This window comes from Molossus molossus, unplaced genomic scaffold (assembly GCF_014108415.1).
Source record: "Molossus molossus isolate mMolMol1 unplaced genomic scaffold, mMolMol1.p scaffold_m16_p_6, whole genome shotgun sequence".
In the NCBI taxonomy this organism is placed as follows: Eukaryota; Metazoa; Chordata; class Mammalia; order Chiroptera; family Molossidae; genus Molossus; species Molossus molossus.
The window spans coordinates 51,568,924-51,641,012 of record NW_023425399.1 but is presented as its reverse complement, the minus strand read 5'-3'; the positions used below and the strand labels follow the sequence as shown (position 1 = coordinate 51,641,012).

Sequence of the window (72,089 nt, the reverse complement as noted above, 5' to 3'; positions counted from 1 at the left end):
TATCTCAGTGGGAAGCCCACTCAGGTAATACAGGTCTTTGGTGCTGTCCATGGGCTCACAGTCCTTTCCCATGTGCTTCTGCAGTTCCTACCAGGCTCAATTTGGTGTCCATTTTCTGTCCCTGGTTGTATGGGTTCTCTCCAGCTGCTTTTCAGTTGGTTTCCCCACAATGATTTGTCTTAATTTTAGTTGTAAATCCAGTTTGGTCCTGGGAGACAGTCTGTATAGCTTCCATTCACTCTGCCACGATTTTGGGAAGACCCCTTCAAAAAGACATTTTAAAACAACTTTACTAGAAATTACTCAAGCATGGTGTTCTCTAAGTTTTTACCTTGGGAGACTCTAAAATTATGACTGACACTGCCGTGATTCAACATACTTCTGGAAGTTCCCCTTTGGAATTGCTTCATTATTTCATAGCCATCATTGATTTTTCTCCAAAATGATATTATCCCAGTTTGACTATCACATTTGCCTTCTAATGATTCTGAAATGGTTCTAAACAATAAATTCATTCTGAAACAATGATTTGTTTTGCGTAAGGGTATTTAAAAGCATATGCTGGGAGTACTTAAAGTAAAAACTGAAATTATTTTTAAAAACTCCCAAAATTATTTTGTTAACTTTTAAAACTATCTCAATAGGGCAGCCTTTCAATTATGACACAAAATCCAGAAGTCATCAGATAAGCTAACTTTGTAGAAAAATGTCATTAGATAAATTTAAATACATAAAAATAGTAAAATTGTGCATTGAAAAAACATCATAGTCAAAAATAAAATGGGGAAAATACATGCAACACATTTTATCACATGGCTAATTTGCTTAACATATAAAAATCTAAAATCAATAAAAATTATCACAATCTGATAGAAAAATTGGCAAGAGACACAAGTAGATGTTTCACAGAAAAGGAAATACATTTGGACATACATACAAGATGCATTAGATAACTGCATACTGAAACTATCACTTGTCATTTTTTACCTGCCAGCATGGTAGAACAAACAGTTTGGCTATAGTGTGTTGGTGAAGGTTTAGGGAAGCAGGCACCAAAGCTGTCAGTGGAGTCATAGGGAAATATGGTGATATGGACACAATTTAAAACATCCCTGTTCTGCATAGGAAAAGAAATTGTTAAAAAATGAAAAGGCAACATACTACATGGGAGAAAATATTTGTGAACCATATATCTGATAAGGGGTTAATATTAAAAATATATTTAGAACTCATAGCCCTGGCTGGGTGGCTCACTTAGTTGGAGCATCATCCCATACACTAAAAGGCTGCAGGTTTTATTCCTGGTCAGGGCACATACCTAGGTTGCAGGTCCAATCCCCACTCAGGGTGCATAAGGGAGGCAACTAACCGATTTTTCTCTGTCACATTGATGTTTCTCTCACTCTCTCTTTCTCTCTCTTTGAAATTAATAAAAAAACATCTTCAGGCAAGAATTTTTTTTAAAAAATAGAACTCAATAGCAAACAAACAAAAAAATCCAAACCCAATCCAATAAAACAATGGGCAGAGGATCTGAATAGATATTTTTTCCAAGAAGATATACAAATGGCCAACAGATATTAACTCAGATCTGTTAGAATAACTATTATAAAAAAGACAGTAAATAACAAGTGCTGGCAAGGATGTGGCTAAAAGGGAACCCTATAACACTCCTCATGAGAATGTAAACTGGTGCAGCCACTATAGAATACAGTATTAAGTTATCTCAAAATTTAAAAATAGAACTCCCACATGACCCAGCAATCCTACTTCTTAGTATTTATTCAAAGAAAATGAAAACACAAATTTGAAAATATATATGCACCACTATGTTCATTGCAATATTATGTATAATAGACTATACGTGTATATAACTTAAGTTGGATAAAGAAATTGTGGTATATATACACAATGGAATACTATTCAGCCATACAAAAAAATAAAATTTTGCCATTTGTGACAACATAGGTGGGCCTTGAGGCCATCATGCTAAGTGAAATAAGTCAGACAGAGAAAGACAAATATTGTGTTATTTCACTTGTACGTAGAATCTAGAGGGGAAAAAACTATGATAATAGACACAGAGAACAGACTGTTGATTGCCAGAGGCAGGGGGTAAAAAGGGTAAAGGGAGTCAAAAGATATAGACTTGCAGTTATAAAATACATAAGTCATAGGGATATAATGTACAGCATGGCTAGTATAGTTAGTAATACTGTATTGCATATTTGAAAATTGCTAAGAGAGTAGATCTTAAAAGTCCTCATCACAAGAAAAAAATTTTATGTATAAGGACCAATGTTAAATAAACTTATTGTGATGATAGTTTTGCAATATATACAAATATTGAACCATAATGCTGTATATGTGAAATTAACATTATATGTCAACTATACCTCAAAAGTCATTGAGACTTGATGAGACTTGAGGGAAACTTGTTTCTGTTCTGTGTGATTGGAGTAAGAACAGCAGGTAAACCCTTGAGAGTGTTACAAGCAAGTCCTTCTCTAAACTTTTCTAGCAGTCTCAAAATGTTTTTTGATAAAATATAGCTTTTAAAAGGACTCTACTCCCCAAAGGGCCCCTGTCTTTACAGGTTTTTTATTACCTCCACTTACCTAGAAAAAGAATGGTTCTTTGGATAGGCAAGCCTGCCATTTTGACTTTATCTCATTCTCTGCTCTTCATTAGGGCCGGATAAAATAGACCTCAGCTGCACACATTTTCTCAGAATCTGATGCCAGGAGTCAAGACAAGTCTCCCAGTGGGATGCCTCAGTGACTTTACCTAAAATACAGAGCTTATTGGCACTTTTTCTATGTTCTCAAGGTACTTAATGATACAACTCTATGAAGATAAATAGGAAGCAAGCTGAACTATTCTGAATATCAGAGAGTGTACATGTCATGTTGGGGAATAAGAATTGTGGGGTTAGGGGGTTGGAAGATAGATGTTTTTTAACCTTGTGTTAAGCACTCTCAACCTTGTGTTAATGCACTCTCAGAATCCTAGCCTGGGGACAAACCTGGTCCACCCATGTGTATTGGATGCTTCATTTGCATGTGAGTAAGGGTTTGTTATCTTTTGGCTTCAAGGTCTCTTTCCATAAAAAGCAAGAGACAAAGCTAGGGTGTATGCAGTAATGCCATCTCAAGGAAATAATTTACTTAAATCCACTTGTGACCTGGGGATACCAATCTGTAAATAAATGGGACTGCATCCAGAGATCTGGAGATTTTGCCACCTTGAAAATCTTCCCCTCACTCCAAGCAGAGAGTGCTTGTAGTTTCACTGCATTGCACTGATCCCGGCAGGCAGACGGCAAGAATAAGTTTATTTTCATTATTTTCTATTGATTCATTTCGCTCTATCATCAGTCAATTTAAGATAGTTTAATGTAGATTTTAAATTCCTTATTAAAACATGCTTCTAAGAAGCACCCTAAGACAAAACAAACAAATGTCCTACCCTTTGATTCGGCATTGTCAGATGGCTCATGAACATGGATGTAGTACTGGAAACAACAAGATGCTATAAGGTCCTGTCATCCAGACGTGGGATGACACCATTCACTGAAGGATGGAGGCAACTCATTGAGCACTAACAGGGGGGTTGCTCAAAGCGGGAACAAAAAGATTTGGGACACATGAACAGAAGGTAGTGTGTGGGGTGTACAAGGAAGATCAGAGCACACAGATTCACATGTCCCTTGCAATGTGGGACACATGGGAGGAAACAAATTCTCATAGTATCACCAATTTGTATCTTTTACAATCTGTTAAGATGTGCAATGTAGTTATTAAAAAAAACAAACAAACAAGAACTACTTTATAAACACAAAAGAGATTCAGAGTGACATTACTTGCATGTTTTGCTGGGCTCAAATATATTCCATGACTTATTTGGCAATCCTTTGGGAAAGTTCTGGTTATTTACACTTTTTCAGATGAGAGATCACTAACCTATAAATGGACCAAATCAATTTTTACTTTTACCTTCATGCATCTTTAATTCCTTGCCTCTGTGACTGTTTTTTAAAAATTATTATTAATTAATTTTTGTTACAGATGTTTCTCCTGTTTCCCCAAAAACACCTTCCTCCCTATCCCGCCCCCCTGCCACAAAGCATTGTTGTCTATGAACATTGGTTATGCATACATGCATACAACTTCTTTGGTTTATCTCTTTTCTCCCCTCTACTCTTCTCCTCTGAGGTCTGTCAGTAGCAACCATGCTCTTTTTTATCTCTCTGGGTCTGTTTTCTTCATAAGCTTTTTTTTGTTCATTATATTCCACAAATAAGTGAGATCATGTGGTATTTGTCTTTCTCTGACTGGCTTATTTTGCTGAGCATAATACTCTCCAGGTCCCTCCATGTTCTCGCAAAGAATACAAAATCTTTCTTTCTTACAGCTGCATAATGTTCCATTGTGTATATGTACCGCTGCTTTTTTTTTTTTTTTTTTTTTTGATCTTCACCCAAGGACATTTTTTCTTATCCTCATGCAAGGACATTATTTATTTTATTTTTGCATTTATCTTCAGATAGAGCATGAGGGAGAGAGGGAGGAAGAGAGAGAGAAACATCAAAGTGAGAGAGACACATTGAGTGGTTGCCACCCACATGACCCCAACAAGTGCTGGGGACAAACTGCAACCGAGGTACGTGCCCCTAGTGGAAAACGAACCTAGGCCTCTCTGCACCGTGGCCCAATGCTTTAACCGCTGAGCCAAACTGGCCAGGGCACATGAGAACATTTTTGCATTTATCTTCAGATAGAGTGGAAGGAGAAAGGAAAGAAGAAAGAGAGAGACGGAAAAGGAAAAATGGCGGCGGAATGAAAGGAAGCTACACAGACCGTCTCCCAGAACCAAACTGGAATTACAACTATAACACAGACAAATCAATGGGAAAAACCAACACAAAAGCAGCTTGCAAGGACCATACAACGAGGGACACTGACTCCATCCCAGTAGGCTTGCGAAGGCGCGAGACGGGGGCTGGGAGCCTACGGTCGGCAGCTCGGCAGCAGCCTTAGGTGGGAGCGGCGCCCTCGGTTACACTCCCAGGCGGCTCCACAGTGCAGAGGCAGGACAGAGGCTAAAACAGCCACAGCCACTCACCTGGGGCTCCGGCAGAGGGAGGGCAGACTGGACTGGAACTGTGTCGGGACACTCGGTATTTGGAGGGCGCTCAAGCTTTGGCTGAGTGCAGCCACGCAGGACTGTGGCCATATTGCTCCTTCCCAGGGCTCTGGGGAGAGGCAGCAGCCCCTCCCTCAGAGATCCAACCCCCACTGTGGGCCATTGAAGTGCTAACTGAGGCTCACTAACAACCAGCATCTGCCCCACCCTTGGGAAATCCCCTTATGCTAAGAACCTGAGGGAGCTTTTCAATCAACTGACAACCCAAAACTCATCAAGTAACCTCGACTGCTAGACTCCAGGCAAAAAGCTAGAGGATAACAGTACCTTTCCTGGGCTGGCAACTTTAACCAGGAAAGTAAGACTTGACAGTGGTGTTTAACGTGGGTCCTCCCTTGCTCATCTAAACACAGGAGAGGGAGCCACAAACAGCAGAACACCAACACCCACAGGGAAAATTTGACAGGCTCCAAAGCCCACAGGGATAGCCAAAAAGGTGAAACACAGAAACAGAAGCCAAATGAAAGAGCAAGAGACCTCCACCGAAGATGAGATCAATGTGGAGCAATTAGGCATGTTAACAGAGCTAGAATTCAGAGCCATGATCTTGAGGAAGCTGAACAGCATGAGTAAGGACATAGAGACACTGAAAATAAGCCAATTGGAAATTAAAAACCATCAAGAAGAGATAAAAAATGACATATCAGAAATGAAAAACACATTGGAAGGTTTAAAAAGCAGAGTGGAGGAAGCTGAGGACCGGATAAGTGAATTAGAAGACAGGGTAGAAAAAATCAACCAATCAGAAAAACAAAAGAAAAAAACGATTAAAAAACAGGAAGACAGCTTAAGAGAAGTATGGGACAACTGGAAACGTAATAATATTTGCATCATAGGAGTCCCCGAAGAAGAAGAAAAGGAGCAAGGGATAGAGAATATATTCAAAAAAATAGTGACAGAAAACTTCCCTAATTTGGTGAAGGAAGAAAGCATTCAAGTTCAAGAAGCACAGAGAGTCCCAAGTAAGAAGAACCCAAACAGGCCCACACCAAGACACATAGTAATTAAAATGCCTCAAATTAAAGACAAAGAGAGAATCCTAAAAGCAGCAAGAGATAAGCAACGGGTGACCTGCAAAGGGAACCCCATAAGACTCTCAGCTGACTTTTCACAAGAAACACTACAGGCCAGAAGAGAATGGCATGAAGTAATCAAAGTCATGAAAAACAAGAATCTGAATCCAAGACTACTCTACCCAGCAAGGCTCTCATTCAAAATAGAAGGTCAAATAAAGAGCTTCCCAGACAAAAAAGGCTAAGGGAATACATTAGCACCAAACCAGTACTGCAAGATATATTAAAAGGACTGCTGTAATTAGCAGTAGAAATGGGAAGAAAAATAGAACCACACTAAACAAAAATGGCAATACATAAGTACATATCAATAATCACCTTAAACGTAAATGGATTGAATGCTCCCATAAAAAGACACAGAGTAGCTGATTGGATAAGAAAGCATGACTCATCTTTATGTTGTTTACAAGAGACCCACCTCTCAACAAAAGACTCTCATAGGTTGAAAGTGAAGGGATGGAAAAAAAAATTTCCAAGCAAATGGAAAGCAAAAAAAAGCTGGGGTAGCAATTCTCATATCTGATCAAATAGATTTCAAAATGAAGACCATAACTAGAGACAAAGAAGGCCACTACATATTATTGAAAGAATCTATCCAACAGGAAGATATAACCTTGATAAACATATATGCATACAATATAGGATCACCAAAATATATTAAAAATCTTCTGGAGGACGTCCAAGGAGAAATCGACAACAATACAATCATAGCAGGAGACTTCAACACCCCGTTGACACCACTGGATAGATCCTCTAGGCAAAAAATTAGCAAGGAAACAGAGACTCTAAATAAAACACTAGACCAAATGGACTTAATAGATATCTACAGAGAATTACACCCCAAAACTACAGAATACACATTCTTCTCACGTGCACATGGGACATTCTGAAAGATAGACCACATGATAGGACACAAACTAAATCTCTACAAGTTCAAGAAGATTGAAATCATATCAAGGATCTTCTCAGATCACAATGGCATGAAACTAGAAATCGATTGCAACAAGAACATGCAAAGACATTTCAACACATGGAGGCTAAATAGCATGTTATTAAACAATGAATGGGTCACTGAGGAGATCAAGGAAGAAGTTAAAAACTTCCTGGAAGTCAATGAAAATGAACACACAACAACCCAAAATCTATGGGATGCAGCGAAAGCAGTTCTGAGATGGAAGTTCATAGCACTACAGGCCTACCTCAAGAAAGAAGAAAAAATTCTAATTGACTGTTTAACCTCACACTTAAAGAATTAGAAAGCAAACAAAAAGAAAACCCCAGAGCAAGTAGAAGGAAGGAAATAGTAAAGATCAGAGCAGAAATAAATGACATAGAGACCAAAAAACAATTCAAAAGATCAATGAAACAAAGAGCTGGTTTTTCGAAAAGATAAACAAGATTGATGGACCCTTAGCTAGACTCACCAAGAAACAAAGAGAGAGAACCCAAACACACAAAATCAGAAATGAAAGAGGAGAAGTAACAACCAACACAATGGAAATACAAAAGATTGTTAACAACTACTATGAACAACTATATGGCAACAAATTCGACAATCTAAGCGAAATGGACAAATTTCTAGAAACACACAGTCTCCCAAAACTATTGCCGGAAGAGATAGAAAACTTGAACAGACCAATAACAACTAAGGAAATTGAAGAGGTAATCAAGACTCTCCCAGCAAACAACAGCCCAGGCCCAGATGGCTTCACGGCGGAGTTTTACCGAACATTCAAAAAAGAACTAACACCCATTCTCCTCAAACTATTTCAAAATTTCAAGAAGAAGGAAGACTTCCAAACACGTTCTATGAGGCCAGCATAATTCTAATGCCAAAACCAGAAAAAGACACTACGGAGAAAGAAAACTACAGGCCAATATCCCTGATGAACATAGACGCCAAAATCCTGAACAAAATATTAGCAAATTGGATCCAGAAATACATCAAAAAAATTATTTACCATGACCAAGTGGGATTCATTCCAGGGATGCAAGGCTGGTACAATATTCGCAAATCAATAAACGTGATACACCACATAAACAAAATGAAGAATAAAAACCACATAATCATATCAATAGATGCTGAAAAAGCATTCGACAAAATCCAGCATCCATTTGTGATAAAACGCTCAGCAATGTAGGAATAGAGGGATCATATCTCGACATAATAAAGGCCATATATGAAAGACCTACAGCCAACATAATACTCATTGGACAGAAACTAAAAAGATTTCCATTAAGAACAGGAACAAGACAGGGATGTCCACTTTCGCCACTCTTATTTAACATAGTACTGGAAGTCTTAGCCACAGCAATCAGACAGGAAGAAAAAATAAAAGGGATCCAAATTGGAAAGGAGGAAGTGGAACTGTCATTATTTGCAGATGACATGATATTATACATAGAAAACCCTAAAGACTCCATCAAAAATCTACTAGACTTAATAAACGAATTTGGCAAAGTAGCAGGATACAAAATTAACGTCAAGAAATCGACGGCATTCTTGTACACCAATGATGAACTCACAGAAAAAGAAACTGAAAAAACAATCCCATTTACCATCGTGCCAAAAAAATTAAGATACCTAGGAATAAACTTAACCAAAGAAGTAAAGGAACTATTTGCAGAAAACTACAGGTCATTGAAAAAAGAAATAGAGGAAGATATAAAAACGTGGAAGCACATACCCTGTTCATGGAGTGGAAGAATTAACATCATTAAAATGTCCATACTACCCAAAGCAATCTATAGATTCAATGCAATCCCCATCAAAATACCAACGACATATTTCATAGAACTAGAACAAATACTTCAAAAGTTCATATGGAACCAAAAAAGACCGCGAATAGGCACCGCAATCTTGAAAAAGAAGAACAAAGTAGGTGGGATCACCATACCAGATATCAGGTTATACTACGAATCGACTGTAACCAAAGCAGCCTGGTACTGGCATAAGAACAGGCATATAGACCAGTGGAACAGAACTGAAAACCCAGAAATGGACCCAAGGTAATACGCTCAATTAATATTTGACAAAGGTGGCAAGAGCATACAGCCTCTTTAATAAATGGTGTTGGATAAATTGGACAGCTACATGCAAAAAAATGAAACTAGACCATCAACTTACACCATACACAAAAATAAACTCAAAATAGATAAAAGACTTAACTGTGACCCGTGAATCCATAAAAATTCTAGAAGAAAATGTAGGCAACAAAATTTCGGACATCATATGGAGCAGAATTTTCACTGATACATCACCTAAGGCAACAGAAACAAAGGAAAAAATGAACACATGGGACTACATCAAACTAAAAAGCTTCTGCACAGCAAAAGAAACAATCAACAAATGGAAAGGCAACCCACTGTGTGGGAGAACATCATTGCCAATGATGTATCAGATAAGGGGTTAATTTCCAATATATATGGAGTGCTCATACAACTCTACAAAAGGAAGACAAAGAACCCAATTAAAAATTGGGCAGAGGAGCTGAATAGACACCTCTCCAAACAGGACATACAAATGACCAAAAGACATATGAAGAAATGCTCAACATCACTAATCATCAGAGAGATGTAAATTAAAACAACAATGAGGTATCACCTCACACCTGTCAGAATGGCCGCCATCAACAAATCATCAAACAACAAGTGTTGGCGAGGGAGAGGAGAAAAGGGGACTCTAATAACACTGCTGGTGGGAATGCAGACTGGTGCAGCCGCTGTGGAACACAATATGGTGTTACCTCAAAAAATTAAAAATTGAACTTCCATTTGACCCAGTGATCCCAGTGCTAGGAATATACCCTAAGAAGCCTGAAACACCAATGAGGAAGAATATATGTACCCCCATGTTCATAGCAGCACTATTTACAATAGCTAAGATCTGGAAACATCCCAAGTGTCCATCAGTAGACGAATGGATAAAAAAGCAGTGGTACATATACACAATGGAATACTATGCAGCGGTAAGAAAGAAAGATCTCTTATCCTTTGAGACGACCTGGAGGGACCTGGAAAGTATTATCCTAAGTGAAAGAAGCCAAGCAGAAAAAGACATATACCACATGATCTCACTTATATACGGAATATAATGAACATAACAGTCTGAGAAATACAGTAAACCCAAAAAGATGGAAGTAGGGCACAGACTGACATCCCTCAGAAGAGGGGGTCGGGGAGTGGGAAGAGATAAACCATAGAACTTATATGCATGTATGCATGACCATTGGACATGGACAACTAAGCCGGGGATGGGGCGGAGGTGGGGTCGGGTGGGGGGTGCCAATGGGGTAAAAAAGGTGAAATATCTGTAACAAAAAAATAAAAAAAAATTTATAAAAAAAAAAAAAAGAGAAAATCAATGTAAGAGACATATCAACTGGTTGCCACACACATGACCCCAACCGGGGCCAGGGACAAACTGCAACTGAGATACATGCCCTTAGCAAAAACTGAACCCGGAACTCTCTGGTCCATGGGCTGAAGCTCTAAGTGCTTAGCCAATCCGGCCAAGACTGTATCACAGCTTTTTTATTCACTCACCTACTGATGGACACTCAGGTTGTTTCCAGATCTCAGCAATTGTAAATGTTGCTGCCATGAACATACTTTCTGATTGGTGTTTTAGGCTTCTTACGATACATTACTAGAAGTGAGATCACTGGGTCAAATGGCAGATCAATTTTTAATTTTTTGAGAAAACACCATATTGTTTTCCATAGTGGCTTCACCAGTCTGTATTCCCACCAGCAATGTATTAAAGTGCCCTTTTCTCCACACCCTCTCCAGCACTTGTTGTTTGATGATTTGTGGATGGCAGCCATCCTGGCAGGTGTGAGTTGTTTTAATTTGCATCTCTCTAATGATTAGTTACGTTAAGCATTTCTTCATATGTTTCTTGGCCATTTGTATGTCCTGTTTGGAGAGGTGTCTAGGTCCTCTGCCCATTTTTTAATTGCGTTCTTTGTCTTCCTTTTGTTGAGTGTGTGAGCACTCTATATGTTTGGAAATTAACCCATAATTTGATGCATCATTGGCAATTATGCTCTTCCATATACTGGGTTCCCTTTCCATTTTGATGGTTGTTTCTTTTGCTGTGCAGAAGCTTCTTAGTTTGATATAGTTTTATGTATTCATTTTTTCCTCTGTTTCTGTTGCCTTAGTTGACGTATTAGTGAAAATTCTGTTGCATATGATGCCTAAAATTTTGTTGTCTACATTTTCTTGTAGGATTTTTATGGATTCATGAGTCACATTTAAGTCTTTTATCCATTTTGAGTTTATTCTTGTGTACGATGTAAGTTGATGGTCTAGTTTCATTTTTTTGCATGTAGCTGCCCAATTTTCCCAACACCATTTATGGAAGAAGCTGTCTTTACTTCACTCTATGCTCTTGCCAACTTTGTCAAATATTAATGAAGCATAATGTCTTGGGTCAATTTCTTGGTTCTCTGTTCTGTTCCATTGATTTATATGCCTGTTCTTGTGCCAGTACCAGGTTGTTTTGATTACAGTGGCTTTGTAGTTTAACCTGATATTCAGTATTGTGATCCCACCTACTTTTTTTTTTTTTTTTCAAGATTGCTGTGGGTCTTTTTTGGTTCCATATAAATTTTTGAAGTACTTATTCTACTTCTGTGAAATATGTCATTGATATTTTGTTGGGGATGGCATCAAATTTATAGATTGCTTTGGGTAGTACGAGCATTTTAATGATGTTAATTTTTCCAATTCATGAACAAGGTATGTGCTTCCACTTTTTTATATCTTCTTCTATTTCTTTTTTCAATGTTCTGTAGTTTTCTGCAAAGAAGTTCTTTACTTCTTTGGTTAAGTTTATTCCTATGTATCTTGATTTTTTTTTTGAGATTTTTTTTTAGTTTCTCTTTCTGTGAGTTCATTATTGCTGTATATGAATGCTGTCAAATTTTTATGTTAATTTTGTATCCTGCTACATTGACAAATTTGTTTATTAAGTCTAGTAGATTTCTGATGGAGTCTTAAGGTTTTCTATGTACAATATTATGTCATCTGCGAATAATAATAGTTTCACTTTCTCCTTTCCAATTTGGATTCCTTTTATTTTTTCTTCATGTTTCATTGCTGTGGCTAAGACTTTCCAGTACTATGTTAAATGAGAGTGGTGAAAGTGGGCATCCCTATCTTGTTCCTGTTCTTAAGGGAAATGATTTTAGTTTTTGCCCATGTTGGCTGTAGATTTTTCATATATGGCCTTTTTTTTTTTTTTTTATTCTCACCCAATGTCATATTTTCATTTACTTGAGATAGAGCAGGAGGAAAAGAGGGAGGGAGAGAGAGAGAGAAACATCAATGTGTGAGAGAGACACATTGAGTGGTTGCCATCCACATGACCACATGACCCCAACCAGGGCTGGGAACAAACTGCAACTGAGGTACATGCCTTTAGCAGGAACTGAACCCAAGACTCTCTGGTATGCAGTCCGATGCTCTAACTACTGAACCTAACCGGCCAGGGTTCATATGACCTTTTTTATATCAAGATATGATTCCTCTACTTCCACATTGCTGAGCATTTTTTTCAGAAATGGGTGCTGGATTTTGTCGAATGCTTTTTCAGCATCTATTGATACAATCATATGGTTTTTATCTTTCATTTTGTTTACGTGGTGTATCACATTTATTAATTAGCAAATATTGTGTCAGCCTTGCATCCCTGGGATAAATCCCATTTGGTCATGGTGAGTACTTTTTTTTTAATGTATTGCTGGATTTGTTTTCCTAATATTTTATTAAGGATTTTGGCATCTACGTTCATTCAGGATATTGGCCTGTAGTTTACTTTCTTTGTAGTGTCTTTATCTGGTTTTGGAATTAGAATATGCTAGCCTTATAAAATGAGTTTGGCCCTGGCCAGTTTGGCTCAGCGGTTAGAGCATCGGCCTGCGGTCCTGAGAGACCCGGGTTCGGTTCCCGCTAAGGGCGCGTACCTCGGTTGCAGTTTGTCCCCGGCCCTGGTTGGTCGTGTGGTTGGCAGCCACTTGATGTGTTCCTTTCACATCGATGTTTCTCTCTCTCTCTCTCTCTCTCTCTCTCTCTCTCTCTCTCTCTCTCTCTTCCTCTCTCTCCCTCCCACTCTAACTGAACAAAAAAATGGAAAAATGTCCTCGGGTGAGGATTAAATAAATAAATAAATAAATAAAATAAAAATTAAAAAAATAAAATGAGTTTGGAAGTGTTTCTTGTTCTTGAAATTTTTGGAATAGTTTGAGGAGAATGGGTGCTAGTTATTCTTTGAACATTTGTAAAACTCCCCCGTGAAGCTTTTCATGCCTGCCCTTTGGTTTGCTAGATGAGTCTTGGTTACATCTTTAATTTCCTTAGTTATTACTGGTCTGTTGTAGTTTTCTATCTCTTCTCGTTTCAGTTTTGGGAGACTATGTATTTGTAAATTGTCCGTTTTGCTTAGATTGTCCAATTTGTTGCTGTATGATTATTCCTAGTATTTGTTAACGATCCTTTGTATTTCTGTGGTGTCTGTTGTTACTTCTCTTTCATTTCTGATTTTGTGTATTTTGGTTCTGTCTCTTTGTTTTTTGGTGAGTCTAGCTATGGGTCTATCAACATTTGGTGCTCCTATGTTGGGTGCATATATGTTTACCAAGGTTATATCTTCCTGTTGGATAGATCCTTTCAATATTATGTAGTGCCCTTCTTTGTCTCTAGTTATGGCCTTCATTTTGAAGTCTATCTTATTGAATATGAGTATTGCTACCCCAGCTTTTTTCCCCTTTCCAGTTGCTTGGAAGATTTTTTTCCTTCCTTCATTTTCATCTTATGTGAGTCTTTTGTTTCGAGGTGGGTTTCTTGTAAACAACGTATGTATGAGTCAACTTTATTATTCAATTAGCTACTCTGTCTTTTGATTGGACAGTTTAATCCATTTACACTTAATGTTATTACTGATATGTACTTATTTATTGCCATTTTTGTTTATTGTGGTTATAGTTTTGTTCTTATTTATTCTTTTGATTACAACAGTCCTTTTAATATTTCTTGCAGTGTCAGTTTGGTGCTAATTTATTCTCTCAGCCTTTTTTTTTTTTGGTCTGGGAAGCTCTTTATTTTACCTTCTATTTTGAATGCTAGCCTTGCTGGATTGAGCAGTCTTGGATTCAGATCCTTGTTTTTTATTAGCTTGATTACTTCATGCCATTCTCTTCTGGCCTGTAGTGTTTCTATTGAGAAGTCAGCTGAGAGCCTTATGGGGGTTCCTTTGTAGATAACCTGCTGCTTACCTCTTGCTGCCTTTAGGATTTTTTGTCTTTAATTTTTGGCATTTTAATTATTATATGTCTTGGTGTGAGACTGTTTGGGTTCTTTTTAGTTAGGGCTGTCTGTACTTCTTGTACTTGTCTGCCTTTTCCCTTCATCAAGTTAGGAAAGTTTTCTGTCACTATTTCTTCAAATATATTCTCTAATCATTGCTCATTTTCTTCTTCTAGAACTCCTATGATTCAGATGTTGTTATGTTTCATATTGTCCCAGATTTCTCTTAGGCAGTGTTGTTTTTAATTGTTTTTTTCTTTTTGATTCTCTGATTGAGTGATTTTTTTGTACCCTTTCTTCTAATTCAACTTATCTGATCCTCGGCCTCCTCTACTCTGCTGGTTATTCCTTTAATGTGTTCTTTATTTGTGCTATGTCATTCTTCATTTCCAGTTAGTTGATTTTCATTGCTTCTATATCTTTACTTATGCTGTTGAGCTTCCTCATGATTATTACTCTGAACTTGCCCTCTGATATTTTGCTCATTTCCCTTTCATTTACTTCATGTTCTGTCCAATTATCTTCTTCTTTCATTTGGGATTTCTTTGTTTTATCATTTTGTCTGCTACAGTTGGTTTTGGAGCCTGCTGAATTTTCCCTGTGGGTGTTGGTGTTACACTGGTTGTGGTTCTATCTACTGGGTTTGGATGAGTGTGGTAGGACACATGTTAAACACCACATGTTAAACACCACTTTCCTGGGTAGATTTGCAAACCTAGAAAAGGTTCAGTTATTCTCAAGCTTTTTGCCTGGAGGCTATTAGTCTCAGTTACTTGATTAGCCTTGGGCTGTAGCCCTCAGCTGAATGAAAAAAATCCCTCAGGTGTTCAGGGTAAGAGTATTTCCAGAGGTGGGGTAGGTGCTTGCTGGCCCTTAATAAGCCTCAATTTGTGTTTCTTTGGCCTGGCTGGGTGGTGTTAAATTCCTGATGGAGGGGCTGTTGCTTCTCCATGGGGCTCTGGGAAGGGGCTCTTTGAGCAAGATGGCTACTGTTCCATGAGGGAATAACTCCCCAAAATTCTCACAGCTGCCTCAGCTCTCCCAGCTCTCTCAGCTCTCAAGTCTCTTCACAAGTTCCAAACTAGTCTGCCCTCCCTCTGTCGGAGCCCAAGGAGAGTGGCTGTAGCTAATTTAGTGCTCCGGCCTAGCCCTCTGTGCTGTGGAGTTTCCTTGGGATTTTTACCCCAAGGGGGCTGCTCACAGCTAAAACAGCTGCTGTCCATGGGCTCTCAGCTTGCCCTCCCATGCCTCTGCAGTTCCTGCCAGGCTCAAGTTCATGTCTTTTCTCACCATGGTTATATGGTTCTCTCCAGGTGCTTCTCTCACTCTTTCTGATGATTTGTCTTTATCTTAGTTGTAATTTCAGCTTGGTCCTGGGAGATGGTCTGTGTAGTTTCCATTCACTCTGCTGCCATTTTAGAACCCTTGCCTCTGTGGCTCTTTAATTCAAATTGCTAGATATTGTGGAAGGGGCTAGGGAGACACTACCAAGGTTGGTGTGGTAAAATACAGGGGAGAAGTTATTTCTTTGTCCTTGTCAAGCAAAAATATCCAAAGCTTTAGTCCTAATGTGTCTTTTCACTTGATGGAAGCATCTCCCCTGCTTTGTCTTTTCCTCCTGTTATACACACAAAGTTCCAGACCTTTGCCCCAGAGGTTATATTTTGGTGAAACCACTGGGTAGAGGAGACTTTGCTTGATTTGTCTGTAGTTTGAATCCTGGTGGTCTCCCTTCAGCCTTCTGGAGTTGTAGTAGTAATGATTACCATACTCAGGTCAGATGAGGACCCTCAGAAAAGAGTGAAAACCTCCCTGAGTGTCCTAAAGGCACAGTGCTTCTCAAACAGCAAAGGCTTACATTTGGATCCCTCACCTGTTTGTGCCCACTGGGAATTTAAGGTTCTGGGAGGTGAGAAGCAAAATCATCATTACTTTTTTTTTTTTTTTGCAGAGGGCTTTCCTCTCGCCACAGGCCTCCACCTCATGGGATTATTCCACAGTTATACCTGCTCTGGTTTTGCTGCAGCCTTAGGGCCAGACCTGTGCTCCCTTCCATCAGGTCCTGAGAAGTGTGGGGGCTGTCAGCACCTAGTGATCAGGGTGAGTACTCCACCCAGTCTTTGCCTGACATTCAATTCCTTTCCTGCTGACCCACATTAAAGCCAGGTCCTCACTGAACATACTTGAGACTACCATACTGTTGGAGGTGGTGTGTGTAAGACTTACCTGGCACATGCTACAGGTGACAGTCCCAGAGATGGGGAGCTCTGCTCTGTCAGACCCCTGGGAAGGTGAACGCCTCCCTGGCCAGAGCCTAGAACATCCTAGGCCTCCCCATGGCTAGTCACTAACAGGGAATGCCAGGAGGTCCCAATGGGGGCCTCTGTGTGTCTTTCTGCTGTGTTCTCCCCACAAGATATACTGACAGCACTTAATTGTGCCACCACCCATCATCTCACTTAGGCAGCTTTTTTGTTTAAACTTTAGTAAACAGGGACTTAAGTTTTTTCCTTTCAGTGTTGGGTGAATGAATGTTGCTGATAATCACTGAGAGGAATCACAGAGGAGCAGTAAACTTTGGTAATTGGTAAACCTTTATTTTGAGTGGAACACACATGGTTCAGCTTATCCTGTGTACTATACATTCCCTTGAGAATGACTGTGAACTTGGGACCACACTTGTGCACAGTACACAGTCCATGTCTCCCCTTGACAGAGTTTGCAAAGCAGACACCAGAGAGGGCTGAGTCAGCGTCCTGTGGAGCTCGAGGGGGAACAACCACAAGAGGGCAGTTTCAAGGGCAGTTCTAGAAAATGCTGTGCTGGCTGACCCATGGGAGCTTGTGCCTCCTGACTCTGCTTGGCTGCACATGGTTCAGAGCAGTGATATGTTCACTAAGGCTCAGAACACAGTGGACACACAAGCCCTCAGCACTGCATGACAACCATAATATTTTATAGCAGTTTACACTCACATTCAGTCTTTCTCGAAGAGCTGGGGCACAGGAGGGCCATGAAATTATTTCTCCCAGCCCCTCCTTCTATTTATAGTGTCAACTCCATTGGTTAAACCTGGGCCATTCAAAGACTGAGGAAACAGGCCTCTGTATGACTTCACAGAGTTCTTCCTGACCCACAGTCCCAGAGGGCATGACAGTTCCCACTCAGCTAACCCTGAGAGCAGCCAGGGAAGCCTATATAACCTCCCCACTGATTCTGGGGAAGAAGGTAGAGGTGTGCCTTGGGGAAATGGGGATAGACAAGGGCAGGGACATATAACAAGAATCCAGTTACAGGAATGTCACAACTGTCCAACCCTACAGATGGAAATGGTGGGGACAGTGGGACTACATTGTTCCAACCTTGGTGTGTGCCCTTTCCCTATCTGGTTCACCTTGAGCTGAGGCAAGGAGAGGGAAATATTGGGCCTGGGCTGAATTCCAGTCCTCTGCCTGACCAGGGACAGGTCTGCAAGCCTCAGGGAGGACAGGTCTAGGCCCGAACTGTGGCCTCCTCCTAACATGTCAAGTGTTTCCAAAGGGTATGTTCTTGCAGAGATGGAGCCACACTTCTTTGAGGGCAGTGGGTAGCTCAGCCACTATGAGGCCATCCTCTTCTGTCCATTTAGAGAGTTGATGTAATGAAGAATGTCCCCCAGAGCCCAGCTGGTCTCAACATTGTTGATTTTCTGAGTCAGCTGGAAAAGACAAAGGGAGGGGAAGAAGGCAGCATTCTGGCCCCTCAGGTCATGAAGGGCACAGGGGTACCCAAGAGGCGAGTCCTTATCTTCAACACTTTGTTTCCCGGGAAGCTGAATTCTTGGAGCAGCAAGCTGATGTAGGTGAGATCCATGCACATGAAGGGGTTGTTCTGTGGTTGGGTCTCCACCATCTGGCACACTGGGGATTGAAAGCCCATTCCCAGCCAGGTGCCTGGTGGTTCACTCCATAGGAGTGGGAGGTAGGTGCATGCAGACCCAACTCCAACCACTCTGGGTGTCCACTCTGCACCAGGTCCTCACTGTTGATTTAAACAAGACTACAGTTCAGAGCGGGACAGTGACCTGTCAAGAGCACACCAAGACGCAGGGCCTGAGGCAAGCCCAGTCTCCATGGAATTGGACCTCCCGTCTCAGTGTCATGGGTGGAAGGCCACATTTCTCTGCACCCATGACATTGGACACCTCTCCCAGACGCAGACGTGGGCTTTCTGAGGCATGCAAACACCAACAAAGCTGGCTCAGAACAATCTATTCTTATTTTCAAGGGGGATGGACAGCTTTCCCAGAATATTGCTAGGTACAACTTTTCCTATTGAAGAATCACAGCCCTGACAGGTTTTTCTCAGTAGTTAGAGCAGGTTCAATTTCCGGCCAAGGGCACATACCTGGGTTGCAGGTTCCATCCCTGGCCCCCGTCCGAGTCGTGTAGGAGGCAACTAATCAATGTGTCTCTCTTACATTGATGTTTCTTTCTCTCTCTCTCTCCCTTCCACTCTGTCCAAAAATCAGTGGAAAGTAAGAATTAACAACAACAAAAAAAAAACAAAAAATTAAAAAAAAACAACAAAAAACGAGTAATGGACACCCAGTGTTCACGAGACAGACCGGGAAGTGACAATAAAGTTGAGAAGCCATTTTGGAGGGGGAGGAAGGACTTTCTATGGAGAAACATACAAAGGTTAACTCTTTCAACCTTCAGTTGGGAATGGCAACCAAAGAGCAGAACATTTATAATAAGCCTTCACTTTATATCCTGTTCATCTTGGTGTGAGATGATGAGGAAAGAAGGAAGGCTCAGGGCTGCAGGGCCAATCACCTGTGATACCCCAAGGGAACAGCTCTCCATCCTTCATATTGCCAGGCTCTGCTGTTCAGGGGTCCCTGGCTTTTTCAGGTTTCAATGACAATTTTGAATTTATTGGGATGCTTTCAGGGGAAATCACTCTTATAGACAACCTGAATCACAGTGAAAGACATCAGGAAAAGTAAAATCTAGGGAGTTCATTCCTCACAACTGGAGGACTTTTATGGCTAGGGAGATGAACAGCTTCCTTTCCTACCATCTGTAGCTACACAGGATGTGGTGAACCTTTGGTCTAGGCCCAGCAAGGTAACCCCAGCAAGATATACTCCATACTCTCACACTTCTGAACACTTATCTGGTTCACAGAATCAAGAACCAAATCCAGGAATTCTGGTGCCATTGCCTGTGTCACAAGCATTGCAGTACGTCTGTCATGGCTGGGACAGTGTCCCAGACTCAAGCTCTAGCCCTTCTCACCTGGGTAGGTGCTGCAGTAGCCACTCACCATATTTGGCTGCGATCTCAAAGTCTCCGACAACTAGGCTGCCTCCCTTCTCTGCATCTGTGGAACAAGACCAAGTGTCTAGTCCATACAAGCACTACAGGAGTCTCAATACTACTGAGGCCCCAAGGCTGGCACCTGGGGAGCCTGGGGAGGCAGGTGCAGGGCTGTGTTTAAGGGCTGGCTACCAGCCTGGCTGTATGTAGGGCAGCAGACCCATGCACTGACCATGGTTTCTGCCTGATGCAGCTTTGGGTGGGCAGGTGTTCCATGCAGAACCACATGGGGGAGGTCAGCACATCAGGGATCTCACAGGGGCTGCCAGAGGCAGCTCACCAAAATTCCTGGACCCTAGGATCTCTGGATCCCAGTTTTCAACTTTAATTTTAAGTTAAGAAAGTAATCTGGAAACGGGCACAGCAATGGTATTCTGGTATCAGTTTCCTGAGTGTGAAAAAAACATTCTCTAAAAAAAAAAAAAAAGGTGAGGAGCCGGTATAGCCCCCAGGCCTCTGCCATTCCTGGGCAGGGAGGCACTAAGAGCTATGTCCCCAACTCTCAAGCACAGTAAGTGGTTTTATCAATGCCCTCCAAAACTTCCATGTTCAATAGAGGGTCCACAGGTGTCCTGCACATTCATGTCTGGTATGAGGCAGCTACTCATTGTGTTGAAAGGAAATCTTCTGACTTCTTGGGCTTTTGTTAAGTCAGCAAATGTCATCATTAAGGGTGAATTTCAAGGGCTTCTTTCAGAGCCATGTGTGATCACAAGAGGAAGTTGGAAGAGCTTTCCTGAACACCTAGCATCTCATGAAGTCACTTGGAAAGATGTCAAAACCCCAGGGAAAGGACAGTCTTCGGTCCTAGATTGACAAGGGGATGCTGGGGTGAAGCATTCTTGATTTAGACAAGAAAACTAAATCAATGCCTAGGGTATGGTGGACCCTTGGCATTGCAACATCCACAGCTGGCAGCATGGTTAGGAAGTGCGCATTAGTGTGCTCTTGCTCCAGCTACACGGAGCCTGCAGGGATGCCACAGAGCTGGCTGTATAGGGCAACCCAAGGACCCCTTGGTCTGTGCCAGAGAGACGGATCAGGGTCTGAGAGAAAGGTGAGAGAGAGGACCCCCGTCCTAGCCCCTCGGTCCTGGCAGTGGGTGGCTTACTGAACGTGGAGACTCAGCTGGTGGTCTCAGGATACAGGGAGCTACACCCTGACATCATGTTTCTTCTGGGCAGCTTTTCATTTACCTTAATGCTCTTATCTTTACCATAGGCAATGCATTCTAAATTTCTCAATGATTTTATTAACAAAATTTCTGGTCACTACCCAGTAAAGTGACTTCAAACCCTCAAGTTTCCACCCTCAGTCTAGACAGCTCCTGCCTTGGCAAACTCTCCTGTCCTGACTGTCCCCTGGGGTGTGGAGTAGTCAGAGACCCTAAAACCTCCTTAGGGTGACCAGTGGAGTTGGCTGACTTCTCCCCACGTCAGCCTGGGTGCCAGCTAGGGACAGACGGTTGCTTGCTGCACCACAAGGCAGGAGGGTGAGGGTCTCAGTTACACAGGTAAGTTAGTCTTGCTCAGAGCAGACTAAATCAATAACAAAGTGACTGCTCCTGTACCAACAATATACCTTTACTAAATGGCACAAAGAACTAATTTATTTAAAAGAGGGCTTATCGCCCTGTCCTGTTTGGCTCAGCGGTTAGAGCCTCCACCTGCGGTCCGGAGAGACCTGGGTTCGGTTCCCGCTAAGGGCATGTACCTCGGTTGCAGTTTGTCCCCGGCCTTGGTTGGTCGTGCGGGTGGCAGCCACTCGATGTGTCCCTTTCACATCAATGTTTCCCTCTCTCTCTCTTCCTCTCTCTCCTTCCCACTCTGTCTGTACAAAAAATGGAAAAATGTCCTCGGATGAGGATAAAAAAAAAAAGAGGGCTTATTGGTCTCCCATACAGTGGGATCCCTTTCCATTTTGATGATTGTTTTTTTTGCTGTACAGAAGATTTTGAGTTCGATATAGTCCCATGTATTCATTTTTTCCTTTGCTTCTGTTGCCTTGGGTGTTGTATCAGTGAAAATTCTGAAGCATATAATGTCTGAGATTTTGTTGCCTACATTTTCTTCTAGAATTTTTATGGATTCACGAGTTACATTTAAGTCTTTTATCCATTTTGAGTTTATTCTCATGTATGGTGTAAGTTGGTGTTCTAGATTCATTTTTTTGCAGGTAGCTGTCCAATTTTCCCAACACCATTTATTGAAGAGACTGTCCTGACTCTACTGTATGCTCTTGCCACCTTTGTCATATATTAATTGAGCATATTGTCTTGGGTCAATTTCTGGGTTCTCTATTCTGTTCCATTGATCTGTGTGCCTGTTCTTGTGCCAGTACCAGGCTGTTTTGATTACAGTGGCTTTGTGGTATGACCTGATGTTTGGTTATGTGATCCTTCCTACTTTGTTCTTCTCTTTCAATATTGTTGTGGCTATTTGGGGTCTTTTTTTGTTTCATATAAACTTTTGGAGTGTTTATTCTAGTTCTGTGAAGTATGTCATTGGTATTTTGATGGGGATTGCATTGAATCTATAGATTGCTTTGGGTAGTATGGATATATTAATGATGTTAATTCCTCCAATCCATGAACAAGGTATGTGCTTCCACTTTTTATATCTTCCTCTATTTCTTTTTTCAATGACCTGTAGTTTTCTTTGAGAGGTCCTTTATTTCTTTGGTTAAGTTTATTCCTAGGTATCTTAATTTTTTTGCTGCGATGGTAAATGGGATTGTCTTTTTAGTTTCTCTTTCTGTGATTTCTTCATTGTTGTGTAAGAATGCTGTCGATTTCTTGACATTAATTTTATATCCTGCTACTTTACCAAACTTATTTATGATGTATTAGATAAGGGGTTAATTTTCAAAATATATAGAGTGCTCATACAACTCAACAAAAGGAAGACAAAGAACCCAATTAAAACATGGGCAGAGGACATAAATAGACACCTCTCCAAACAAGACATATAAATTGCTAAGAGACATATGAAGAAATGCTCAACATCACTAATCATTAGAGAGATGCAAATTAAAACAATTAGGTATCACCTCACACCTTTTAGAATGGCCGCCATCAACATATCATCAAACAACAAATGTTGGTGAGGGTGTGGAGAAAAGGGGACTCTAGTACACTGCTGGTGGGAATGCAGACTGGTGCAGCCGCTATGGAAAACACTATGGTGTTACCTCAATAAGTTAAAAATTGAATTTCCATTTGACCCAGTGATCCCACTTCTAGGAATATACCCTAAGCAACTTGAAATACCAATCAGAAAGAATATATGTACCCCTATGTTCATAGCAGCACTATTTACAATAGCTAAGATCTGGAAACAACTCAAGTGTCCATCAGTAGATGAGTGGATTAAAAAGCTGTGGTGCATGGAATACTATGCAGCTGTAAGGAAGAAAGATCTATTATCCTTTGAGATGGCATGGAAGGACCTGGAGAGTATTATGCTAAGCGAAACAAGCCAAGCAGAGAAAGACAAATATCACACAATCTTACTTATTTGTGGAATATAATGATGTAAGCAAACTGCTGAACAAAATTAACCCAGAGATATGGAGGTGGGGTACAGACTGATGAGCCTCAGAGGAGGCTGGGGTTTGGGGGGGAAGAGATAAACCACAGAACTTAACATGGATGTATGTATGCCCAATGAACATAGACAACAAAGCTGGGGATGAGGTTGGGGGAAGGGGAGAAGGGTGTCATTGGGTGAAAATGAAAAACATCTGCAACAAAACAAAATAATAAATAAAAAATTTTAAAAAGGGTGGCTTATTACTTCTTATTCAATGACAGGACACCTACCATTCTGAGTCAGTCCACTTCTCTTGCCCTGAGGTGATTGACAGCACAGCTGCTTCGAGAGAGTCCCTTGTCCTGGGGGTCCACACCTGAGTTTCTGGCCCAGCCCACCCTTACCTATGAGGGCAACATTTGCTGCAAGGTCTTAATAGTAAGAAAAAGCATAAAAATCCACATTCTTCACTTCTTCCATTCTGTGCACTTTATTTTGAAGGACTTCCGACATTCTGCTGGCACACAGCTGATGGAGATTCATTGCCGGGCAAAGCAAAAGCAGGGCCAGCAGTCAGTGAGCTCCGAGTACCCAAGCCACACAATCCCCATGGCCCCTTCTCAGTGACTTGAGACTCTGACCTGAAGGGTGAGGTAAAACCTGAAGCCTGCACAGACCCCACCCCAAGTCAGGTGCTCACTAGCACCATATACATCAACAGCACCTCTCAGGAGCCATGGCATTGACCAAGGGAGAGAAATCCTGAGAATGAAGGTGGCCGGAGAACATGTTCCTTGACTCTGAAGGATTTCAGCCTCTAGCTGGGCCCCATGCCGTCATCCTCATGCAATCTAATGGACTCAAGTTTGCATTGTTTACCCTACACTCACCCTCTGCCAGCCCTGTGCTGAGTTCTGAACATGCAGCATCTTACTCCATCTCATCAGCCACCTTGGAGGTGAGGTATGCACTCTCCTTATATCACAGATGAGGAAACTGAGGTCTAATAGACAGCTTGCCAAGCTGACAGGGCTGAGCATTAACTCCTTGCTTGGAAGGAGAACACAGACCCCAGAGTTAAGGGATTAAATGTCCTATAGCCCATGCCTAGACCAGTTTCTCTTCTTCCTTTCCCAAAACCTGTTCCTCCATCTGTGGGCAGCCCATTCCATTCTCTCCGAGGCCCACAGAACCACCCTTTGCCCTTCAGACCTGACTAATCATACTACCTTCTCTTTGTTCTTTAAACACAGCCAGCTGCGTCAGGGCCTCTGCACATGCTGCTCCCGCAGCTTTAGATCTGTGTGGCCCATTCTGAATCTCTTCATATCTGCTCTCAAATATTCCCTGGTTGTCCTATCTAAAACTGCAATCTCTCCTTTGGCACCCCCTCTCCTCCTTATATTTTATTTTTCTTCAAAGCACTTTCTTATGTGATTTATGGTCTGACTCCTCCCACTCTACCTAGGCACAGATCTTTTCAGCACTGTGCACTGCTGCTTGTGTGCCCATTAGCTGCAGTGGGGCCTAACAAATGGCATGTGCATATGTGGCTAGGTCACTGGAAAATAAGTAACATATTTGGTCTTTGTTCCTGGTTTCTGATATAAAGCTACTTAATCCTTTGTAAGATCCTGAATGATGGGAGTGAGAAGGGCATCTTCTGCTATTCATAAACCCCTTTCAAGCAGACCTGAATTTATACTAATGAGGTGACTCTTGGTGGGTCCCCAGATGGCAACAGGGTGGAGGATGATTGTCAGAGGTACAGACCATGTGATATGAGGGATGGAACTTCCCAACCCCAACATCCAGGAAGGGGTGAGGGACTAGGGATTGAATTAATAACCAAGGGCCAATGGTTTAATCAATTGTTTGGAGAGCTGTTTGGTGTAGGAAACCCACACATTTGGTGTCAGAAGAGTAGAAACAACTCTGGCACCAAAGGCAGGTAAACCTCATGTCCACATGTCCAGCCTAGGAACAATAGTTCAATATATTTCTTTTAGATGACACTAACAGTGCACAAAGCAACAAGGACAATGTGGGCTGAGAGAGGCCAGGCTGGCAAGACCCTGTTACAGGGCTTCAGGGGACTCTGCAGCCTAGAGCAGCCTCCCTTGTCCTAAAGGAAGAAAGGAGAAGTCATTTCTCCCTTTGTTCACAAACGGGCTTGCTGATTGTCTTAGAGGCTTGGGATGTTCAGATCCTTCATCATGGAGGTCTTGTTGGGAAATCTGGCCCCTTGGAAGAAAACATTTGGTAAAACACATGGAAGCCTTGTACAGAGACCTTGCAGGAGTTGGTGGATCCCAGTGGGCAGGGGCCTCCCAGAGTCCTGATGTGGTTCAAAGAGTGACTCCATTTCATGGACAAGTACAAAGGTTGTCTATAAAGGAGGTTTGATGAGGGTTTCCTTGATTCTCAGAGGTCCTTGGAAGGGGCAGGCTGCCATTGTTAACCCTTATAAACCACCGATGAAATCCACAATACCTGTCTTATGTCCTGAAAGTCTGTATGTTATTTCTGTATGTTCCCACTCTCCTTTGAAACTGGGTGACAAATAGGGTTAACCAACTCCTTTCCATCCTCCACTGAAATAAAAAAACAAAAAAGAAAAGCACATTGTCACTGTAAGACTAGGGCATTACATGGGCCTGAGAGACGTGATTCCACTGAGGGGAGGCCTATAGGACAGAGAATATTTTAGGCTAGTAGTAAAAGCATGGAGAGTTAAAGGTGAGACCTGATTCATGGAAGTGTTCCAGGTTAGCTGCGGGAGGCAAAGCCTTTATCACAGAGGCTGCAGCACAGCCTCATCTGCCCTGGAAACATGGCCACTTCCAGCTCTCTTTTACTGAGGAGCTTCAGGGTTCAAGTCAACAGGCCTAGTGCTGTTCAGTGTTATAAGGACCCTAATAAAAGGGGAACAGTCATTACTTAATTTTATAGGTGACTGAGGCAGGGCCAGGATGATGACACCAAGTGTTAGCATGCCACAAGTGTTTGCTGCTCCACAAAAGCCGGGGCCCATTATTAGCAAAGGAAACATGCTGGTTGGCCTCCAAGGCTTCCCATAGGAAAGGCATCCCTTGAGGATGTCCTTGTTGGTCTTCCACCAAGAAGTGAGTCCCTATTCCTGCCCTAGATTCTGGTCTGGGTCTGCTTTCACCAACAGAAGGTTCAGGATGCATGTCTGATGACTCAGGGAGTCTTCATTCCTATGAGTTGCCAGGGAGAAGTACAGACTTCTCTGGTGGAAGAGAGGCTATATGGAGTAGTGCCAGGGTGCAGACATGTAGCCCGGCCACCCTAAATGCCACCACATGGGACACCAGGGACTCTAGTAGAGGTGTTACCCAGCTGAAACCTATGGAATCATGAGATACAATAATAAAATGACTGCAGTTTGCAACCACTCAGTTTGGTGGGTGATCTGTTGTGCAACAACAGATAACACAACAGGGAGACTCATCCTCTGAAGTACACCCCTCTTGGTGAGTGTCCTGGCCCCCACCTGGCCCAATCAGGCACTTGTATGGACTGTCAAGATCAGTGGCCTTCCAGCTGCTCTGCTGAAAGGGGAGGATGCGGGATCTGATGGCACTTGGATACCAGCCATGAGTAGGCAAACTGATGCTTACCTTCTTCTTGTTGGCTAAATAGTGTTTTATGGACCCAGAGTGAAGGTCACAGGTGTTTCTGATATTATTATGAAGTTAAACACCAGAATTTGAAAGAAATGAATGGCAATAAGATGTACCAAAAAATATTTTTTCAGTTTAACATTCCCATCATGTCAGAACAACCAGGCCCTTGAAAGAGGGTGGTAGAAGTGCTGGGCTGGGGTTGGGAGAGAAAGAGAGACAGGGCATGAAGAAGCAGGGCCAAAGGAAGGGTGTGTGGCTGAAGAACACAAAGTGGGCTCACATGCACAAGTCTGGATGAGAAGAATGGATCAAGGCCTTTAGGGCTCCAACTGATGTAATCAGGATAGACAAGGAGGTGCCAGCCTCAGAGCTGTGTCCTCTCATTCCTGAATTGGGACACTTGAATTCAAGTGCACTGCCAGACAATGACAGGCTTGTCCTCAACCAGACCAGTCAGGAGAGAGCAGAAAAGTTGGGAGTAAATGCAACTTTAATAACCTGACCAGACATAGACTTTGACTCTAGTCCAACACCAGGTCTGGAGGAAGAGCCAAGCTCATGTTTTATGATGAAGCAAGAGAAGACAGAGGGACATTCTCATAAGGCTAGAATCACTTTGAATGAGAGAATAAGTCCTCCAGCCACAGCCCGAATCATGCCTCCTTTTGTCCCCTCCTCTACTGTCCTGAAGAATAAGGTTCTCTCTCTAAATCCTTAAAAAGAAGCATACCCCAAATATAAGTGACAACTGTTATTTAGGAATCTTAAAATCTCCTAGCTCAGTGTTTCTTTTGAAAAATAACTTGGAATGCTCACAGGTAAACACATTAGTTTGCATCCCCATCTAGGTGCCATTGACAAGATGTGGGGCACATTCTTCCATACACATCACTTCTGGGCTCCCCAAGTCCTACCGGCAGGGAGGACAGACCAGGAAGGCAGGCCAGGGATCAGTGAGTTGCTGTGACAGTGGAGGCATGGACAGGAGAAGGGGCAATTCTGCTGAAGGCCTCCTTATGCCTGCTGAGCAAGGAGGACTCTCAACACAGCATTCCACTCACCAGGTTTACCCTATGTACTGCCCAGAATCGCAAGCCGAGCTGACATCAATCCGAGCCCCAAGTAGCTGTGGAAAGAAAATCCTGGGTTAGGGACTGGACTACCATCCTCGACTCTGATTTTAATACATTCTCCTGGACTGGATCCAAAACAAGTGGGAAAGGCAGAAAACTTTGGCAAGGCAAGCAGGCTTTTCTGCTTTTTTTGGAAGTCTTCCTTTGTGGAGTTTAGAGCATTCAGATAATTAGTTCAATAAATGAAGGCCTATTACTTGACAGGAGCTTGTCTAAGAGCTGTGGACATTGGTAAATGCAACAGATACAACCCTGATCCTTATGGTGCACATGTGCTTTACAGAAAGAAATCTACTGAAGGTGCTATGTGGCAAATAGATGGTTTAGAAAGCCTACACAATCCATGGGCTTTTCCCCATTTCTTCAAAAACCTTCTCTAAAGCAGAACACAGTAAGAACAAAAAAAGAAATGTAATTTTACTGTAGGAAAACTGAAAAATGGAGGGAGATAGTAGGAGGAGGAAGGATTAGTAGGGAGGAGGAAGAAGAGGCTCTAGGTGGGTCCACAGCAGGGGGTATCTGGGACCTAGCATGTCTGTGATTGAATATTCCAGTTATTCCATAAAGCAGGGGTCAGAGGCAAGGGGGAGGTCAAGCAGTGTGCTAGTTGAGCTATGTGCCTGGTTGGTCAACCTCTCAACCCTCACTCTTGAAGACAAACCTGTAGCAATAGAGCTTGTAGGTCCTATTAAAAATCTGTAGTGATGTCAGGTATCTGGATGTGGAGGTCTGAAGAGTATCCTGAGGAAGAACAAGAAGGTTATTAACTTTCAAGCTGGCCTTTATAGAAAAATGTCCCTGACTCCTTCAACTCATTTCAAATAACAAGGATATTCACAGATGTATTCAATTAAAATAGCTTTTCATTAAGCCAAATTAAACTTTTAATTGGAGCAAGAATAAAAAATAAAATGTCCAAAATGAAAAACTAGTTTTTTCCTTCTTATGAATAACATTTACCTATTCTGATAAATATAGGCCAACCAAGGCAATTATGAGTAAATTGCAAAAGTGTTCTGTTGAAAACTAATAATGATGATGATAATAATAATAATGATATGGTGGATGAACAGGGTGCTGTAAGGGAGGGAAGGAGAGGGCCCATTTCACATTCTCTGGCCCAAAGAGTTCCAGGTATCAACTTTATCACCCCATCAAAGACAAAATTTCTATTTTTCCAGGCAGAGTTAAAATCAAACTAAGAAGCATTAACTGAATGGATCTGGCCCTTAGCAAAGAAACCGATGATATGGGCCCGAGCCACCAGATCTATTGGCCTCCCCATGGGAGGTGACCTTGGAGGGTGGGGCCGCATCAGGGGCTGGTTACCTCAACTCTTGGAAGGAAGGTGATCTGAGTGGACCCTCTGCCCAATTCCAGCATGCCCACACTGCTGCTTCATGGGGATTTCAATCTGCCTGGAGCACATGGAGTAAAAACCAACCCGGCACTGTCCTGTTAGTAAACAGATTAGTACAGTAGAAAATGTAAGGAGAGGTAAGAAGCTAGGCCCTTCAGTGGAAACAGAAACAAGATAGAGAAGTTACTGTAACTACTTGAAATTCTCCACATAAAGATGCACCATATGGCCCTGGCCGGTTTGGCTCAGCGGTTAAAGCGTCAGCCTGTGGTCCGGAGAGACCCGGGTTCGGTTCCCGCTAAGGGCACATGCCTCGGTTGCAGTTTGTCCCTGGCCCTGGTTGGGTCATGGGGGTGGCGGCCACCCGATGTGTCCCTTTCATGTCGATGCTTCTCTCTCTCTCTCTCCCCCTCCTACTCTATCTGAACAAAACATGGAAACATGTCCTTGGGTGAGGATTAAAAAAAAAAAAAAAGATGCACCATATGTTTAAGATACATGAGTAGCTCCTCTGACTGGCTTTGAGTTGAACAATGAGAGGAAAACATTAACCTGTGGCAGAGATGCTGGGCCTGAAATATCTACTGCTCACTGCTCAGAGATGCTGACTTCTGTAATATTCCTACATTCCCCAGGCATGACTTCCCCTACCTCAGCTTTGAGGCTCAGGCTTCTGATCTGCAACTTAACATGGTTCTCCATTCCTCACAGGGCCAGGAAACTTCTTTCTCTTTAAAAAAAAAAAAAATTTTTTTTTAAATCCTCACTCAAGGACATTTTTCTATTTTTTGTTCAGATAGAGTGGAAGGGAGAGAGAGGAAAAGAGAGAGAGAGAGAAACTTTGATGTGAAAGGGACATATCGAGTGGTTGCCACCTGCACGACCCATCCAGGGCTGGGGACAAACTGCAACCAAGGTACGCGTCCTTAGCGAGAGCCAAACCCGGGTCTCTCTGGACCACAGGCTGACGCTCTGTTGAGCCAAACTGGCCAGGGCTCTTTCTTTTTCCTATATATGTCAGACACACTGGTCTTCTCCATCATTCCATTAAAGGGACAAAAATCCATAGGTACTGAGTTAATCTAAGAAAAGTAACTCTTTGCTGCCTGCTTCTAAAAATAGATGTTTTTGTTCTTTGTTCTACCTACTGTAGAGGAATTCGTTATAAGGTGATTAGCATTTAAAATATTTAAAGTGACTAGTTAACTTCTCTCAGAAATGAGAGAGGAGGGCCCCTGGTATACACTGCTGCAGGATGAGGGTAGAGCCATGCTGGTGGAAACCACCCCAAGACTGCAGAGAAGCACCCCTTCCCTAGCAGCTATATCTGTGAACTCAGTGCTTGCCCTGCCAAGCCAAGTGGACACTTCCACCCATTCTAACAATCTACTTTGAGCCAGAACACTGCGAAACCCTGAGATGGTATTTTAGAGTAGAAATGAGGTCCCTCCTCTCAAGAATGAGGTCTGCACCATTAGCCTTCATGATGGAGTGACTGTATCTGTTAGGAAGTTGATGGTAATCCAGGCTGAAATGCCTATAAGAGAGTCACAAAACAGCATTTGAATCACTTGAGGTGCTGTAAACAATATATGGGATGCAGATTACTACTTTTAGGTTTCAACACAAAATGACCACTTGTTCACTATTCTCATCCTTCAAATCAGCTACAGAGAGAGAATTTATTTATACTGTCATCAGTGGCTTCTGGCAGACAGTTTTAGGAGATACCATATTGAAAAACTAGAATACTCTGCCAAATGTCACATCTCTCACTCTTATTCTTTATCAACTTCCTCTTTTTGGAAGAGGCTGGAAGAGAACCAAACATTCTCCTTCTCTCCCCCATACACACTCTTAAGGTCATGTTTAAAATCAGAGGTTGGTGAGAGACCTTATTAAATGTGTCTTAGGATTAAAAATGTAACAGCAACATTCTAAGCATGATAACAATTAGGCAGGTATTCTCTTTAAATGCTCTTAAAACTGAAGGGATGATTATTTTCAGAAACTTCATTTGTGCTAGTCAAGATAAGAATCTAATACTGGTTCCAAGAAGACCCGCTGAGATAGTTAAACTGTGAATTGGAATGGCATGGGCACTCAGTCCTTGTTCATCTATGCATCTGACCAGGAGAGAACTCAGAGTGCTCCTAGCAGCTCTGAGCACAGCCTGTCTCACCAGGATAGCCACCTTGCACAGAATGCTTCTGGCTACTCTACCTTCATCTGTTCCGTTCATGATGGAAACACTGTCATCCCCTACAAGTAAAGGTGATGTCTTAAACACTTCTTTCACCTAAATGTAAAGAGAGTAGTAGCTTCTAGAACAGCGGTTCTCAACCTGTGGGTCACGACCCCTTTGGGGGTCAAACAACCCTTTCACAGGGATCACCTAAGACCACTGGAAAACACATATTTCTGATAGTCTTAGGAACCGAGACACCTCTCCTCTATCCATCCCACATGCAGATACACCCACATACAGATACACCCACATACAATTACCCAGCATGATGACATAATCACACCAACCCAATCACATACACCCCACACAAATAAATACAGGTGTATGTGACAGGGTTGGCACCACAATGTACTTATGCTGAGTCACACGTGTATCTATCAGCTACTGTGTAGAAAGCAGCTACTCTGTTAAAAGCAGCTACTGTGTTGAAAGCAGCAGTTTTGGAGGTAAAAGGACACTTCATGAATTATAATTACTGGGTAAATGTAAAATCATGTACTGTAATATCATCCACTACTGCAAAAAAAAAAAAAAAAAAAATCTGTACCATGGAAACTTAATCTGGATGCTGATCAGTCTTTTTATATTCAGCTGTGGTTGGTGTGAATACTGCCCCCTTGTGATAGCAACAGGTATATAAAAAAACAACACAGAGAATGGTAAATCATAGGAAACTTTAACGAACTGTATTGACTAAACTATGCCATGTATTATCTTTTGTATTATTAAAGCTATTGTTATATATTATTTTCATTAGCAAACCAGTCTGTGAAAATGAATTGTGTAGAGAAAAACATTAAGAAAAGAAAATATAGTAAAGATTTTGTTTGTTTTCTTTCTTTTTTTTTTTTTTAATAAATTTTTTATTTATTTTTTTGTTACAGATATTTTACCTTTTTTACCCCAATGGAACCCCCCCCCCCCACCCCACCTCCGCCCCGTCCCTGGCTTAGTTGTCTATGTCCATTGGTCATGCATACATGCATATAAGTTCTGTGGTTTATCTCTTCCTAGCCGCCCACCCCCCAACCCCCTCTTCTGAGGGATGTCAGTCTGTGCCCTACTTCCATTTCTCTGGGTCTACTGTATTCTTCAGACTGTTATGTTCATTATATTCCGTATATAAGTGAGATCATGTGGTATTTGTCTTTTTCTGCTTGGCTTCTTTCACTTAGGATAATACTTTCCAGGTCCCTCCATGTCGTCTCAAAGGATAAGAGATCTTTCTTTCTTTCTTACCTCTGCATAGTACTCCATTGTGTATATGTACCACAGCTTTTTTATCCATTCGTCCACTGATGGACACTTGGGCTGTTTCCAGATTTTAGCTATTGTAAATAGTGCTGCTATGAACATGGGGGTACATATATTCTTCCTGATTGGTGTTTCAGGCTTCTTCGGGTATATTCCTAGCAGTGGGATCACTGGGTCAAATAGAAGTTCAATTTTTAATTTTTTGAGGTAACACCATATTGTGTTCCACAGCGGCTGCACCAGTCTGCATTCCCACCAGCAGTGTATTAGAGTCCCCTTTTCTCCACACCCTCGCCAAGACTTGTTGTTTGATGATTCCTTGACGGTGACCATTCTGACAGGTGTGAGGTGATACCTTATTGTTGTTTTAATTTGCATCTCTCTGATGATTAGTGATGTTGAGCATTTCTTCATATGTCTTTTGGCCATTTGTATGTCCTGTTTGGAGAGGTGTCTATTCAGCTCCTCTGCCCATTTTTTAATTGGGTTCTTTGTCTTCCTTTTGTTGAGTTGTATGAGCACTCTATATACATTGGAAATTAACCCCTTATCTGATACATCATTGGCAATGATGTTCTCCCATACAGTGGGTTGCTCTTCCATTTTGATGATTGTTTCTTTTGCTGTGCAGAAGCTTTTTAGTTTGATGTAGTCCCATGTGTTCATTTTTTCCTTTGTTTCTGTTGCCTTAGGTGATGTATCAGTGAAAATTGTGCTCTGTATGATGTCCAAAATTTTGTTGCCTACATTTTCTTCTAGAATTTTTATGGATTCATGGGTCACATTTAAGTCTTTTATCCATTTTGAGTTTATTCTTGTGTAGGGTGTAAGTTGATGGTCTAGTTTCATTTTTCTTGCATGTAGCTGTCCAATTATCCCAACACCATTTATTAAAGAGGCAGTCTTTACTCCACTGTATGCTCTTGCCACCTTTGTCAAATATTAATTGAACGTATTGCCTTGGGTCCATTTCTGGGTTTTCAGTTCTGTTCCACTGATCTATATGCCTGTTCTTGTGCCAGTACCAGGTTGTTTTGGTTACAGTCGCTTTGTAGTATAACCTGATATCTGGTATGGTGATCCCACCTACTTTGTTCTTCTTTTTCAAGATTGCTGTGGCTATTCGAGGTTTTTTTTGGTTCCATATGAACTTTTGAAGTATTTGTTCTAGTTCTATGAGATATGTCGTTGGTATTTTGATGGGGATTGCATTGAATCTAATAGATTGCTTTGGGTAGTATGGACATTTTAATGATGTTAATTCTCCCATCCATGAACAGGGTAGGTGCTTCCACTTTTTTATATCTTCCTCTATTTCTTTTTTCAATGACCTGTAGATTTCTGCAAATAGGTCCTTTACTTCTCTGATTAAGTTTATTCCCAGGTATCTTAATTTTTTGGCGCGATGGTAAATGGGATTATTTTTTCAGTTTCTCTTTCTATGAGTTCATCATTGGTGTACAAGAATGCCGTCGATTTCTTGACGTTAATTTTGTATCCTGCTACTTTGCCAAATTCATTTATTAAGCCTAGTAGATTTTTGATGGAGTCTTTAGGGTTTTCTATGTGTAATATCATGTCATCTGCAAATAATGATAGATTCACTTCCTCCTTTCCAATTTGGATCACTTTTATTTTTTCTTCCTGTCTGATTGCTGTGGCTAAGACTTCCAGTACTATGTTAAATAAGAGTGGCAAAAGTGGACATTCCTGTCTTGTTCCTGTTCTTAATGGAAATGTTTTTAGTTTCTGTCCATTGAGTATGATGTTGGCTGTAGGTATTTTATATATGGCCTTTATTATGTCGAGATATGATCCCTCTATTCCCACATTGCTGAGTGTTTTTATCAGAAATGGATGCTGGATTTTGTCGAATGCTTTTTCAGCATCTATTGATATGATCATGTGGTTTTTATTCTTCATTTTGTTTATGTGGTGTATCACGTTTATTGATTTGCAAATATTGTACCAGCCTTGCATCCCTGGAATGAATCCCACTTGGTCATGGTGAATAATTTTTTTGATGTATTTCTGGATCCGATTTGCTAATATTTTGTTCAGGATTTTGGCATCTATGTTCATCAGGGATATTCCTGTATTTTTCTTTCTTCGTAGTATCTTTTTCTGGTTTTGGAATTAGAATTATGCTGGCCTCACAGAACGTGTTTGGAAGTCTTCCTTCTTCTTGAATTTTTTGAAATAATTTGAGGAGAATGGGTGTTAGTTCTTTTTTGAATGTTCGGTAAAACTCCGCCGTGAAGCCATCTGGGCCTGGGCTGTTGTTTGCTGGGATAGTCTTGATTACCTCTTCAATTTCCTTAGTTGTTATTGGTCTGTTCAAGTTTTCTATCTCTTCCGGCCATAGTTTTGGGAGACTGTGTGTTTCTAGAAATTTGTCCATTTCGCTTAGATTTTCGAATTTGTTGCCATATAGTTGTTCATAGCAGTTGTTAACGATCTTTTGTATTTCCGTGGTGTTGGTTGTTACTTCTCCTCTTTCATTTCTGATTTTGTGTATTTGGGTTCTCTCTCTTTGTTTCTTGGTGAGTCTCGCTAAGGGTCCATCAATCTTGTTTATCTTTTCGAAAAACCAGCTCTTTGTTTCATTGATCCTTTGAATTGTTTTTTTGGTCTCTATGTCATTTATTTCTGCTCTGATCTTTACTATTTCCTTCCTTCTACTTGCTCTGGGGTTTTCTTTTTGTTTGCTTTCTAATTCTTTAAGTTGTGAGGTTAGACAGTCAATTAGAATTTTTTCTTCTTTCTTTAGGTAGGCCTGTAGTGCTATGAACTTCCCTCTCAGAACTGCTCTTGCTGCATCCCATAGATTTTGTGTTGTTGTGTGTTCATTTTCATTGGTTTCAAGGAGGTTTTTAATTTCTTCCTTGATCTCCTCGGTGACCTATTCATTGTTTAATAACATGCTATTTAGCCTCCATGTGTTGAAATGTCTTTGCATGTTCTTGTTGCAAGTGATTTCTAGTTTCATGCCATTGTGATCTGAGAAGATGCTTGATATGATTTCAATCGTCTTGAACTTGTAGAGGTTTAGTTTGTGTCCTATCATGTGGTCTATTTTGAGAATGTCCTATGTCCACTTGAGAACAATGTGTATTCTGTAGTTTTGGGGTGTAATTTCCTGTAGATGTCTATTAAATCCCTTTGGTCTAGTGCTTCATTTAGAGTCTCTGTTTCCTTGCTAATTTTTTGCCTAGAGGATCTATCCAGTGCTGTCAACGGGGTGTTGAAGTCCCCTGCTATGATTGTATTGTTGTCGATTTCATCTTGGACGTCCTCCTGAAGATTTTTTAATATATTTTGGTGATCCTATATTGTATGCATATATATTTATCAAGGTTATATCTTCCTGTTGGATCGATCCTTTCAATATTTTATAGTGGCCTTCTTTGTCTCTAGTTATGGTCTTCATTTTGAAATCTATTTTATCAGATATGAGAATTGCTACCCCAGCTTTTTTTTGCTTTCCATTTGCTTGGAAATTTTTTTCCATCCCTTCACTCCCAATCTATGTGAGTCTTTTGTTGAGAGGTGGGTCTCTTGTAAACAACATGTAGATGTGTCATGCTTTCTTATCCAATCAGCTACTCTGTGTCTCTTTATGGGAGCATTCAATCCATTTACGTTTAAGGTGATTATTGATATGTACTTATGTATTGCCATTTTTGTTTAGTGTGGTTCTATTTTTCTTCCCATTTCTACTGCTAATTACAGCAGTCCTTTTAACATTTCTTGCAGTGCTGGTTTGGTGCTAATGTATTCCCTTAGCGTTTTTTTTTTGTCTGGGAAGCTCTTTATTTGACCTTCTATTTTGAATGAGAGCCTTGCTGGGTAGAGTAGTCTTGGATTCAGATTCTTGTTTTTCATGACTTTGATTACTGCATGCCATTCCCTTCTGGCCTGTAGTGTTTCTTGTGAGAAGTCTGCTGAGAGCCTTATGGGGTTTCCTTTGTAGGTAACCTGTTGCTTATCTCTTGCTGCTTTTAGGATTCTCTCTTTGTCTTTAATTTGTGGCATTTTAATTACTATGTGTCTTGGTGTGGGCCTGTTTGGGTTCTTCTTACTTGGGACTCTCTGTGCTTCTTGAACTTGAATGCCTTCTTCCTTCACCAAATTGTGGTAGTTTTCTGTCACTATTTTTTTGAATATATTCTCTATCCCTTGCTCCTTTTCTTCTTCTTCGGGGACTCCTATGATGCGAATATTATTATGTTTCCAGTTGTCCCATAGTTCTCTTAAGCTGTCTTCCTGTTTTTTAATCTTTTTTCCTTTTGGTTTTCTGATTGGTTGATTTTTTCTACCCTGTCTTCTAATTCACTGATCTGGTCCTCAGCTTCCTCTACTCTGCTTTTTAAACCTTCCAATGTGTTTTTCATTTCTGCTATGTCATTTTTTATCTCTTCTTGATAGTTTTTAATTTCCAGTTGGCTTATTTTCAGTGTCTCTGTGTCCTTACTCATGCTGTTCAGCTTCCTCAAGATCATGGCTCTGAATTCTAGCTCTGTTAACCTGCCTAATTGCTCCACATTGATCTCATCTTCGGTGGAGGTCTCTTGCTCTTTCATTTGGCTTCTGTTTCTGTGTTTCACCATTTTGGCTATCCCCGTGGGCTTTGGAGCCTGTCAAGTTTTCCCTGTGGGTGTTGGTGTTCTGCTGTTTGTGGCTCCCTCTCCTGTGTTTAGATGAGCAAGGGAGGACCCACGTTAAACACCACTGTCAAGTCTTACTTTCCTGGTTAAAGTTGCCAGCCCAGGAAAGGTACTGTTATCCTCTAGCTTTTTGCCTGGAGACTAGCAGTTGAGGTTACTTGATGAGTTTTGGGTTGTCAGTTGATTGAAAAGCTCCCTCAGGTGCTTAGCACAAGGGGATTTCCCAAGGGTGGGGCAGATGCTGATTGTTAGTGAGCCTCAATTAGCACTTCATTGGCCCACAGGGTGGTGTTGGGTCTCTGAGGGAGGGGCTGCTGCCTCTCTCATAGCCCTGGGAAGGAGCAATGTGGCCACCGTCCTGTGTGGCTGCACTCAGCCAAAGCTCTGAGTGCCCTCCAAATCTCGAGTGTCCTGACACAGGTCCAGTCCAGTCTGCCCTCCCTCTGCTGGAACCCAAGGTGAGTGGCTGTGGCTGTTTTAGCCTCTGTTTCGGCTCTGTGCTGTGGAGCCGCCTGGGAGTGTAACCCGAGGGCGCTGCTCTCAGCTAAGGCCGCTGCTGAGCTGCCAACCATGTGCTCTAAGCCCCCGTCTCGCGCCTTCGCAAGCCACCGGGATCCAGTCAGTGTCCCTCATTGTATGGTCCTTGCAAGCTGCTTTTCTGTTGCTTTTTCCCGTTGATTTGTCTGTGTTATATTTGTAATTCCAGTTTGGTTCTGGGAGACGGTCTGTGTAGCTTCCGTTCACTCTGCCGCCATTTTTCCTTCTCTCTCTCTTTTTTTTTTAATCCTCACTCGAGGATATTTTTCCATATTTTGTACAGATAGAGTGGGAGGGAGAGAGAGGAAGAAAGAGAGAGAGAGAGAAACATCGATGTGAAGGGACACATCGAGTAGCTGCCACCCGTATGACCAACCAGGGCCGGGGACAAACTGCAACCGAAGTACATGCCCTTAGCGGGAACCGAACCCGGGTCTCTCCGGACCCCAGGCCGACGTTCTAACCGCTGAGCCAAACCGGCCAGGGCCATTTTTCCTTCTCTAAAGATTTTTTACAGTATGGTTTTACCTCAATAATTACAGCAGGAATTGAGAAACCGCAATGTATTATTTGTTGTGAAGTTCTATCAGGCGAATTTATGAAGCCAAACAAACTAAAATGCCATTCTGATAGCAAGCATCTGAGCTTTGCCAGCAAGGATACCAACTATTTTAAAAGCCAAGCTAATGGACTCAAGAAAGCCAGACTTGACACTGGTGGCAAATACCACAAACAAAATGTAGTAGCCATTGAAGCTTCATATTTGGTGGCACTCAGAATCACCAGAGCCATTGCTGAGGATTTACTGTTACCAGCGGCCAAAGACGTCATTTGAGTTATGATCAGAGACAAATTTGTTACAAAATTGAGTGCAATTTTCTTATCTAACGACACTGTCTGCAGAAGAATAGATGACATGTCTGCTGACATTCTTGATCAGGTAATCCAGGAAATTAAATTTGCTCCACTTTCAATATATAGTATCCAGCTTGATGAATCTACAGATGTTGCAAACTGTTCACAGTTACTGGTTTATGTGAGGTATATTAATAATGATGACTTTAAAGATGAGTTTCTGTTTTGCAAACCTCTTGAAACGACAACTACTGCACATGATGTATTTGACACAGTTGGTTCATTTCTGAAAGAGCATAAGATCTCTTGGGAAAAGGTTTGTGGTGTTTGCACAGATGGTGCTCCAGCTATGCTAGAATGTCAATCTGGATTTCAACGTTTGGTACTGAACACGTCACCAAAAGTCATCAAAACTCACTATATGATTCATCGGCAAATATTAGCAATGAAGACGCTGCCACAAGAGTTACAAGAAGTATGAAAAGCGTCCTAAGTTCTGTCAATTTTGTACAGGCGAGCACTTTAAACAGTCGACCGGTTTCACAACTGTGCAATGAGTTGGCTGCGCCAAATAATGTTCTGCTATTTCACACTGAAGTAAGATGGTTGTTGACAGGAAAATTTTTAAAATGTGTTTTTGAGATTTGTGATGAACTCAAAACATTTTTTTAATCAGAAAGTAAGACCACAGTTTGAAGCACATTTCAGCAATAAAAGTGAACTACAGAAAATAGCTTACCTGGCTGACATCTTGCCATCTTGAATGAATTAAATTCACCACTGCAAAGACAATGCAACATGCCTTAATTTGTCTGAAAAGATACAATCATTCCAAATGAAACTTCAGCTTTGGCAAAAAGAATCTGATAAAAATAAAATTTACGTGTTGCCTACCTTACCTGCTTTCTTTGAGGAACATGACATTGAACTAGACAAAAGGATTATGATGATAATTTCTGTGAAAGAACACTTGCACATACTTGCAGACAAAATTTCATTGTACTTTCCAAATCTACCTGACATCCCATTTGCACTTTGCCAGAAGCTCATTTACAGTCAAAGTTGAAGATGTTCCTGAGACAGCACAAGAGGAGTTCATTAAACTTATTAACAGCGACGCAGCGAGAACTGATTTCTCTACAATGCTATTTACAAAATTCTGGATTAAGTGTTTGCAATCATATCCTGTTTTGTCTGAGACTGTGTTGCACCTTCTTCTTTCATTTCCAACAACATATCTTTGTGAAACAGGGTTTTCCATCCTGTCTAAATACAAAAGTAGACTTGTTGTGGAAGATGATCTTCATTGTGCTCTTGTAAAGACGGCGAGAATTTCTGATCTGGTGAGAAAGAAGAAATCTCAACCTTTGCACTGACAATGCCTTTTTACACATACTGTCACAAAATGTAGCAATGTAGTTTACTGTTGTTATATTAAGACCTTTACCCATGCTACACCATGCTTCAAGACAAAATTTTATTTATTTGTAATTAGAAATAAATATTTCATAATATATAATCACATATTGTTTTTGTGATTAATCACTATGCTTTAATCCTGTTCAATTTGTAACAATGAAAATACATCCTGCATATCAGATATTTACATTATGATTAATAACAGTAGCAAAATTACAGTTATGAAGTCGCAATAAAAATAATTTTATGGTTGGGGATCACGACAACATGAGGAACTGTATTAAAGGGTCGTGGCATTAGAAAGGTTGAGAACCTAAACTCATAGTTCCCAATCACGTTGTGCTTTTAATAGGTGGTCTCAAAATGCCAGAGACATCAGCTGGTGCTGCAAAGTAACAAAGCTCAGGTTTTGTTTTAAGCTTCTCTAATGCTCTGCAAGCGCTTTTCTTATTATTAATCTACTCCCTGAACTAGCTGAAGCAGATGCTGCCCTGGAGAGCCCTGTGTTGAGGCACTCTGCACTGGAAGAGCTCTGGGGTAAAGACTCTGCTGGGCTCCAAAATGCTGCCCTGCTTTAGGGCGAGGGCTGAAGGGTCAGGAAGCCCTGTAAGTCAGAGCTCAGACCTTGGACTACTGCATGGCCTGGAGACAACCTGGCAGAGGAAAGCCAAAAGCAGTGAGCAGTTCCATTTGGGGTATTTCCTTATTTATTTTATAAAGCAAATATTGATACACAGGAACTTCAATACATCTGTATACCCCAACTGCAGTTGTGTCCCACAATCCTACTTGACTGTATACTTTTTATAAGGGACCTTGATAGATGTGCAACAATCCATCATTTAGCAGCTAATTTAGAAATAGTATAGAGGTTTAAGAGGACCATTTTGTTTGGAACAGTTTTCCTGACTTGGCCAATAAGCAGCAACCCTCCAAGCACTTGTTAAAGCTAGGTTCTGCAGGGGTGGTACAGAGTCTGGGACACATCCTGAGCACATGAAAGCCAGGAAGGGGATAAAGGGCCTCTGCAGTAGTTACTTCTGAGTATGACTGAGAATAGGACCGGTATGTTTCCATGAGAACAAGCAGGTTTGAATCAAAATGTCAGCAACTAAGTTCCCACAGCCTTTGACACACAGAAAGTCCTTGAATGATAGGAAACCCTTCAAAAGCACAATAAATTTTTAAAACAAAGTTATTCTTATTATAAAAACAGATTTATTATAGAAAACATGAATAGCTTTAAATGTCATGAGAAACAAAATACCATTCACTCTTCTGTTAACAACTCAGTGTCTCTCTTCAGGAAGCATCCTACTGCCTGACTGCTTGAACACTGGCTGAATATTTAGTGTTTTCCGTTATTGTAAACTACCCTCAAGAAGGAAATGGATAAGGTCACCTTTTGTAGTAAATTCTGAGCCTTTTCTCCTGGTAACAGACATAAACCAGCTATAGCCTTGAGAACCAAGGGGGCAACCTTCCAGAAGTCAAAAGGAATTTCTTGTTTAGCAGTATCCAATAATTTCTGAATAACTGGAGTGATGAGTGAATGTGAAAAAGTAGGGTTTGTCAAAGCTCAGCATACAAAGTCACAGATGTTCTCCTTACCCTTTTGGTTTTATTAACTTATAAATACATTTTTTCTAATTTCCAAATTGGCAAAAACAGTAACTGACATGGTGTTGGCAGGTGTAGGGAGCACAAGGACAAGGTAAGTACAGAAAAATGCCCTTGGAAGAACATCATAGTGTGAGGCACATGAAAGCGGCTCTTGTTCTATACCCCTGGCCAGCAAAACACTCACCTGGCAACCTTAGATGAGTTGCAACTCCTCTGAACATCATGAGCAAATTCTGGGGTCTTTCATAGTGCTAAAACCCCCAGAATAACATCACTGAGAAATCATTTTCACCTAGGGAAATGCTGGATCTAAATATTAGATAAGACCCTATGTCTGCAGGGATGGGTAGGAGAAAGACTTCGGTAAAATACTGCTTTTCATGTCAACAGATGCAATGCCACGGGGGCAATTTGGCAATGTCTATGCTGGGGGACAACATACATTTCTTTTACTAAGAAATCTCACTCTAAGAATTTATTAGAGAGATGTCTTTGCACAATGTAGGTAATGAAGTATACATAATGTGAAAAACTGTAGCCTTTCTTACACTGTTAAGGGCAAAAGAGTAGCCATTATCTAAATGTCCTTCAGCAGGGCACTGGTTCTATAAATTCAATGGGCATATATAACTACAATACCATCTAGCCAGAAAAATTAAAGAAACTCTTCATATACTGAGAGTAAATGACCTCCAAGTGATGTTGTTGAAAGACAAAAGCAAATTGCATAACAATGTAAATGCAAGTCCATTGTGTATGTAAAAGAAAAAAGAAGGGAGAAGAATACAGATATATTTGGTATTATCCGTGGTTTGATCTTGAAGGATATGCAAGAAACCAAGGACACTGCAAAATTTATCCCACTTGAATGTGTGTTGCCTACTGAAACAAGTGAGATTTAAAAAACCCAGAGCTCATTCTAGATATCTAATTTAATCAGGTTTGACCTATGGTCATGCTAGAATCACTAATTTTATTTTTATTTTTTAACCAAACTACAGGAAATCAAGGCTACAGCTTCACTGTCTGAGATCAGGATGCATCTGTGGACAAGAACGACATATTAGCTTTGATTTAAGACATGCTTGAGCCAAAAAAGGAATTTACATCTGTACTGATGACTGATTTCATAAAAGCCTTAGTGGAAATACAGATGTTATATTTTACTGTAGTTGTCAGCTTTAAGGACTTTAGAATTATAAATGCTACACATTTACAAAAATTATTATTTAACAGTTTAATTAAATTTCTTTTATACTTATTTGCCTTGTGAATTTAGCATAATACAGTTTTAACTTTAATTTTTTTTTTCAGTCAATGTTTGTCATCTAAAATCAGAGGAAGTAAAACAGTAAAAAAATTAAACTTTCAAGTAATGTTTTCAGTAAGTTTGTAGCACTTGTTCTTTTGAAATGCATCAAGACTTCAAGATTCCAAGATGACGGTAGAGTGAATGGAAGCTACACAGACCATCTCCCAGGACCAAACTGGAATTACAATGAAAACAAAGACAAATTGTCAAAAAGAGCAACAGAAAAGCAGCTTGGAGTACCATATAACCAGAGAGACTGACTCAATCCTGATAGGATTGTGGAGGTGTGAGAGGGAGGCTGGGAGCCCACAGAGGGCAGTGGCCTTAGCTGTGAGCAGCATCCTCAGGATAAACTCCCAAGTGGCTCCACACTCAGAGCTGGGACAGAGGCTAAAATAGCCACAGCCATTCATGTTGGGCTCTGGCAGAGGGAGGGTGGACTGGACAAAAACTCTGTGGGGACACTTAGAATTTGGAGAGTGCTCAGAGCTTTTGCTGAGTTGCAGCCAAGCAGGACTGTGGTCATCTTACTCCTTCCCAGTGGCCCCTCCCTTGGAGATTCAACCCCACCCAGTGGCCATTGAAATGCAAATTGAGGCCCATTACAACCAGCATCTGCCCCAACCTCAAGAAATCCCCTTATGCTGAACACCTGAGGGAGTTTTGCATACAATTGAGGACCCAAGGCTCTTCAAGTAACCTCTACTGATAGCCTCCAGGCAAAAATCTAGAGGATAACTGTACCATTCATGGGCTAGCAACTCTAACCAGGAAAGTAAGACTTGACAGTGGTGTTTAACATGGGTCCTCCCTGGCTCATCCAAAACCAGGAGAGGGAAACACAAACAGCAGAACACCAAAAATCACAGGAAAAATTTGGCATGCTCCAAAGTCCACTGTGATAGCCAAAATGGTGAAACACAGAAACAAAAACCAAATGAAAGAACAAGAGACCTCTATAAAAGATGAGATAAATGAGGTGCAGTTAAGCAAGTTAACAGAACTAGAATTCAGAGCCATGATCTTGAGGAAGCTCAACAGCACAAATAAGGACATGAGCACCATAAGTAAAGATATAGAAATGTTGAAAATCAACCAGTTGGAAATTAAAAACCACCAAGAAGTAATAAAGAATGACATATCAGAAATAAAGAACACATTGGAAGGTCTAAACAGCAGAGTAGAGGAAGCAAAGGACCTGATCAGTGAATTAGAAGACAGGGTAGAAAAAATCAACCAATCAGAAAACCAAAAAGAAAAAAACAATTAAAATTCAGGAAGACAGCTTAAGAGAACTGTGGGAAAACTGGAAACGTAATAATATTTGCATCATAGGACTCCCCGAAGAAGAAGAAAATGAGCAAGGGTTAGAGAACATATCTGAAGAAATAGTGACAGAAAACTTCCCTAATTTGGTGAACGCAAGTAGGCATTCAAGTTCGAGAAGCACAGAGAGCCCCAAGAAAGAAGAATCCAAACAGGCCCACACCAAGACACATAGAAATTAAAATGCAAAAATTAAAGCCAAAGAGAGAATCCTAAAGGCAGCAAGAGATAAGCAACAAGTTACCTAGGAAGGAACCACCATAAGGCTCTCAGTTGACTTCTCAATAGAAACACTACAGGCCAGAAGGGAATGGCATGAGGTAATCTAGGTCATGAAAAAAAGAGGATCTGAATCCAATACTACTCTACCCAGCAATGCTATCATTCAAAATAGAAGGTCAAATAAAGAGCTTCCCAGACAAAACAAGGCTAAGGGAATATATTAGCACCAAACCAACACTGCAAGAAATGTTATAAGGTCTGCTGTAATTAGCAGGAGAAATAGAAAAAAAAATAGAACCACACTAAACAAAAATGGCAATAAATAAGTACATATCAATAATCACCTTAAATGTCAACGGGTTGAATGCTCTGATAAAAAGACACAAAGTAGCTGAATGGATAAGAAAGCATGATTCATATATATGTTGTATACAAGAGACCCACTTTACAACAAAAGACTCACATAGGTTGAAAGTGAAGGGATGGAAAAAAATCTTCCAAGCAAACGGAAAGAAAAAAAAGCTGGAGTAGCAATACTTATATTTATAAAGTAGATTTCAAAATGAAGGCCATAATTAGAGACAAAAAAAGGCCACTATATAATATTGAAAGGATCTAACCAACAGAAAGATATAATCTTGATAAACATATATGCATCCAATATAGGAGCGCCAAAATATATTAAAAATCTTCTGGAAGACTTCAAAGAAAAAAACGATAGCAATACAATCATAGCAGGGGACTTTAACACCCCACTGACATCACTGGATAGATCCTCTAGACAAATATTAGCAAGGAAACATAGACTCTAAATGAAGCACTAGACCAAATGGATTTAATAGATTTCTGCAGAGAATTATTCCGCAAAACTGCAGAATTCATATTCTTCTCAAGTGCACATGGGACATTCTCAAAGATACACCACATGTTAGGACACAAACTAAGCATCTACAAGTTCAAGAAGACTGAAATCATATCAAGCATCTTCTCAGATCGCAATGGCATGAAACTAGAAATCAAATGCAACAAAAACATGCAAACACATTTGAACACATGGAGGCTAAATAGCGTGTTATTAAACAATGACTGGGTTACCGAGGAGATCAAGGAAGAAATTAAAAATTTCCTGGAAACCAATGAAAATGAACACACAACTACACAAAATCTATGGGATGCAGTGAAAGCAGTTCTGAGAGTGAAGTTCATAGCACTACAGGCCTACCTCAAGAAAAAAACAAAACAAAAAACATTTCTAATGGACTATCTAACTTCACAACTTAAAGAATTAGAAAGCAAACAAAAAGAAAACCCCAGAGCAAGTAGAAGGAAGGAAATAGTAAAGATCAGAGCAGAAATAAATGACATAGAGACCAAAAAAACAATTCAAAGGATCAATGAAACAAAGAACTGGTTCTTTGAAAAGATAAACAAGATTGATGGACCCCCTAGCTGGACTCACCAAGAAACAAAGAGAGAGAACCCATATACACAAAATCAGAAATGAAAGAGGAGAAGTAATAACTGACACCACAGAAATACAAAAGATTGTTAACAACTGCTACGAACAATTACATGGCAACAAATTCGACAATCTGAGCAAAATGGACAAATTTCTAAAAACACATAGTCTCCCAACACTGGACCATGAAAAGATAGAAAACTTGTATAGACCAATTACAACAGAAGAAATTGAAGATGTAATCAAGAGTTTCCCAGCAAACAAAAGCCCAGGCCCGGATGGCTTCACGGGGGAGTTTACTGAACATTTCAAAAAGAACTAACACCCATTCTCCTCAAACTATTTCAAAATATTCAAGAAGAAGAAAGACTTCGAAACTCTTTTTATGAGGCCAGCATAATTCTATTTCTAAAATTAGAAAAAGACATTACAAAGAAAGAAAAGTACAGGCCAACATCCCTGATAAACGTAGATGCCAAAATCTTGAACAAAATACTAGCAACTCGGATCCAGCAATACATCAAAAAAATTATTCACCATGACCAAGTGGGATTCATTCCAGGGATGAAAGGCTGGTACAATATTCGCAAATCAATAAATGTGTTACACCAGATAAAAAAATGAAGAATAAAAACCACATGATCATATTAATAGATGCTGACAAGCCATTGATAAAATCCAGCATCCATTTCTGATAAAAATGCTCAGCAATGTGGGAATAGAGGGATCATATCTTGACATAATACAGGCCATGTATTAAAGACCTATAGCCAACATCATAGTCAATGGGCAAAAACTAAAAGCATTATTCTTAAGAACAGGAACATGAGAGGGATGCCCACTTTCACCACTTTTATTTAACATAGTACTGGAAGTCTTAGCCACAGCAATCAGACAGGAAGAAAAAATAAAAGGATTTTAAATTGGAAAGGAGGAAGTGAAACTATTAGTATTTGCAGATGACATGATTCTATATGTAGAAAACCCCAAAGACTCCATCAAAACTATACTAGACTTAATAAATGAATTTGTTAAAGTAGCAGGATACAAAATTAACGTCAAGAAATCGATGGCATTCTTATACACCAATGATGAACTCACAGAAAGAGAAACTGAAAAAAAAATTCTGTTGACCATTGCGGCAAAAAAAATTAAGATACCTAGGAATAAACTTAACCAAAGATATAAACGACCTACTCGCAGAAAACTACAGATCACTGAAAAAATAAAGAGAGAAAGATATAAAAAAGTGAAAGCACATATGTTGTTAATGGATTGGAAGAATTAACATCATTAAAATGTCCATACTACCCAAAGCAATCTATAGATTCAATGCAATCCCCATCAAAATACCAACAACATACTTCACAGAACTAGAACAAATACTTCTAAAGTTCATATGGAACCAAAAAAGATCTCGAATAGCCACAGCATCTTGAAAGAGAAGAATAAAGTAGGAAGGATTGCAATACCAAATTTCAGGTTATACTACAAAGTGACTGTAATCAAAACAGCCTGGTACTGGCACAAAAAGAGGCATATAGACCAGTGGAACAGAACAGGGAACCCAGAAATGGACCCAAGGCAATATGCTCAATTAATATTTGACAAAGTTGGCAAGAGCATTCAGTGGAGTAAAGACAGCCTCTTTAATAAACGGTGTTGGGAAAATTGTACAGCTATATGCCAAAAATAATACTAGATTATCAATTTACACCATACACAAGAATTAGCTCAAAATAGATAAAAGACGTAAATGTGACTGATGAATCCATAAAAACTTAGAAGAAACTGTAGGCAACCAAATTTCAGATATCATATGCAGCAGAATTTTTACTGATACATTACCGAAGGCAACAAAAACAAAGTAGAAAATGAACACATGGGACTACATCAAACTAAAAAGCTTCTGCACAGCAAAAGACACAATCATCAAAATGGAAAGGCAACCCACTGTATGAGAGAGCATAACTGCCTGTAATATATCAGATAAGGGGTTAATTTCCAATATGCATGGAGTGCTCATACAACTCAACAAAAGGAAGACAAAGAACCCAATTAAAAATAAGCAGAGGAACTAAAGGACATACAAATGGCCAAGAGATATATGAAGAAATGTTCAACATTGCTAATCATCAGAGAGATGTAAATTAAAACAAATACAAGGTATCACCTCACACCTGTCAGAATGGCCACCATCAACAAATTATCAAACAACAAGGGTTGGCGAGGGTGTGGAGAAAAGGGGACTCTAGTACACTGCCGGTGGGAATGCAGACTGGTGCTGCCACTATGGAAAACAATATGGTGTTACCTCAAAAAATTAGAAATTAAACTCATTTGGCCCAGTCATCTCACTTCTAGGAATATAGCCTAAGAAGCCTGAAATACCAATCAGAAAGAATATATGTACCCCCATGTTTGTAGCAGCACTATTTACAATAGCTAAGATCTGGAAACAGCCCAAATGTCCATCAGTAAACGAATGGATAAGAAAGCTGTGGTATATATACACAAAGGAGTACTATGCATCTGTAAGAAAGAAAGATCTCTTATTTTTTGATACAACATGGAGGGACCTGGAAAGTATCATCCTAAGCAAAACCAGCAAAACAGAGAAAGACAAGTATCATATGATCTCACTTATTTGTGGAATATAATAAACATAACAGTGTGAGGAATGGGGGAGTCCCAGAGATGTGGAAGTGGGGTACAGACTGACAATCCCCAGAAGAGGGGGTGGTGGGGGAGAGATAAACCACATAACTTATTTGGATGTGTGCATGAACAGTGGACATGAACAACAAAGCTGGGGACAGGGCAGGGAGGGAGGGGGAGGGGGTAATCAGTGGGGTAAAAAGGAGAAACATCGGTAACAAAATAAATTAATTAATTTAGAAAAACAAAAAAAATCCAAATAACATGAGAGAAAATTGCTACCTTTTCAACATCATCAGCATAAGCAGATAGGTCTGGCTGGAGTGCTTTGAAGGTTTCATGAGTTAAGGTGGGAGTTTCTAAGCGAAAACATATTTTTAAAAAGGTACAATTATGAAGCTTTACACAAATATATAAACCTGTACAAGTAGGATTAGTCACACTTTTAAAGGTCAATCTGAAAACAGATGGATCCCAGAGTGACAGGAGCCATTTCAACAATTCTCATCTAAATTCTGACACTAGTTTGGCTGAACAAGATGAGTATTATACCTAATATTTTGGCCAGAACTTTACCTTTTTAAAAAAATTAAGTTTATTTAGGTAGATTTAATTCTTGTTCGTTCAATATATACAGGAGCGGGACAGATCATTCCAAACTGCAAATATGCAAGTCATTTTTTAAATTCTGGGATTGATGCATCATAAGGTTCTAAACAATATTAATTTTTTCTTTATAAAAAATTTAGTGTTTTAAATTAGGAGGCTGGACTTTTGCACATATGGGGGGGGGGGAGTGAATGTTCAGAGCAAACAGTAGTCAAGAGATGCTCATGATTTGAATTCAGACATGAAGACCGAGGAGGAAAAATCAGAAACAAAAATTTCTGTAAGAACTTCTCTCCAAAAATAAAACAATGGAATATGGCTTGTAAAGAATTATTCATGGACATATGTTGTCTTAAACTTAGCTTTGAAACCATTTTTGGAAGTAGATAGATCCAGCACATAAATATTTAACTTACAGTAAATTTAAAAACAAAGCAGATGAAAAGTAAAAAAACATGCCATCATGGCTTTGGAAAGAGTTACTCAAGGTGTCTGGTGTCAGCAGCTCAGTTAAATGTACAGAATGGCACTGACTCAAAAGGCACAGCAGGTCAGCAAAGAACCAGAGAGGAGAAGACTTCAGTTTGACCAGTGGGCCTGCTGATTAGTTAGCAGAAAACACTTACTGGCTAGAGGCTGTAGAAGCAACCCTAAGATCCTATGGGCACAAAGAGATGCCAGGAAAGAAGAGCAAAGAGGAAAAACAGGATGAAGAGCTGGACAATGATGGGGTCTTTCTATAGGAGAAGCTAGTGAGTGAAGATGCCCCACCTCCTACCCTGGGAAGCAAAGCTGACAGAGCCCCAGGTCCTGCTCCATTCTCAGTGCTGAGGCCTATGGCCCTACTGGCAGCTCTGTTTTGGTCTGGGTTCTGAGTCTTTGCAATTATCTGACTTTTTAGACTACCAGCTCCACTGGCCTGAATGGGGAATTACTTCCTGCCTTAAATTCACCAACACAACCTCTGGCCTAAGTCATGGTTCCAGCCACATGATCTGTCTCTGCATTCAGGGAGGGGATAGGCCACCAAACACTCTCTGGGATCTCAGTTGCCCTTAGCTGGTAACCAGATGCTAGTACAAGTAAGAATATTCTGGGATTCCTCGATCCCACTCCATACTCTGAGTCAGTATAACTGAGAAATTGCATTTTTGACAAGTTACCAAATGAGTCTACAACAGGGAGTCTAGACCACACTCTGAGAAACCAGTTTTGTTTTTTAAATCTTTATTGTTGAATGTTTTACAGATGTTCCTCATTTTTCCCCCATTTACCCCCTCCTCCTCACTCCCGCCCCCCTCTCGCCTCTTCCCACACCATTGTCTGTGTCCATTGGTTATGCATATAGGTTCTTTGCTTTATTTCTTCCAACCTACCAACTCCTTTCCCTTTGAGTTTTGTCAGTCTGGCAATGAATTTGTACTTCTTAATCCCTTCACCTTTTTCACCCATTCCCCCAACCCACTCCCATCTGGCAACCAACAAAATGTTCTCTGTATCTACGAGAATGTTTCTGTTCTGCCTGTTCATTTTGTATGTAGATTCCATTGTCGATAGATATGTATTCATTGCCATTTTATGTGTTCATATATTTTATCTTTTTCTTCAAAAAAACCCGTCATCATTTCATATAATAACAGTTTGGTGGTGATGAACTCCTTTAACTTTTTCTTGTTTGGGAAACTCTTTATATGGCCATCGATTCTAAATGACAGCTTTGCAGGATAGAATAATCTTGGTTGTAGGTTCTTGCTTTTCATCACTCTGAATATTTCTTGGCACTCCCTTCTGGCCTGAAAAGTTTCTTTTGAGAAATCAGCTGACAGTCTTATGGGAACTTCCTTGTAGGTAACTAACTGCTTTTCTCTTGCTGCTTTTAAGATTCTCTCTTTGTCTTGAACCTTTTGCATTTTGATGATGATGTGTCTTGGTGTGGGCCTCTTGGGGTTCATCTTGTTTGGGACTCTCTGTGCTTCCTGGACTTGTATGTCTGTTTCCTTCACCAAGTTAGGAAAGTTTTCTGCCATTATTGTTTCAAATAGGTTTTCAATTTCTTGTTCTCTCTCTTCTCCTTCTGGCACCCCCAAGATTTAAATGCTGGCACGCTTGAAGTTGTCCCAGAGGCTCCTTACACTATCCTCATATTTTTGGATTCTTTTTTCTTTTTGCTGTTCTGATTGGGTGTGTTTTGCTTCCTTATATTTCAAGTCAATGGTTTGCTTCTTTGATTTACATACTGTACTATTGAATCTGTGTTCAGTTAATGCCTCCTTCATTTCTGACTATGCATCCATCATTTGTGATTGGTCCTTTTTTATGCTCTTGAAGCCCTCACTAAGTTCACTGAGGTTCACACTAAGTTCATTGAGCATCCTTATAAGCAGTATTTTGAACTCAGCATCTGTTAGGTTGCTTATCTTCATTTCGCTTAGTGCTTTTCTTGGGGTTTTGTTCTGTTCTTTCATTTGAAACTTGTTTCTTTGTCTCCTCATTTTGGCTGCCTTCCTGTGTTTGTTTCTGTGTATTACTTAACGAGCGGTATGGGGCTAGCTGAGGCCAGATATTGCTTGTTTGAAAGAATTTAGGAAAACCTGAAGCAGGATCTAAGGCAAGCCAATCCTATGGTTAAGCAACTGGCAACAGCTTGGGTGGGCCTAAACGTTGGGTGGGGTGGGGCCTCAGGGAATCACCAGTGTGGGGCTACCAGTGTGAGCCAGGTTGCTAAAGTCCCAGATATGGTGACCGTCTGCTGCCCCCGGGAAGGGCTCACCAAAGGCCTCTGACAGCACGTTTGTCCTGGAAAAAGCCCCCTCTCCAGCCCTCGCTCCAGTGCCAAACAGCTCAGTTCTTCTCTGTATGTCTCTGGTGTTCCTCGAGCTGCCTCCCCTCCAAGCTTAAAGGGGGCAAGTCTGATAACTCCATGCACGGGCCCTTTAAGAAGCTGCCTGGGGCTCCAGCAGCCTCAGCCTTCCTGAGCCTCAGTTCCTGCTGGTTTTTCCAACCAGACGTTATGGGGACTTCTCTTCCTTGCACTGGAACCCTGAATGGGGCGTCTGGTATGGGATGGGGATCTCCCAGTCCTCACGGAGGACCTTCCCAGCCGCAGTATCCTCCTGATTTTTATCCACCACACGTGGGTGTGGGACCAGCCCATCGCATCTCTGACCCTCCTACCAGTCTTGATGTGGCTGCTGCTTTAATTTTGTAGTTGTAGGCTTGATTTCAGGTGGTTTTGAATGATGGTTGTTCTGTAGTTTAGTTGTAACTTTGATGTGGTTGTGGGAGGAGGTGATACCGCATTTACCTATGCCACCATCTTGACTGGAAGTGAGAAACCACTGTTTTTAAGGGGAGGTGATCCCAAGAGCTCTCCTGTGAGAGAAATAGAAAAAGCAGTATACGGCAAGGGCTTTCTGTCCAAGCAGGATACTTCCAAGCTGCCAGGTGAATTGAAAGATATGTACTCAGGTGCCAGTGCTTCTTGCATCAGACATGATTCTATAGAAGACCTTGTCAACATGTGCAGTCATCTCCAGGGAATCTCAAGTGGGTCCTTGGGGCTACCTCAGTTATGCTGAAGAAGGCCTGGGTGGTGGAGACCCAGTGCCACTTGATGTAGGTGATATAGATGAACAGGCACACAAATAGTCCCAGGGGGTATGCCATCTTCATCATCTTCAGGTTACCATTATTTGGTATTTTTTTTTATTTCTTTGTCTACTGAGGACTATGCCACAGCTGCTGGTAGAAACAGAGAAGCAAAAAAAAAAAAAAATCATTAGGCTACAAATTTCTAGGGCGAGTCAGAAATCCCTGTGCATAGAGACAAAGCATTGAACCCAAAACTGATCTGCATTTTTCTCCTGTGAATCAGAAAATTTATCTGATTCTCAAAATGATTCTGGAAGGTGCTATCTCTAGTATATAGAAGAGGAACTGAGGTTTATAAGAATATATGAGTTGTCTAAGGTTGTAGGTCCTACAGGTGCTGACCTGGGGTACAGACCCACACGCTGATCATGTTTCCCTTTAAATTTTGTTTCATACAAATAGCTTTTGGACTCATTCTGTGTGTGTGTGTGTCTGTGTGTGTGTGGTGTGTGTGTGTGTGTGTGTGTGTGTGTGTGTATATATATATATATATATATATATATATATATATATAATCTTTACCCAAGGATATTTATTCCATTGATTTTTTTTTAAGGGAGTGGGGGAGAGAGAGAAACATAGATTGGTTGCCTCCTGCATGCGCACTGATCAGGGCCAGGGATGGAATCTAAACCAAGGTACATGCCCGTGACTGGGAATTGAACCTGTGACTCTTCATTTTGAGGGCCAAAGCTCTAACTGCTGAGCTAAACCAGCCAGAGCTGGACTCATTCTATTTTAAAAAGTTATATGTAAACAATGTCCCCAAACCTTTCAAAGTAACTGGAAGGTGTATCTGATCTAGTCTTTTAATTCTCACTTATTTTCCCACATAGTAATTTACTTTTAAAAAGGGTTAAAATCTGGTCTTTTGGGAACTGAGAGACCCAGACTAATGTGAGAAACACTGCTCATTTCCCTGAAAAATCCATAACAGATGCATCTTTTTTTTTTTTTTTTTTAAATCCTCACCTGAGGATATTTTTTCTATTGACTTTAAATTTTTATTTATTTAAAAATGTTTTTATTGATTTTTTAAAGAGAGAGGAAGGGAGAGATAGTAATATTGATGTGAGAGAGAATCATGGATTGGCTACCTCCTGCATACCCCCTACTGGTGATCGAGCTTGCAACCCAGGCCTGTGCCCTGAATGGGAATCAAACTGGGACCTCTCAGTCCATGAGATGATGCTCAATCCACTGAGCCACACCAGCCGGGCTCAACTCATTTTTTAGAGAGACTGGAAGGAGGGAGGGAGAAAAGGGGGAAAAGAGAGAGAGAGAGAAAGAGAGAGAGGGAGAGAGAAACATTGATGTGAGACATATTAGTTGGTTGCTTTCCACACATCTGGTTGGAGCATGGGTTTGGGAATCAAACCTGTTGACCTTTTGGTGCACAAGCCTATGCTCTAACCACTGGCCCACTCTGGCAAGGGCAACAGATGCATCTTTTCATTCATGTAGTATATTCCTGCCAAGGAGGAAATAATACTTGTGTGTTTTCAAAGGCTAAAAACATTCTACCTGAGTAGTAAAATAAAGTAATTCAGCATCATTCATTTTGGTTCAATGCACCACCAAATGAAAGCATGTGTTCAAGCTTTATTAGCAGCTTCTAGTGCAAGGCATCATGTACAAATGTGAAGCTTCCAAGAACAGGGAGTGAGGTGATTCATTCTCAAGGCTACTGTACCCTTGGGGAAAGTGCACCATCTGTCCATCATTCTCTGTTAGTTATGGTAGGTAGAATGAAAACTGTGAGGAGACAGGGAAGGGACAGGGAAGTGCCAGGATTAAAGCAAGATGTGGGCTTAGGCTCTACCCATAGCAGTATGTGACTGTGGGCAAGTTACCCCCATGCATGGGGCTGGTCTCCTCATCTATAAGGTGGGGCTGCTCACAGGAAAGCCACCTCCTGCTGCTGTCTCATGATACAAAGAGAAGTGAGATATGCTCAGGACAGAATACAGAGAACACAGATACTGAATGCCAGCTTTACAGATGGGCAGCAGGTGGTAACATCCCCTGAGGAACCAGGGTCAGTGATGGGCAAAAGTGCTGGAGGATGGTATGACTGCACTGTCTGGAGATGGAAAATGTGGGGGCCAGGGCTATCAGTACAAGTGAGAAGCTATGGAAGCCTTCATGCCAACCTTGGGGTTATCTGGGTGGAAAAGAAATACAGTTTTCAAACTTAGTTTGTTCCAGAAGGCTTTGTTTGAAAACCGAATCATTTTTCCCATTAGAAATTTTGTAAATGGAATTAATTCGTTCCAGACCCCCAAATGATTCCCTTGCTTACCCTTTCTTATTTACATAGTACATGTCTAATGTACCATTTAATCTATAAACAAACAGTTCTTTTCTTAAATTTGTTGCACCACCCCCTACTAGCCATTAATAAATCACTTTTAGCACTCATTCCAGGGGTGTCTTTCAGGAAGTCAGCATGCAGTGTCTTCACTTTTTCACTTATCACTGCTTCTGAAATGCTGTCACTGGTGGCTAACTCATTTATCCAAATCAACAGTTTTTCTACCTCTTCAGTTACCTGTGATCAGTTTTTTTCACACTCTTAGCAACATTAGCACTTTTGATGGCCTCTTTTTTTGTTTTAAAATTGTGCTAGTATTCCATTTTGCCAGCAACAAAATCCCACCACCACCACCGACAAAAAAACCATAAAAAATATTCACAGCACAATTTCCTGAGATGTTAACAATGCAAGGTTTAGCAGTCAACTGACTTGCATTCTCTCCTTTGTTTGTGACCTGAGAGACTCTTTTTGTCATACTGATATATCAGCATACAAGGACTTTCAGGTTGAGAACCAAAGTTTTATTCAATAATTGAGACATTTTTTCCGTGAACAACTTGGTTGAGAACTGAACTGTTTGAGATGGGAGACATTTGAGAACTGAGGTTTGACTGTAAAACAAAACTGGTCCTTGGCAGGGAGTACTGATTCTAGGCCTTCTATGGCCCCTTCTTTCTGGGATCCAGCCCTGCAGCCATGTCTGGTCCCACAGCTCTTGTCAGAGCAGCACCACTTATAGCCCTGGCTGCCTCTGTGCCCTGACTAGGGGAGAGGCATTCCCAGCAGCATATGACCAAAGCTCAAGCAGAGGGCAGGATAAATTACCCCTTCCTGAGCAGGGCTAAAATATTTTATAGGAATTCTGGAAAACAGTAAAAGAGCTATAGCAACCAAGCAAATGCCCAGTCAAGAAAAAGTCACATTTGAAATGTTAGAAGTTTTTGTGGTGTTTACTCATCTTTGCCCCACTTCTTCCCAGGTGAAACAATCTGAAAGAAGAATACCAACTCCTAGTCCTTTCCCTCAAACTGAAGGGAACAGAGCAGACCTTTTGGCAACATTGTACCCTGTCTTGGGGATGCCTGAGGGACAGATCTCTCTTTTTCCTGACTTGGATCTCAGATGGTAAAAACTACAGAAAACAGCAGTGGGTACTTCTTGTGAAAGCCATGGGGTGGCTGCAAATCCACACATGCCTGGGGCAAGAGAATGGGTATGTGGTGGAAGATGCAATAGGACATCTAAAGCCTAAGTAGGAGTTAAGGTGAGGAACTTTAGGAAATTAAGACACTTAAAAGCAGCCATGTATATGGGGGAATTGAAAATAGCATACACACAAGCCCAGGAAAGATATGTGCTCAGAAAAAAATTTGAGAAGAGCTTAAGCCTTTGCCCTAGGCTGACCCAGAGGACTCAGACACATCCCAATAATTAGTGAAGGTCTTTCATGGCACAGAGACAGTCTGCAAAGACTGGGTAAAGTGGCTATCTTTTCCAAAAAGAAGAAAAAAAATCACATGGCATACACAGAAACAGAAAAACATGGGTCATTTAAAGAAAGAAAAATTGGGGACTTCCGGGCAAGATGGCGGCATTGGTAAATGTGGTATCGCGTCCTACCATAACAACATTAAAATTACAACAAAATTACAGAACAACCATCATTCAAAACTGCCTGAAATCAAGCTGAATGAAAGTCCTACAACTACAAAATTAAAGAAGAAGCCACAATGAGACTGGTAGGGGGGCAGAGGCACAGATGGGCTGGTCCCACACTCACGTGTGGTGGATAAAAATCAGGAGGATACCTTGTCTATGAAGGTCCTCCCTGAGGATTAAGGAGGTCCTCCCTGAGGATTAAGGAGGTCCTCCTCCCACATCAGGCATCCAGCGCAGGGTTCCAGTACCAGGAAGAGAATCCCCATAACTTCTGGCTGTAAAACCAGCGGGAATCGAGGCTGAGGGAGGCTGAGGCTGCTGAAGCCCCAGACAGCTCCTCTTAAAGGGCCTGCACAATCACTTACTCAGACTTGCACCCTCTAGGCTCCAGCATTGGGGAGGCATCTCAAAAGGCACATGGGAGTGGGAATAATTGGCATTGGAGCGAGGGCTGGAGAGGCAGCTTTCTCCTGGACAGATGTGCTATCAGAGTCCTTTGTTCCTTTGGTGGACCCTTCCCAGGGGAGGCAGATGGCAGCCATATCTGGGACTCCAGCAACCTAGCTCATAATATTTGCCCTGTCCTGGTAATTCCCTGAGACCCTGCACCACCCAACTTTCAGACCCACTCAAGCTATTACCGGTTGCTTTATCATAGGATAGGCCTGTCTTTGATTCTGCTTCAGATTTTCCTAAATTCTCTCAAACAAGCAGCATCTGGTCTCAGCGAGCCCATAACTCTTGTTAAGCAGCCAAAACCTGGAACGAGAAGCAGCCAGCCTTGGTTCACAACTTGACTTTGCCTGGGTACCTCCAAGCCCAGCACAAGAGCAGCCATCTGCAAAGCGCTTTGTAGCTTATGCCTGGTGGCCCTGAGTAGAGCACAGGCAGTGGCTGACCTGACCCCAGAGCCAGCACACCCAGTGTACAGCTTCAGAACACTGCGAAGCACAGCAGCCCAACCACCTCCACAAGTGACACACTCAAGAAATGAACTCAGTGGGTACCAGAGCCTTGCTGAAGTAAATCTTGCTCTGTGTGGTGGGCAAGCTGATCATCCAAGGTAGTCAGAGGTCCGTGGATAGTGGGCACAGCCAGTCATTGCAGCTGATCAGCCTGAGTAAAGCCCTCTCATTGATGTCCCAACAGCAATCAAGACTCAATTACAACAGAAGTTTGTAAAGTCCACACGAGGGTTGCACCTTGAGGACCCAGCTGAGAGACCAGGGAGGCTGTGCCACCAGCCCCTACAGGACACCTACTACAATAGGCCACCCTACAAAGCCCAGGAGACATAGAAACTCTACCTAATACTTAGAAACAAACACAGGAAGGCAGCCAAAGTGAGGAGAGAAAGAAACATGTCCCAAATGAAAGAACAACAAAACTCCAGGAAAAGAACTAAGTGAAATTGAGATAAGCAACCTAACAGATGCAGAGTTTAAAACACTGCTTATTAGGATGCTCAATGAACTTAGTGAGAACTTCAATGAACTTAGTAAAGACCTCAAGAGCATAAAAAAGGACCAGTCACAAGTAAAGGCAGCACTGACATAGAAGGGTGGTCAGGCTGGGACAGCTTAGTGGGCTACAGCCCTCCAAACATCGAACAAGGTTTCCCCAATCTGGCCCAGCTAAGACCCCCCTGGGACACTCAGAGAAGAAGGGCAAGGTCCAGGCCCTGCTTCTTCAGGACCTCACATGGCTGCACAGCACCCTCTGTGTCCAGACAGTGGGGCAGCTAGCAAGGCTTGGGCCTGCTCCCTGGTTGTAGGTGAAGAAACAGGATGGTCTGAACCCAGTTTTAGTTATATATTAGCTATGTGGTCTTAGGCTGGAAAAGGACTTAAAATGTCATTTTTCTCATCTGTGCAGTGGAAGTAGGACTTGCTTTATGGGTTGTGGGAATCTACGGTGGCAGGATTTCTATAGTAAATCTAGTATGAATTCCACATCTTGGCCTCTTATCCAACTTCAGCAGTCTCATCTCCACCATCTGGAGAATAAATGGGATATCTGCATGAACTCCAGTCTCTGAACTGAAATAGACTGCAGGGTTAATATTCTTTTCTTCTGGTTGTTATTAACAGCTCCTCGGAAAATTAAATGTTGCCAGAAGACCAAGAAGCTCAGGAGGATAAATTGCTGGCTCTGGCAAGTATTTACGATGGAGATGAATTTAGAAAAGCAGAGTCTGTCCAAGGTGGAGAAACCAGGATCTATTTGGACTTGCCACAAAATTTCAAGATATTTGTGAGCGGCAATTCAAATGAGTGTCTCAGAATAGTAGTTTTGAATACACCATTTGCTTTCTGCCTCCACTTGTGCTGAACTTTGAACTGCCACCAGATTATCCATCTTTTTCCCCACCTTAATTCACACTTACTGGCAAATGGCTGTCACCAACTCAGCTGTCTGCTCTCTGCAAGCACTTAGACAACTTGTGGGAAGAACACTATGGCAATGTGGTCCTGTTTGCCTGGATGAAATTTCTTAAGGAAGAGACCCTAGAGTACTTGAATATTGTCTCTCCTTTTGAGCTCAAGATTGGTTCTCAGAAGAAAGTGCAGAGAAGGACAGCTCAAGCCTCTGCCAACACAGAGCTAGATTTTGGAGGAGCTGCTGGATCTGATGTAGACGAAGAGGAAGTTGTGGATGCAAGAACCGTGCAGGATGTGGAATCACAGTCAAGTCTGATCCAAGAAATCTTAGACTTTGATCAAGCTCAGCAGATAAAATGCTTTAATAGTAAATTATTCCTGTGCAATATCTGTTTCTGTGAGAAGCTGGGTAGTGAATGCATGTACTTCTTGGAGTACAGGACTGTCTAAAGGACTACTTTGAAATCCAGATCAAAGATGGTCAAATTCAGCGCCTCAACTGCCCAGAACCCAAATGCCCTTCGGTGGCCACTCCTGGTTAGGTCAAAGAGTAGTAGAAGCAGTTATTTGCCCATTATGATTGGCTTCTTCTCCAGTCTACCTTGAACCTGATGGCAGACATGGTATACTGCCCCCGCCCATGCTGCCAGCTGCCTGTGAAGCAGGAAACTAGCTGCACCGTGGGCATCTGCTCCAGCTGCAATTTTGCCTTCTGTACCTTGTGCAGATTGACTTACCATGGCATCTCTCCATGTAAGCTCACTGCAGAGAAATTAATAGACTTACAAAATGAGTACCTGCAAGCAGATGAGGCCAATAAAAGATTTTTGGAAAAGAGGTATGGTAAGAGGGTGATTCAGAAGGCATGGGAAGAAATGGAAAGTAAGGAGTGGCTAGAAAAGAACTCAAAGAGCTGTCCAAGCTGTGGGACTCCCATAGAGAAATTAGATGGATGTAACAAGATGACATATACTGGCTGTATGCAATATTTCTGCTGGATTTGCATGGGTTCACTCTCTAGAGCAAATCCTCATAAACATTTCACTGATCCTGCTTCCCCATGTTTTAACTGATTGTTCCATGCTGTGGATGTTAATGGAGATATTTTGGAAGTCAGATTGAAGACTAATTAATTCCTACTGCTCAAGATGTGGAAGTAAAATGGTTTGACCTAATCTTTTGTTGAGTATACAAAATAACATTGCAGGATATTTAGGGTTAGGGTTACCATTCATTCACTCTTCCAATATAGAAAATAAGAAAGAACGAGGTTTATATTTTCATGTGATACTGCTGACTAAGGTATGTTCATACATTTTTCAATGTAACATAATTGAGAAAGTTAAAGCCAAAGGTTTAGGAAAAGAATACTAGAGAATATTGATATTACTATGTTCCCAAAGCTCTAAATAGTTAAAAATTTAAATATTTATTTTCTTCCCCAAGCTTTAGGTAAGGAGAGGGTCAGGAGGTTAACTTACAGACCTTTTTATCTCTGAGAAGCATCACTCTAAGATGTTCTGTGGGAGTCCGCTCAGTATGACTCCTTATGACTCTGGTGGTTAGAAGCTTATTAAAAGTGTACGGAGAGCTTGATCTTACTTACTCCATATTATATTCCTTCCAACCTAAATTTCTGCTAAGTTCTTCTTGGAGGGAGCCCTTTATAACTGATTGGATGGCCCAGTGTCATTTTGGTCTACTACTTTCCAGAACATAAATTTATAATTTTAAAACTATTTTTTAATACCACAAACAACGTGGGTCACCTGATATTTGTCAGTGGTATATAGTTCATGAGTTTTGAGCCACTTTTATTATTTAATGGCACCGGCCCAGAAAAATTTCAGCTGTGTTCACCTTTCCTGGGCAGTAGACCCTAAGTTTAAAACAACTTGTCTTTACTGCCTTTCATTCTACATTCTCTCACTTTACCCAATCCAGCCTTCTGTTGGTAAGGACAATTTTAATACCGACTCAATTAGGTTACATTTTATTTTCTCTGCTAGAATAGGAGAAAGCCTAATATATTCCCAAGCTGAACAAGCTGAGCTTTCTTTAATTATGTGCTTTTTGAACTCCACACTACTGTAGTTCAGTCCTAACATTCTTTTTTTTTTGTTAAATTTTTTTTTTTATCCTCACCCGAGGACATTTTTCCATTTTTTGCTCAGGTAGAGTGGGAGGGAGAGAGAGGAACAGAGAGAGAGAGAGAAACATCGATGTGAAAGGGACACATCGAGTGGCTGCCACCCGCACAACCGACCAGGGCCGGGGACAAACTGCAACCGAGGTACGCGCCCTTTGCGGGAACCGAACCCGGGTCTCTCAGGACCGCAGGCCAACGCTCTAACCGCTGAGCCAAACCGGCCAGGGCTTTTTTTGTTAAATTTTTTAATTATTTTTTTTGTTACAGATATTTCTCCTTTTTTACCCCATTGGCACACCCCCAACCCACCCCCGCCCCGTTCCCGGCTTAGATGTCCATGTCCATTGGTCATGCATACACGCATATAAGTTCTGTGGTTTATCTCTTCCAACCTCCCCACCCCCTCTTCTGAGGGATGTCAGTCTGTGCCCTACTTCCATGTTTCTGGGGCTACCGTATTCCTCAGATTGTTATGTTCATTATATTCCATATATAAGTGAGATCATGTGGTATTTGTCTTTTTCTGCTTGGCTTATTTCATTTAGGATAATACTTTCCAGGTCCCTCCATGTTGTCTCAAAAAATAAGAGATCTTTCTTTCTTACAACTGCATAGTACTCCATTGTGTATATGTACCACTGCTTTTTTATCCATTTGTCTACTGATGGACACATGGGCTGTTTCCAGATCTTAGTTATTGTAAATAGAGCTACTACAAATATGGGGGTACATATATTCTTCCGGATTGGTGTTTCAGGCTTCTTAGGGTATATTCCTAGAAGTGGGATCACTGGGTCAAATGGAAGTTCAATTTTTAATTTTTTGAGGTAACACCATATTGTTTTCCACAGCGGCTGCACCAGTCTACATTCCCACCAGCAGTGTATTAGAGTCCCCTTTTCTCCACACCCTCGCCAACACTTGTTGTTTGATGATTTGTTGATGGTGGCCATTCTGACAGGTGTGAGGTGATACCTCATTGTTGTTTTAATTTGCATCTCTCTGATGATTAGTGATGTTGAGCATTTCTTCATATGTCTCTTGGCCATTTGTATGTCCTGTTTGGAGAGGTGTCTATTCAGCTCCTCTGCCCATTTTTTAATTGGGTTCTTTGTCTTCCTTTTGTGGAGTTGTATGAGCACTCTATATATATTGGAAATTAACCCCTTATCTGATACATCATTGGCAATGATGTTCTCCCATACAGTGGGTTGCCTTGCCATTTTGATGATTGTTTCTATTGCTGTGCAGAAGCTTTTTAGTTTGATGTAGTCCCATGTGTTCATTTTTTCCTTTGTTTCTGTTGCCTTAGGTGATGTATCAATGAAAATTCTGCTCCGTATGATGTCCGAAATTTTGTTGCCTACATTTTCTTCTAGAATTTTTATGGATTCATGGGTCACATTTAAGTCTTTTATCCATTTTGAGTTTTGTTTTGTTTTTTATCCTCACCCGAGGACATTTTTTCTATATTTTGTTCAGATAGCGTGGGAGGGGAGAGAGAGAGAGAGAGAAACATCGACGTAAAAGGGACACATCGAGTGTTCGCCACCCACACGACCCAACCAGGGCCGGGGACAAACTGCAACCAAGGTACGTGCCCTTAGCGGGAACCGAACCCGGGTCTCTCCAGACCACAGGCCAATGCTCTAACTGCTGAGCCAAACCGGCCAGGGCAAGTTTATTTTTGTGTATCGTGTAAGTTGATGGTCTAGTTTCATTTTGTTGCATGTAGCTGTCCAATTTTCCCAACACCATTTATTAAAGAGGCTGTCTCTACTCCACTGTATGCTCTTGCCACCTTTGTCAAATATTAATTGAGCGTATTGCTTTGGGTCCATTTCTGGGTTTTCAGTTCTGTTCCACTGGTCTATATGCCTGTTCTTGTGCCAGTACCAGGCTGTTTTGGTTACAGTCGCTTTGTAGTATGACCTGATATCTGGTATTGTGATCCCACCTACTTTGTTCTTCTTTTTCAAGAATGCTGTGCCTATTAGGGGTCTTTTTTTGGTTCCATATGAACTTTTGAAGTATTTGTTCTAGTTCTATGAAATATGTCGTTGGTATTTTGATGGGGATTGCATTGAATCTATAGATTGCTTTGGGTAGTATGGACATTTTAATTATGTTAATTCTTCCAATCCATGAACAGGGTATGTGCTTCCACTTTTTTATATCTTCCTCTATTTCTTTTTTCAATGACCTGTAGATTTCTGCAAATAGGTCCTTTACTTCTCTGGTTAAGTTTATTCCTAGGTATCTTAATTTTTGGGCGCGATGGTAAATGGGATTGTTTTTTCAGTTTCTCTTTCTGTGAGTTCATCATTGGTGTACAAGAATGCCGTCGATTTCTTGATATTAATTTTGTATCCTGCTACTTTGCCAAATTCGTTTATTAAGTCTAGTAGATTTTTGATGGAATCTTTAGGGTTTTCTATGTATAATATAATGTCATCTGCAAATAATGACAGTTTCACTTCCTCCTTTCCAATTTGGATCCCTTTTATTTTTTCTTCATGTCTGATTGCTGTGGCTAAGACTTCCAGTACAATGTTAAATAAGAGTGGCAAAAGTGGACATTCCTGTCTTTTTCCTGTTCTTAATGGAAATGTTTTTAGTTTCTGTCCATTGAGTATGATGTTGGCTGTAGGTCTTTCATATATGGCCTTTATTATGTCGAGATATGATCCCTCTATTCCCACATTGCTGAGCGTTTTTATCAGAAATGGATGCTGGATTTTGTCGAATGCTTTTTCAGCATCTATTGATATGATCATGTGGTTTTTACTCTTCATTTTGTTTATGTGGTGTATCACGTTTATTGATTTGCGAATATTGTACCAGCCTTGCATCCCTGGAATGAATCCCACTTGGTCATGGTGAATAATTTTTTTGATGTATTTCTGTATCCGATTTGCTAATATTTTGTTCAGGATTTTGGCATCTATGTTCAACAGGCATATTGGCCTGTAGTTTTCTTTCTTTGTAGTGTCTTTTCCTGGTTTTGGAGTAAGAATTATTCTGGCCTCATAGAACGTGTTTGGAAGTCTTCCTTCTTCTTGAATTTTTTGAAATACTTTGAGGAGAATGGGTGTTAGTTCTTTTTTGAACGTTCGGTAAAACTCCCTCATGAAGCCATCTGGGCCTGGGCTTTTGTTTGCTGGGAGAGTCTTGATTACCTCTTTAATTTCCTTAGTTGTTATTGGTCTGTTCAAGTTTTCTATCTCTTCCCGGTCCAGTTTTGGGAGACTGTGTTTCTAGAAATTTGTCCATTTCACTTAGATGGTCGAATTTGTTGCCATATAGTTGTTCATAGTAGCTGTTAACAATCTTTTATATTTCTGTGGCGTTGGGTGTTACCTCTCCTCTTTCATTTCTGATTTTGTGTATTTGGGTTCTTTCTCTTTGTTTCTTGGTGAGTCTAGCTAAGGGTCCATCAATCTTGTTTATATTTTTGAAAAACCAGCTCTTTGTTTCATTGATCCTTTGAATTGTGTTTTTGAACTTTATGTCATTTATTTCTGCTCTGATCTTAACTATTTCCTTCCTTCTACTTGATCTGGGGTTATCTTTTTGTTTGCTCTCTAGTTCTTTAAGTTGTGAGGTTAGACAGTCAATTAGAAATTTTTCTTCTTTCTTGAGGTAGGCCTGTAGTGCTATGAACTTCCCTCTCAGAACTGCTTTCGCTGCATCCCATAGATTTTGTGTTGTTCATTTTCATTGTTTTCCAGGAAGTTTTTAATTTTTTCCTTGATCTCCTCGGTAACCTATTCATTGTTTAATAACATGCTGTTTAGCCTCCATATGTTGAAATGTCTTTGCATGTTCTTGTTGAAATTGATTTCTAGTTTCATGCCATTGTAATCTGAGAAGATGCTTGATATGATTTCAATCTTTTTGAACTTTTAGAAATTTAGTTTTTCTCCTATGATGTGGTCTGTCTTTGAGAATGTCCCATGTGCACTTGAGAAGAATTTGTATTCTGTAGTTTGGGGCTCTAATTCTCTGTAGATATCTATTAAATCCATTTGATCTAGTGCTTCATTTAGAGTCTCTGTTTCCTTGCTAATTTTTTGTTTAGACGATCTACCCAGTGCTGTCAACGGGGTTTTGAAGTCCCCTGCTATGACTGTATTGCTGTCGATTTCTCCTTGGAAGTCCTCCAGAAGATTTTTAATATATTTTGGTGCTCCTATATTGGGTGCATATATGTTTATCAAGGTTATATCTTCCTGTTGGATAGATCCTTTCAATATTATGTAGTGGCCTTCTTTGTCTCTAGTTATGGCCTTCATTTTGAAATCTATTTTATGAGATATGAGTATTGCTATCCCAGCTTTGTTTTTGCTTTCCATTTGTTCGGAAAATTTTTTTCCATCCCTTCACTTTCAAACTATGTGAGTCTTTTGTTGTGAGGTGGGTCTCTTGTAAACAACATAGATGAGACATGCTTTCTTATTCAATCATCTACTCTGTGTCTTTTTATGGGAGCATTCAATCCATTTACATTTAAGGTGATTATTGATATGTACTTATTGCCATTTTTGTTTAGTGTGGTTCTATTTTTCTTCCCATTTCTTCTGCTACTTACAGCAGTCCTTTTAACATTTTTTGCAGTGTTAGTTTGGTGCTAATGTATTGCCTTAGCCTTTTTTTGTCTGCGAAGGTCTTTATTTGACCTTCTAATTTGAATAATAGCCTTGCTGGGTAGAGTAGTCTTGGATTCAGATTATTGTTATTCATGACCTTGATTACTTCATGCCATTTCCTTCTGGTCTGTAGTGTTTCTTGTGAAAAGTCAGCTGAGAGCCTTTTGGGGTTTCTTTTGTAGGGAACCTGTTGCTTCTCTCGTGCTGCTTTTAGGATTCTCTCTTTGTCTTTAATTTTTGGCATTTTAATTACTGTGTGTCTTGGTGGTTCTATTTGGGTTCTTCTTACTTGGGACTCTCTGTGCTTCTTGAACTTGAATGCCTTCTTCCTTCACCAAATTAGGGAAGTTTTCTGTCACTATTATTTTTGAATATATTCTCTGTCCCTTTGTCATTTTCTTCTTCTTCAGGGATTCCTATGTTGCAAATATTTGTACGTTTCCTGTTGTCCCACAGTTCTGTTAAGCTGTCTTTCTCTTTTTTAATCATTTTTTCCTTTTGTTTTTCTGATTTGTTGATTTTTTCTACCCTGTCTTCTGTTTCACTGATCAGGTCTTCAGCTTCCTCTACTCTTTTTTTTAAACCTTCCAATATGTTTTTCATTTCTGATATGTCGTTTTTCATCTCTTCTTTATGGTTTTTAATTTCCAATTGGCTTATTTTCAGCGTCTCTATGTCCTTACTCATGCTGTTGAGCTTCCTCTAGATTATGGCTCTTAATTCTAGTTCTGTTAACATGCCTAATTACTCCACATTGATCTCATCTTCAGTGGAGATCTCTTGTGCTTTCATTTGGCTTCTGTTTCTGTGTTTCACCATTTTGGCTATCACTGTGGGCTTTGGAGCCTGTCAAGTTTTCCCTGTGGGTGTTGGTGTTCTGCTTTTTGTGGCTCCCTCCCCTGGATGGAGTGAGGCCCCATGTTAAACACCACTGTCAAGTCTTACTTTCCTGGTTAAAGTTGCTATCCCAGGAAAGGTACTGTTATCCTCTAGCTTTTTGCCTGAAGGCTAGCAGTCTAGGTTACTTGATGAGTTTTGGGTCGTCAGTTGATTGAAAAACTCTCTCAGGTGCTCAACATAAGGGGATTTCAGGAGGGGGGCAGATTCTGGTTGTTAATGACCTTCAATTAGCACTTCAATGGCCCACAGGGTGGGGTTGGATCTCTAAGGGAGCGGTTGCTGCCTCTCCCCAGAGCCTTGGGAAGCAGCAATATGGCCACCGTCCTGCGTGGCTGCCACTCAGCAAAAGCTCTGAGTGCCCTCCAATTCCGGAGTGTCCCAACACATCTAGTCCAGTCTGCCCTTCCTCTGCCGGAGCCCAAGGTGAATGGCTGTGGCTTTTTTAGCCTCTGTCCCTGCTCTGCACTGTGGAGCCACTTGGGAGTTTAACCCAAGGCCGCAGCTCACAGCTGAGGCTGCTGCCGAGCTGCTGACTATGGGCTCCCAGCCCCCATCTCGTGCATTCGCAAGCCTACCAGGTTCGAGTAGTGTCCCTGGTTATATGGTCCTCACAAGCTGGTTTTCTGTTAGTTTTCCCCATCAATTTGTCTGTATTATAGATGCAATTCTAGTTTGGTTCTAGGAGACGGTCTGTGTAGCTTCCGTTCACTCCACCGCCATTTTGGAATCTCCAGTCCTAGCTTTCTAAACTCTTTTTGTAGGTCCTCTCTAATGTACTTTGGGAATTTGGTTTCCCGCCTCTTTGCAATAGCACTGTTTTGGGGGATAATTTTGGTTTGTTTATATCCCTTTTCTGGGTTTTATTGGCTTTTTGAAAAACAGTCTTTCCTTTTAGTTTGGTAAGCTTTGATAGCAAAAGAAGACTTTTTTTTTTTTTTAAAGGACAGAATTTAGCTATAGCTGTGAAATGTTGTTTTCTCCTACCTTTTCATTGAAAATTGGGAAATCACTTTTAACCATTTTATGTGTGTATATCCAAAGATCCAGCAGTGATTGTTTCTGAGTTGTCAGTGAGGATGCTTATTCTTAAATATAAAAATACTTTAGCTCAGCTGGTGTTGCACAGTGGTTGAGTGTTGACCCATGAGCCAGGAGGTCACCAGTTTGATTCTCGGTCAGGGCACATGCCTGAGTTAAGGGCCTGATTTCCAGTGGAGGGCATGCAGGAGTCAGCTGATTGATGTGTTTCTCTCATCAATGTTTTTATCTCTCTCTCCCTATCTCTTTCTAAAAAAAATCAAGAAAACATTAAAATTTAAAAAAGTAAAGGCAGCACTAACTGAAATAAATAATTTATAGAGATTCAATAGTACAGTAGGTAAAGCTAAGAAGCAAACCATAGATTTGGAATATAAGGAAGCAAAACACACCCAATCAGAACAGCAAAAAGAAAAAAGAATAAAAAAAAAAATGAGGATAGTGTAGGGAGCCTCTGGGACAACTTCAAGTGTACCAACATTTGCATCAGGGGGTGCCAGAAAAAAGAAGAGAGAGAAGATATTGAAACCTATTTGAAACAATAATGACAGAAAATTTTCCTAACTTGGTGAAGGAAACAGACATACAAGTCTAGGAAGCACAGACAGTCCCAAACAAGATAAATCCCAAGAGGCCCACACCAAGACACATCATAATCAAAATGCAAAAGATTCAAGACAGAGAGACTCTTAAAAGCAGTAAGAGAAAAGCAGTTGGTTACTTACAAGTGAGTTCCCATAAAACAGTCAGCTGATTTCTCAAGAAAACTTTGCAGGCCAGTAAGGAGTGGCAATAAATATTCAGAGTAATAAAAAGCAAGCACCTACAACCAAGATTACTCTATACAGAAAAGTTATTATTTAGAATTGATGGACATATCAAGAGTTTCCCAGACAAGAAGAAGCTAAAGGAGTTCATCACCACCAAACCAGTATTATATGAAATGTTGAAGGGTCTTCTTGAAGGAAAAAAAGAAAAAATATGAGCAAGTGGTAAAAATAAGGGTGGAGAAGATGGTGGTGGGCAGGACCAAAGGGAGGGTGAGTGCGTGAGCTAGTGTGTGAGAGAGAGTGAGTGGACATGAAGATGGACGACCAAACTCATGCAGTGCAGAGACGTGAAGCAGAAAGTTCCTGTGCTATGAACAGGAGAAGCCAGATATAGTGGTAAGTGGCTCTTCAGGGGACTTCTCCCTGCACCGCAGGGAGGTCTTGCCATTTTGGAAGATCCTGGGTCTTCCCTTGGAAGAGGCAGTGGGAGCAGCTAGGGCCCAGCAACCTGAGTCCACCAGTGCACCTGACACCATGGAACCAGTAGACCCCTTGTGTCAACACAGACCAGCACACAGTAGCAGAGCTGTAAGGATGCCTGGTGTGGAAACCACAAATGGCCAGGAGCCCAGCACAATCCCCCACAGTAGCATCCTAATCAGTCAAAATATACCCACAGCAACAGAGGCTGGGGTGCAGACATCCATCCCCAGGTAACAAAAGCACAGACCAGCAACTGAGAACCATCCCCAAAAACTACAGCAAAGGCTGAGCAAGAGCTGAACCCCACTGGGCAACAGCACTCTCCAACCACCAGCAGTGGGACCTGAAGCTCCATAGGGGCTTGTGCAACAGAGCTGCCCACAAGAGAAGTTGGGAGCCAGGGCTTCACTGGGGCCTTTGTGACCTAGCAGCCCACAAGAGCGGTGGGGAGTTGAGGATTCAGAAGGGCCTATTCAATCCAGCTCACCACAGGAACTGCAGAGAGCTGGGACTCCAGAGAGTCCTGTGAGACCCAGCTGCCCACAAGATAAGCACGGAACTGGGTCTCCAGAGGGTGCTGTGTGATCCAGCTCCCCATGGGATCAGCAGGAAGTGGGAGCTCCAATGGGGCCTGTACAACCCAGCTGCCCATAAAGTTGACAGGGAGCCAGGGCTCCAGTGGGCCCAGTGCAACACAGCTGCCCACAGGACCAATGGGGAGCTGGGGCTCAAGAAGGGCCTGTGTGACCCAGCTGCCCATGGTGTGGGCAAGGAGTGCAGCTCAAGCAGGGCCTGAGCAATGCAGCTACAGGTGGCACAAGGGACCAGTGGAGAACGCAGCTTCAAAGGGGCCCACAGGATCCAGCAGCAGCACCTACCAGGACACAACAATACTAGCCCCCAGGAGTCAATCTTTCAGGATCCACAGCAGAGAAGAGGCAACATGCAATAGAACAGATTGGGAGGCACAGTAACCTTATTTGATATACAGTGAGGTACCTATACATCCAAACATCCCTCACTGGATCTAGAGCTACCAGATGGCTAAAAAGGGGAGGCAAAGAAACAACAGCCAAAGAAAAGAAAAAGAGGAATCACCAGAAAAGGAACTACAGGAAATGGAAGAAAGCAACTTGTCAGATAAAAAATTCAAAGCAATGATTTTGAGGGTCCCCAAACAATTTAGTAAGAACCACGAGCAACTTAATAAGATTTATGAAGAGCTTATTGGGAACTACTTCAGCTTTAAAAAAAGGTAGATGCTATGCATAAAGAGGTAGAAGCTAGGCATAAAAATCAAGAGGAAATAAAGAATGACATAGCTGTTATGAACAATAACTTAAAAGAGTTCAATAGTATATTAGAAGGAGCTGAAGACCAATCAGCAACTTAGAAGACAAGGTAGGGAAAAACACCCAAATAGAGCAGCAAATGAAAAAAGTTTAAAAAGTAGGAACAGAGTTTAAGGGAGCTGTGGGACAATAGAAAACATAACAACATTTGCATTACTGGGATACCAGAAGGAGAAGAATAAGAGAGAGAAATAGAAAACCTATTTGAAGAAATAATGACAAAAAAAAACTTTTCTAAACTGGTGAAGGAAAAAGTCACACAAGTCCAGGAAACACAAAGAGTCCTAAGTAAGATGAACTCCAAAAGAACCACAGCTACACACATCATAATAAAAATGGCAAACATTAATGACAAAGAAAAAATCTTAGAGGAAGCAAGAGAGAAACATAATGTTATTACAAAGAAGCTCTCATTAGACTGTCAGCTGATTTATCTATAGGAACACTGCAGGCCAGAAGGGAGTGGCATAAAGTGTACAAGAAATGCAAGGCAAGGGTCTGAATTCAAGACAACTCTATTCAGCAAGCTATCATTCATAATTGAAGAAGAAATAAAGAGTTTCATGGATAAGAAGTTCAAGCAATATACCACCATTAAAATAGCACTGCAAGAAATGCTGAAGGAACTGTTGTAAGAAGAAAAATAAACAGAGACAGAGAGAGGAACACAGGCATAAAATTAAAATGGCATGGGAAAAGGAGAAACATCTGTAACAAAAATTAATTAATTAAAATAATTAAAATGGCAACTAATAACTATCTATCAAAAATAACCTTAAATGTAAATGGCTTAAATGCTCCAATCAAAAGATATAGGAGAGCTGATTGGATAAGAAAACACAACCCCTATATATGGAATCTAAAAGAGACCCACCTCACAACAATAGACTCACACAAGATGAAAAAAAAGGGATGGAAAACAATTTC

General features: G+C 41.0%; 1 protein-coding gene and 1 pseudogene across 1 annotated transcript; one reads left to right on the top strand and one right to left on the bottom strand.

Annotated features, from left to right (window-relative positions):
* Window positions 1–18,186: 18,186 nt before the first annotated feature.
* On the bottom strand, window positions 18,187–53,512 carry ENTPD6 (ectonucleoside triphosphate diphosphohydrolase 6; the record flags this gene model as incomplete). The annotated part of the gene is given in 16 exon segments (XM_036245164.1): window positions 18,187–18,285; window positions 18,348–18,487; window positions 19,899–19,955; window positions 23,886–24,029; window positions 25,978–26,046; window positions 26,049–26,075; window positions 28,193–28,257; window positions 28,926–29,005; window positions 29,594–29,685; window positions 31,129–31,161; window positions 31,848–31,923; window positions 42,007–42,140; window positions 45,987–45,996; window positions 49,487–49,563; window positions 53,244–53,356; window positions 53,358–53,512. Coding segments are annotated over 16 exon segments (1,371 nt in total), but the record flags the coding sequence as incomplete, so codon positions are not given.
* Window positions 53,513–59,546: 6,034 nt separating this feature from the next.
* LOC118618885 lies at window positions 59,547–60,954 on the top strand (annotated as a pseudogene).
* Window positions 60,955–72,089: the final 11,135 nt, after the last annotated feature.